This window comes from Platalea leucorodia, assembly GCF_965183815.1.
Source record: "Platalea leucorodia genome assembly, chromosome: 3".
Taxonomy (NCBI): Eukaryota; Metazoa; Chordata; class Aves; order Pelecaniformes; family Threskiornithidae; genus Platalea; species Platalea leucorodia.
The window spans coordinates 108,284,396-108,356,484 of record NC_138825.1 but is presented as its reverse complement, the minus strand read 5'-3'; the positions used below and the strand labels follow the sequence as shown (position 1 = coordinate 108,356,484).

The 72,089-nt window shown below is 39.6% G+C and overlaps 1 protein-coding gene across 1 annotated transcript; it reads right to left on the bottom strand.

Moving 5' to 3' along the window:
• Positions 1 to 43,067: 43,067 nt before the first annotated feature.
• On the bottom strand, positions 43,068 to 71,490 carry COLEC11 (collectin subfamily member 11). Its single transcript, XM_082305890.1, has 7 exons — positions 71,260 to 71,490; positions 66,474 to 66,629; positions 60,552 to 60,623; positions 47,961 to 48,032; positions 47,198 to 47,251; positions 45,729 to 45,824; positions 43,068 to 45,572 (listed from the first exon to the last, which is right to left on the bottom strand). The coding sequence occupies exons 2-7, from the start codon at positions 66,601 to 66,603 to the stop codon at positions 45,163 to 45,165; spliced, it is 834 nt and encodes a 277-aa protein (XP_082162016.1). The 5' UTR covers positions 66,604 to 66,629; positions 71,260 to 71,490; the 3' UTR covers positions 43,068 to 45,162.
• Between the last annotated feature and the right edge of the window lie 599 nt (positions 71,491 to 72,089).

The window sequence follows — 72,089 nt, the reverse complement described above, 5'->3', positions numbered from 1 at the left end:
AAAAAAAAAAAAAGAACCAAACCAAAGAACAAAGAGAAATATTGTTAAAACTAAAAGACAATATTGTCATCAGAACAATTGGATACAAGCACATCCATTAATAAATTTAGGTGGGAAATCATGTTTTTAACCACTAGATTACTGAAAATCTGGAATCAAAGGAGCAGAGCAAAAAGCAATACATTTTTCTTGAAATGAAGCTTGATCATTTCACAGAAAGGATTCCCATGACGTGGTTTTATATGACTGTAGAGAACTGGTAACACTTGTCAGCATCAGTCAGCAGCTGAATGTCTTTCCACTTGCTTTGGTTCAGCTGAGAAGCCCACTCTTGAAAGTTTCTTTTAACACAGAGAAAAAGCAGTATCTCCTGGTGGTTCTGCCCATGCACCCTATTCAGTCTTACCAATATAACAAATACTTAGAGAATTATGTACCTAAAGACTTAAATAAAATAATTCTTTCATTAATAAAACATTTTTAATAATAGATATGAAAAGTTGATACACTGCAATGTTCCTTCCAAAAGTATTTTCATAAGAGTTTCTGCTTCAGAAAAGACACTTCATGACTGAAGAATTTCATACACTTAGTTCAATTCAATGTAAGTTTTAGAAGTAGTGGTTTGAACCACTAAAATCATCGCATGTGCTTTTGAAGAAAGCCCAACTGGCCTGCATCCATGCATGACCTTACTAAAGAGTGTCAGATGGTCCATAAATTTTGGAGGAACAAAAAAATTTTGCTTAATAGATGTGTCTGCTCAATATACAGAAAATATATAAGAAAGCAACCACAAAAAACTCTGAAACACTATGGTGTATAATATTGGAATTTGCAGATCTGCAGGTGAGTTTCATCAGACTGGGACATAACTATTTCTCTCTGCTCATAGTATCATACTGGAAGAATTATGTGACTGAAACAAGTAAGAAAAATAGGCATTTTGTCAGAGGTAAGTTGCTTCACTATGGCTTCACTGTCTGCCAAATGCCTCTGCCCACAAATTTTCAGAATTATTTCCAAATTCAGGATTTTAAAAGACGTAATATTTGCATACTGGTGGAAAGAAATATTTTATTTTACCTTCAACTGGACAAAAGATTGAGTATTTTCATTAAAAATCTAGTATTTAAACAATTATCCATGTATCTGGCTAGATCAGTATAATATCTATATACAGTAGTTTTTCCACAATCATTCAGAAGCCTTGGCTAGAACAGAACATAGCAGCTTATCTTTTGCTAAAAGTATTATATTTGTGACTCCCTATTCTGCGATGCATGGCAATTCAATTTGAGACAATTCAAGATGATAATGACTTTCACGTAGGCTAAATTTAACATTACTACTACCCAATTATAGTATTTGTATAAAAATCAAGCAGCTTCAGGAATTTTTAATAGAATTTCAAAAACAGCAGAAAGCAGATTATTCATTTATCAGCTACATTTAAGTAAGTCCAACATTATACTCAGATCCATGAATTAATCAGCATAATTTTCAGATCAGTGTCTAAAAGCTAGTATTACAAGAAGCTGAAAGACCGTTTCATCTCCTAAGTTACTGAACATATGAATATGGGAACTTTCCTGTTCGGTGGTATTGAAATTACTCATCATTAAGAACTGAATAATTTATAAATATAATGCATTTTGATTGTATATTTCTTATTTTAATTAGCTGAAGTTATCACTTAACTGATTTCATTACAGCTAGAAACATGCTCACAGTATTGATTACATAATTTCCCTCTGAGGAAATAACCAAGACCTTCATCAACAAATAAAATACACGCTCATAAGCCCAATATCAAAACCCAATGACTTAATCCTTTTGTGGGTTCTAATACCGTAAAACAATTCAAAAATTTTAAAGAAAAACTTAACATTAAGCTAATAAGACCTAAAATACCCACGTCATATGGTGACATAATGATGTCTCAAATAATTGCCAAAATATAAACCATTACTAAGATAACAAAGGTAAGGTACAAAGAAAAAAGCTGCATGCTGACAACCAGAAATACCCTAAATATTTCCTAATGAAGTCAACTAATTATCATAATATGAGAGCATTACAACAGACAAAAGAATTAAATTTGGTGTTTAACATCCAATCTACCCAGTAATTCCCAAGGGTGGCTGCTTTAGCACGTACCTAAACATCCAAATAAATTCTGCAGCATGTAGACTCTTTTGCTGTCCCTGTCAACTAGTGAATTTCAATTACAGATTATAAAAAGAAATAACATTCATTGTTCTTTCATCTGTATTGGATCTGTGCTTATTTCTTCATATTACAAAATCACATACCCTAACATCTATTCTTCTGGGACTTAAATTAAAAACAAAACAAAAAAAAATTAAATTAGTCACTTATGCATTACTGAGAGGAAGTTTGATATGAACATACCAACTGAAAACAGCTTTTCCTGCATCAAACCTACATGAAGTCTTTCATACTCATTAGTTAATTTAAATGAGCAATCAGAAGTCATACTCTGTCAATTAGCCATTAAAATAATAATCGAGGAACTGTGTGAAGTATAAAAAATAAAATGAAGCTGCAAAATAAGAGAGGATAAAAGGAAAAGTGACATTTTGCCCCATGTAATTTAAACAGTTCTGCAATAAGGGTAAAAATTATTGAAACTTTTGCTTTTTTCATACCATGACCAAAACTGAACATGAAAATAGCAACAGTAAAGGCCTTTTGAAAATGCACAAATACTATCTATCCAATACTTCAGCTATATTTTCATGAAGTAACCAGTTCAGACTAGTCAACAACACACAGTAGCAAGACCTCAGCATAAGTGCTAATTACAGTAACTTTTAAGACACGGAAACAGTCATTCACCACAAATTAGAAATAATAATGCTAGTAGTACTGGTGATTATCACTTAAACATTATGATGAAGGGGAGAGGATTCCAGCACATCTTCCAAACCATTCACGTCTCAAAAACTTGGAAGTGTAAATGAGGCTTTACATTGATTGGGCAATACAGACCAGCACCACAGTTGACACTGCAGGGAGGTAGTAGTGCATATTACACAGAATCATAAAATCATAGAATCATTAAGGTTGGAAAAGACCCTTAAGATCATCAAGTCCAACCGTTAACCTATCACTGCCAAGTCCACCACTAAACCATGTCCTCAAGCACCACGTCTACCCATCTTTTAAATACCTCCAGGGATGGAGAATCAACCACTACCCTGGGCAGCCTGTTCCAATGCCTGACTACCCTTTCGGTGAAGAAGTTTTTTCTAATATCCAACTTAAACTTCCCCTGGCGCAGCTTGAGGATGTTCCCTCTCATCCTATCGCTTGTTACTTGGGAGAAGAGACCGACCCCCACCTCGCTACAACCTCCTTTCGGGCAGTTGTAGAGAGCAATAAGGTCTCCCTTCAGCTTCCTCTTCTCCAAACTAAACAACCCAGCTCCCTCAGCTGCTCCTCATAAGACTTGTGCTCTAGACCCTTCACCAACTTCGTTGCCCTTCTTTGGACATGCTCCAGCACCTTGATGTCCTTCTTGGAGTGAGGGGCCCAAAACTGAACACAGTACTCAAGGTGCGGCCTCACCAGTGCCACGTACAGGGGCACTATCACTTCCCTGGTCCTGCTGGCCACACTATTCCTGATACAAGCCGGGATGCCATTGGCCCTCTTAGCCACCTGAGCACACTGCTGGCTCATGTTCAGGCAGCTGTCAACCAGCACCCCCAGGTCCTTTTTTGCTGGGCAGCTCTCCAGCCACTCTTCCCCAGCCTGTAGCGTTGCCTGGGGTTGTTGTGACAGAAGTGCAGGACCTGGCACTGAGCCTTGTTGAATCTCATGCAGATGGCCCTGGCCCAATGATCCAGCCTGTCCAGGTCCCTCTGTAGGGCCTTCCTACCCTCCAGCAGATCAATACTCCCACCCAACTTGGTGTCATCTGCAAACTTACTGAGGGTGCACTCGCTCCCCTTGTCCAGATCATTGATAAAAATATTAAACAGAACTGGCCCTGACACTGAGCCCTGGGGAACACCACTCGTGACCAGTCACCAACTGGATTTGACTCCATTCACCACCACTCTCTGGGCTCGGCCATCCAGCCAGTTTTTAACCCAGTGCAGAGTGCACCCATCCAAGCCGTGTGCAGCCAGCTTCTCCAGGAGAATGCTGTGGGAGACCGTGTCAAAGGCCTTACTAAAGTCCAAGTAGACAACATCCACAGACAACATCCCCTCATCCACTAAGCGGGTCACCTTGTCATAGAAGGAGACCAGGTTAATGAAGCAGGACCTCCCTTTCATAAACGCATGCTGGCTGAGCCTGATCCCCCAGTTGTCCCACACTTGCCACATAATGACACTCAAGATGATTTGTTCCATGGCCTTTCCTGGCACCGAGGTCAGGCTGACAGGCCTGGAGTTCCCTGGATCCTCCTTTTGACCCTTCTTGTAGAGGGGCGTCACATTTGCTAACTTCCAGTCATTTGAGACCTCCCCGGTTGACCAGGACTGCTGATAAATAATGGAGAGTGGCTTGGCAAGCTCCTCTGCCAGCTCCCTCAGTATCCTTGAGTGGATCCTGTCTGGCCCCATGGACTTGTGATCATCCAGGTGGAGGAGCAGGTCAGTGACTGCCACCTCTTCGACAACTGGGGCTACATCCTATAGTCCTGGTGGAATATATGCCTCAGAGACCTTTTACAAATGCTAATCAGGCTCTATTACCACTGTAAGGAGGTTCAGATCATATCTAGAATGAAGATTCACATTAACATTGTGTTTGGTAGGTGTGAAGCTGTTTGATATATAATGTATGTGCAGTCATCTAGCATAAAGAGTAACCTGCATGCAAAGAAGCATGAGATTCCAGACAAGCACCTAAAATTGTCTGAGGAGAGACAGATCAACAGCATAAGGAGTTGAAATGATCATTAGAAATATAAACTTTCTATGCTTCCAGGCAAAAGCTATGTCCAGTTCACACCTGTGAATTCTGAGATGTGGCTTCTACAAATTAGACTGAAGACTCTCAAAGCTGTCCAAACTGCTTGAAACCTGATCACAAGAACCACTTTTACTGACCAGATCCCTAGCTATGGGAAAAGGATAACTTCTGTTCTCTGGAGGCATGCAAAAAAAGCTGTCATGACCTTTATGAACACTCTTAGTATTACTGATTGGCCTCAAAACAGCAGTTTCTTGGATTACCATGAACCACCATCAATCACTTGGATTACCAAGTGGTTTGGTTCACCACCATGTGCAGTGTCATGAATCAAGTCACCGTATCTGCTTCATATCTGCTGTTTGAAGCAGCATTCTTGATTTAAGTAATCCATTTTCTATATAGGTGTCCTGGTTTCATCTGGGATAGAGTTAATTTTCTTCCTAGTAGCTGGTATAGTGCTGTGTTTTGGATTTAGGATGAGAATAATGTTGATTGATAACACGCTGATGTTTTAATTCTTGCTGAGTAGTGCTTACACTAAGTCAAGGACTTTTCAGCTTCTCATGCCCTGACATCAAGAAGCTGCGAGGGCACACAGCCAGGACAGCTGATCCAAACTGGCCAAAGGGCTATCCCATACCATATGACATCATGCTCAGTATATAAACTGGGCGAAGCTGGACAGGAGACAGCGACCGCTGCCCAGGACCTGGCTGGGCATCAGTCGGCGGGTGGTGAGGAATTGTATTGTACATCACTTGTTTTGTATATTCTTTTATCACCATCATCACCTTCATCATCATTATTGTTATTGTTGTTGTTGTTGTTATTATTATTATTTTCCCTTCCTTTTCTGTCCTATTAAACTGTCTTTATCTCAACCCACGAATTTTACTTTTTTGTTCCTGATTCTCTCCCTCATCCCAGTGTGGTGGGCAGGTGAGTGAGTGAATGGCTGTGTGGTGTTCTGCTGCCTGCTGGGTTAAACCACAACAACAGGCTATTTCAAGTTCCGTAATTGATCAAACTGTAGGAGTACTACAATGCACCCTGAAAGCCTGTTTGACATCCTAAACTGACACAACAAAGAGAAGCATAGATCTTTCTGAATATGTCCCAATCTTTATATTTCCTGACAGCAGAGCTGGAACTGCTGAACTGTTTTTGAAGTTGCTGCCACTGTGTGAAACTTCAGGGACAGGTTGGAAACTATGAAAACAGACCCTGACTGAAGGATCTGGGAATGGCTACCCGCTGTTAGACCAAAGCTTTAGGAAGAAAAGTTCATTCTAAAATGGGTAGATAATTTGGTAAAGCTATCCAAAATGTTGAAGACAAGCAAATAACAGTACTGAGAGGGTCTAATGCTGTCTCAAATTGAGTGCTCTGTTCTGAAAAAGGGAACTACTCAAAGGACATCTGTACTGAGTCTGGCTGGGATAGAGTTAACTTACTTCATAGCAGCCTGTATGGTGCTATGTTTTAGATTGGTGAGCAAATCAGTGTTGATGATAACACAACAGTGTTTTAGCTATTGCTGAACAGTGTTTGCACAGCATCAAGGCCTCCTCTGTTTCTCACCCCAGTGAATAGGCTGGGGGTGGGAAAGAAACTGGGAGGGGGCACAGCCAGGACGGCTGACCCAAACTGACCAAAGGGATATTCCATACCATGTAATGTCATGCTCAGCAATAAAAGCCAGAAAGGAGTTTTTCCAAGGCAGCAGTTTCTTGGGGACTGGCTGGACATTGGACTGCTGGTGGCAAGTGACTGCTTTTGTGTCACTTGGGGGGGCGGGGTGTTGTTGTTGTTGAAGGGGTGTGCATATTAAACTCTCTTTATCTTGACCCGCAAGTTGGGGTTTTTTCTCACTTTTGCCCGTCTGGCTTTCCAAAACAGTCAGATTGGGAATGGCAGAGGAAAAAGACTCAATTGCTTGAGAGAGAACCTGATAGGAGCAAGCCCTTCTCTCCCTCCCTCTCTCTCTCATCTTAAAGGTAGGATGTGTTCCTCCTTCCATCAGTATTCTCACAGAGAGAGTAGGAGAATGGTTTGTAAATATATACATCCTCACTGAAATGGTGCCCCACAACACTGACCTGTGCAGGCAGGCAGTCATCTGATGTGCAGGATCCAAGGCCATAGTTTAATAAAGATGGACTCTCTCTGAAAGGCAGCACAAACATTCAGAAAGATCACATTTCTTACAGGAACCCTGTAGATGTCAGCTAATGGTATATCTCTGATTGTCTCAAGTTATGGTTGAATGAGCCCTAATTAAAAGAGAGTGGTCTTAGTTAGCTACCCCATGGTACATCTCACAGTCAATTACTCAGCAACAAACAATCCTTTAGGTCCTTTGGCAACAGATATGTAAAAATGATCTCTTTAAAAGAACTTCTGTCACTATAAAAGGATAAAGCAGATCTAACAAACAGAATGCACTAAGCAATTTTAACTGTGAATCTAGTCTGTGTGGCTTTGGAAAAAATACTGTCCAGTTAGTTTATCAATTTAAGTGAAACTGATACTCTCTGCGTGAAAACTTAGTATAAGTTCTAAGAGTAATCATTTTCTTTAAATAAAAAAAAAAAAAAAAAAACAGTTCAGATGTTAGAGTTTGAACCTTCCTTGGTCTCCTAGATAAAGTAATTGCTATCGAAAACAAACAACAGAAAGAACACATTGCCTGGGGTTTTTACATTAAGAAAATTAGCACTCCATTTCAATCCTGTTATGGTACCAGATCTTTTAACTAGGGGAGGAAGTCTTGCAATATTTGTCATGAGCCTACCAGCTGCAGAATATGAGACTGCACAAAAACATAAAATGAGGAAGCTGAGTAAAATAACCATTAGATTAATTCTGACTAAACTAATAAAAATCTTCAGATCCAATAAACAATGTAGCATGACAAACAGAAAAGTTAATAACTGTGTGTTGTAAGAAAAGCTATGAACCTTGACTATTTAGACTGAATGCTGTCATTTGTAAGTATTTATCTAACCATAGAATACCCATCTTCTTTTAACTCTCAGAGCCCTCCAACATCCAAGCCATGATATGAAAAGAACTGAGATTTCAATTCTGAAACTGGCTCACATGTATTGTCCAATGTCTACAAAATCACTGTCTTCAAAGGTAAGGCAAGTCACTTTTGATTCTAATGGCTTCTGTGTGGACCAATGTGGGATTAAAGAGCTCTTGCATCCTTCTGTTAGGATGCTCAGTGCTTACCTTAACTCCCAAGTCCTCTTTCAGTGTAGACAGTTAAATGGAAAGATCGGACAGAAACATCATGAGAATAAGCCTCTTGAAAGTCCACAGATGTAAACTGATTTCTCTTACGAAGCCACATTATTTTGAAAAGCATGCAGATTTCTAAAATATGGAACTGGACTCCAAGTTTGATCCTTCTATACCCAGAAAGTAACTGTTGTACAACCTGCTTCCTGTAAGATCAGTTCTAGAAACTTCCTCCAGAATAAGGTCTTTTTGATCTACTCCTCTGGAGGTGGACTTGCAGGAGCCTGGAGTTCATGTATGGGTTCCAAAAGTACCATAATAACAGCCAAGGAGAATTTTGAGGACGATGAAAGTAGACAATGTCTGTAACAGGTTGTGTAGGCTCAGAAGGTCTCAGAAGAAACTCCCCAATTTACCTACAATCACACATACAAGTCTCACTGCCTAATCACTGGCATCTGGTACCCTTTTAGATACCTATGGAATCTGAGACACACAACAGGGGGGAGCTACAGAACTTCTGGAGCCTCAAGTCATTCTGGAGCAGCAGCTGGAGGACAGGCAGGATACACTAGAGGACTTCAAACAGCAGTAGATGTCTATAAGAATCTCATGTCAGAAGTCTATACTGGTAGCAATAACAAACTGTTCTGATAATATATTCAAGACGTGGAAAGATGTCTCAGTAGCAAAGAAATAAAGATGAAAGTTTTACAGAACAGAAAACACAGAAAAGCAGCTTGATTCAGTCAACTGATTGAGGGGAACTGAAAAGGAAGTATATGCTATGCCTCTTCTGTAGTAGCATAAACCCAGGAACAGGAGAAATGCTTGGGGCACGTTCAAACTGCATTCTCCACTGCCTGTGTATAAGGAAATCATGGCAAGAAATGTAGATGTACTAAAACTGCCTGCATCTAAGAGGGAATGGTGGATGATTGAGGCAAGTCACTTTGAGGACATGTCTGGGTTTGACCACAAACTCAACATGAGCCACAGAAAAAAAATCACTGTGACCCAGCTGTGATGTTGACAGTAAAAGATGGGAGCTGAGGTTCATAATCTTCTTTTTTACACTGTATGTGTAACTTACGGAGGAGATGGAGAAGAAATGCATCCCCACAGCGGCTACTGAGGCTAAAAGCGCCAACAAATGCACTTACGTATATTCTCTCAAAAGAGAAATAAATTGTCTGAAACAAATAGAAGATAATGTGGCATAAGCTTTGGTGGTTTTCAATGTTTCACAAAACTGTGATTCAAAAAACCAAAAGGAATATGATAACATGGTTGCAAAAATCAGATTCCAAACTAAAGAATTAATTTAACAGGAAAGCCTACTCAGTCTGTAAGGCCTTAAACAGCAGGTTCTATGTAAAGCAAGAGAGAGAGAGTGGCATATTTAAAGAATAAAACATGCTGAATTTATAAAATAATTTCTACAAATAGGAAAGTAAAATTTTCTGTGGTAAATAATGTGCTGTTTTGCAGTCTGCATTTCTGAACTCTTGAAATATTGTTATCAATATGGAAGCAGAAAATGTATCAACTTCTAAATAAGCATAGGCCCTGAGAGATACATGGGAAAACAACATAACAAAGTTCAGTGTAATGTTGTTTTTTATTTGTAGCTTTCAGGAACATTGCTGCTGCCAGATAAACATATGGACAGATCTGAATGGAACAGTTGCTTAGAAAGACCGAGAAAGAACAACTGAGTCATTCTGAAGTTAGGATAAGTGAGAAGGACATTTTTTTGTAATCTCTGTAAGATTGTTGTATCGTAAAGTCTTTCCAAAAGAGGATTCTCTGACGTGTAAAGATTCTGATCCTTTAATAATTAGAGGAAGGATCCTAAACATAAAGGAAAAGATGTTTTATCATCTCTGATTTAGATGGAAGATTTCTAAGCATGAAAGAAATAAACTTCCATTAACATCCTGGGAAATGAAAAGCTTTATCTAAATAGGTAGAACTCTTTTCTTTCATTTTACTTTATTTTTCTGGTGGTACACTACAAGCTCACCATGTGACTTACCCTTTGTTTACAAACTGAACAGGATCAAAACCAAATAATAATTAGTAAAAACAGTTGATTCAAGAAGAAAGCTTGCTGAACTTATATCATCTATTCCAATATAATTTTAAACCCTGTTTCACATTTGAAACATCAGTTGATCTTGTCTTTACTAATTAACACTTGCCCACTTTATTTTGTTGACCTACCCTCTGCAACTGTGACGATCTCTTCATTGATTTCTATAGCCTTGTACAGTAATCGTTGCATTAAAACTGTAGTTTACGAGGACATCCATTTCTTAAACTAAAACATGGCCTACGACAATGTTCTGGAAAATCAGACCAACTACTATTAAATAATGTTAAATCTTGATACAAAAGGTCATGTCCTCTTGCTCAGTATGATACGATTGCATATTAGTTGAACTCATAGTTCCAGCTGGCTGGAAACATGAACTCAGTTAATGTATGATTGACTACACTGAGGCCACATCCATAGGAAAAAATTAAATACACATTTTAACGAGTGTTAACTCAGAAGCTTCAAAAAATCCTGCTTTTGATAATGGGTCATTCATATATAATCAAACAGTAGAACATCATTATCTGATGCATGCTATGTAAATGATCTATGAATAAAGACAGTTATAACCTGCCAGACTGAGCGATTTTACTGGCCATATTAAATTGCTGATAGTTTCTCTTACCTGTGAACAACTCCTAAATGAAGAAATATTCTTTCATTAATTAGGGCAAACTTTTCAGAGTAAACCTCAGTATGAGAAATTTTATAGGTGACTTGATGATCTCTACATTGGGGAAAACACTGCCAAGAGGCAAAGAAGGTATTTTTCTTTAGTAAAGAACGTAATAAAACCCCAAAAGACAAGACATATTAATTTGACAAAATGATGTAACCCGGATCATTATTAGTACTGCCACTTAGATTTCAATAGTTCATTTTAAATCTTAGTCTATTTCATTAAACTTTAAAACTCATTCATAAAAATACAGGATCTTGTCCTTAATATGCCTGTCTGACATGACAGATGAGTCAACAGTGAAATACATTGTCCTTCAGACTTCAGCTACATTCTCTTCATGTTGTCCAAAGATGTTCTCATGACTCCTAGCAGAAAGAAGGTACAGTTCATTAAAACAGTTAGCAAATCAACTGTTTTCTTCATTGCAGTCCACATTAGATGTTCCTTCTCAGTCTTGCAAAAGTGACTGTGACCATTTTTGGCCTGACCCTCACTTTTAGAAGACAGACCAGTTACTGTTGTTTTGTTTACCTTGACTTTACAAAAGCTTTCGACATTGTCTCCCATAACATCCTCATTGACAACTTGAAGAAGCACAGACTAGGTAAGTGGACAGGCAGCTTGACTGAACTGTCGGGCTTTAAGGGTTGTGACCAGTGGCACAAAGACCAGCTGGAGGACAGTCACTAGTGCTGGACCAACCCGGGGTCGATACCGAAATCAGTACTGCTTAACTTCTTCATTAATGACAGTGGGACAGAGCACACCCTTAGTAACTTTGCAGGCAGTGCAGAGTTGACCAGAGTGGTAGATAATGCCCAATCGGTCTGCTGCCATTCAGAGGGACCTTCACAGGCCGGAGAAATGGGGTGACAGGAACCTCAGGAAGTTCAACAAAACGAAATGCCAAGTCCTGCACCTGGGGAGGAACAGCCCCGTCCACCAGCACAGGCTGTAGGACAATCAGATTGGAAAGCACCTTTGCAGAAAAGGCCCTGGCACTTCTGGCCAACAAGGTGCCCTCATGGCAAAGAAGGGCAGCAGGCTCCTGGGCTGCAGTAAGCAAGGCATTGGCAGCAGGTCGAAGGAGCTGCTCCTTCCTCTCTAACTCAGCACTGCTGACGCCATATCTGAGTGTTGTGTCCAGTTCTGGGCTCCCCAGTGCAGCAGAGACATGGGCATACTGGAGCAACACCAGCAAAGGGCCACAAAGATGAGGAAAACATTCGAGCATATATGCGATTATGAAGAGAAGCCAAGAGAACTGTTCAGCATGGAGAAGTGAAGGCTCAGAGCGATCTCATCAATGTGTGTAAATTCCTGATGGAGAGAGTAAAGTAAACAGACTCTTTCCAGTGGTATCTAGTCACACGGCAATGGATACAAACTGAAAGACAGGAAATTCCACTTAAGCATAAGAAAAAACCTTTTTTACAGTGAGGGTGGTCAAATACTGGAACTGGTTGCCCAGACAGATTGTGGAGTCTCCATCCTTGGAGACATTCAGAACCTGACTGGATATGGCACCATGCAACCTGCTCTAGTTGACCCCACTGTGAGTAGGGATTTGGACTGGATGACCTCTCCTATAGTCTCAACAATTCTGTGATTCTATGTGATTTTATATCAATAGCAGATTCTCTAAGCTCATGTCTTATTTTCCAATTTTTCCTTTTACTTGTTCTCTTCTTTCTCCTATTCTTTCTTTCCTTCTCAATATAAACTCTTCTCCTGAATTCAGATTCCCACTAAATCAACAGAAAAATACTTAGATTGTTTTCATCTTCTGTGTTGAATACTACAATCTCCTTTCCAACAATTACATTTTCTCATTAAAAAAAAAACAAAACTGGTAAAGCCACCTTCCTCAGCCCATAGCATTACACATGCTTTCTCCTTGAAACTCCTCGCTTCTTCCCATTACTCTACAAGTTTAAGTTTCTTTTATACCTTCTGAAGATTATCCATAACTCAGAACCCATTCAAACATTAAATACTTCCCTTTCCTACATCACTATTGACACCAATCTTAATATTTAATTTTCATTCATTTTTCATTAATTTTCACTCATTAAATCTTTTCCCTTTTTTGATATTGCATCTCAACTGAAAATTCCTTGCAGTTTCACCTATTATATTCTTACCAATAAATAATCTCCTAATAAGCTTTCCTATTTTGAAACTACAAGTGACACAACAAACTTACATGTTTACATTACATGTAAACATTTCCAGCTACTTTGTACTATTTATAATTGTTATCAAGAGTTCAGTTTTATATCCAGTCTCTCACCCAAAACAACGGTGAAACTTAAAACCTGATCCAACCCATAAGAAAATACGTAAAAAATAACTGATCTTCTACTGTGAGTCCAGCATTTTACGAGCAGGTTGTCTTGTCTTGTAACATGAAAAAGGGATTGCACAGAAGGCAGCATTTACAAACTTACAGCTGAAAAAAAGAAGCTCTTTTAAAAGGGGTTTTGCAATCTAGGCTTAAATCAGACATTCCGCACTGACAGTGCTGCAAACCTGCTCTAGAATGCTTTAGAAAGTATCTTCTATATCTTCTTCACAACAGAATAACTTTCAATAAATCACTATGTGTATCAAACAGGAATCTGAAGCTGCTTCTGTGTAACATAAGGGATCTAACATAATTTAAACAGCATAAAAATTAATTATTAATTTAGCAATTCTTTATGCAGCTAGGATATAAATGCTCAATATTGAACAGCTTTCTTCCCTACTTTTCTTTTTTTTTATGTGTAATATAATAATATACTTTGTTGTTTCAAGACCAAGGCAACATATTTTGATCACCTGTTTAGCTTGTAAGTGGCATAATACAACTTCCTATATAAGTAAGAATACTGTGGCAAGCAAAATGCTTTCCAGGAATATATATTCTTTTTTTTAAGCTTTAAAAAAAAAAGAAAAAACAAAGCAAACAACAACAAAAAAACCACCTGGGGCAAGTCCTAGCGTAGTGTGTCAAATTTCAGCCAAGAGCAAATATTTATGTCTGCATGCCACTTTAAAACATCTTGAAGTAATAAAGGTTACATTCGGAAGACGTTTGGGGCCATCTAGTGGAACTTTCAGTAAAACCATGTAAAGCTTGGAGATATGTACATGAAACAAGCTTTCAGTTTGCCAGAAAAGGGGGACCCATTCTTCATTTTTAGCATTTTTTTCCTCAAATATACTATGTAACTTGTCACAACTTTTGTTGGTCAACTTTAAGAAAAAAATAGCTATCCAAAGAACTTATTGTTAATGCAAAATACAAAACTGCAGAATGATCCCCTGAGAGCTTATTTAACAACTTCATCCCTAGAAACATATAAATCCAAGGCAGACAAGGAAAATATATTGCACAGTGTAAGGCATGGCAACCACAAGGAATTAACTACATGACCTAAAGAATCTTCTTCATCTCTAAACTCTGTTATTTTAATTTGACTATGGAAGATACACGATGTTTAAGAATTATTCAATCAAATAAACACACTCTTCCTTTCCTTGAAGGAGTAATTCAGATCATATGTCAGAGATATTTTTCACTTTACATTTTAGCTCTTGATTTTGATATTGGAATCATGTGTGATGGCTTCATTACAGAAAAATTAAATACTTCAATGTTAACCTCATGACATTTCCTACATCGCATCTGCACTCTGAGAATTACATTAGCTTTGTATTTATTTCTGAGTGCAATTTAAAGGTTATTGGCTTTAATGTGCAAACCTTTCTTTAGCATTTAGCATGATTATTTCAAAGATGTCCACAATACAGTTCCAGATAAGATCAGACTTTGAGGTTAACAGTCTACGTATATACAGAGACAATACACACTGTCAGTGTTGTCTTGAAGCATAGAACTAATTCTACAGTTGTCAGAATCTAAGTCTACTGATTTTCAGTTAATGATGAGAACGCATTTGCTTTTCCTGAGCTTCTCCCCTGATAGACAAGTTTTTAGGTGGAGATAACAGAAAAGGTCATATAAAACCAGTTTAATTAAAGGATGACCTCGCAAAATCTGCAGAGCCTTTTGATCTCTCTGGTTTTGTAACTTGTTAGAATTACCCACATGCACACACTGTCACAACAATAGCTTGAATTATTAGCAGTTAAGTTGAAATCAAATTAAAACTTAGCTAATCAACTTTTATAAACTTCTACAAACTTCTACAAGTAGCCCTTTCTCTAGTTACACCATTTTGAATGTTCATCACTTTAAATAACAGCTTCTCCATTAAATAAGTCTTAGCATTAAGCATAGAGAAACAAGGTATTATTATCTTTTCTGCTTCATATCCCGCACTTTACACCCCCATTTTTGCACAGTTTAACTGTGGTGGTCTTGCTGTGCACGAAGCATCATAACTCCGAAGAAGGTGACTTTGCTTGAATTTTGTTATACACATTACTTGAGTAACGGAACTTGTTGGTGAGAACCCTAGCCATCGTTCACCCCTTTGTATACCCAGGCAGGGTGACCACAGGCACATGGACGATAAATGTGAATTATTATTCTGTTTTATTATTCAGGTTTATTATAGAAAGTTTATGGAATATAGGACAGAAATCTATAGGAAATCAGGCTTCATTAGCAGTTCAGAGAATTAATTGCTCAAATTCTCCATTCATAACACTCCACTGTTTTAGAAATCTTTGTGATTCTGAAATTTTTTTCTAAATAACCCTTGGATTACGTGTCATTTTACCATATTGTCTATGATGTAAATACATTGTGTCATATAACTTTTCCAAATATTATATAATTCTTTTTATATATTTCACTAGCATAAAACAATTATGCATTGCAACACATTGTCATTCTCAACTTATTTCCTTCCTTAAGAATACTCTGGAAAAATTAGACCTACTGTTATACCATACAAATTTAATTTAAATTCATAGTATCTAAATCAAGATAGAAATTGACCATTTCAAATCACACCTGTTTAACCAGAATTTCACTACAAACATTCAGCTTTTAACTGAACATAGACATTTGGGAGTTTGTATATACTCTTAGTGTAGAAAACATAAAATCAAATGTAAATGTCTAATTTATAACACACTTACTTGATATTACATGGCTTATTATAGATAAATTGCCATCTGGAAGGCACACGGATAGTACTATGAATTATTGGTTTAATCTGCAGAAAAAATAAAGCGTACATCATTAGCTGATGCAAGATGTTTAAAATATTTTCTTCTCAGAAGCATTCCTTAAATATAAACACTAGTCCCAGTTTCAAATACTATCTTTGTTCAGTACAATATGTTACTTGTCAGTATTTTGGAAAATCTGTCATACTTGAGGAATCCCAAGGTTTTCACTGTTTCATGTCTTCTGTCCTCAAAAACCTGTGTCATATTCATTCACCATTTGTCCAAAAGAGTCTTCTGTTCTGAAGCAGCTGACACAGTTTAATCAACCAGAGAAGTCACTGTCAAATGGCCTGATAAGCTCTCTCCCCTGAGAAAATAAGCTGCCACCACAGCATTTCCAATACTTGCTAAGCCAAGAAGTGAAAAATTGAGACTTGGAATCAAAGAGGATTTCCCACACAGGAGTCCAAACCAGAATAAAGAGCTAAATATTTATAGTAAGTAGGCCAGTAACTCTAAGACCTGCTTTCCCCACCTACTGAAAAAGACATTGCTGCAGCATTTTGCTTTAGTTTATGCTATATAAAGCCCTGTTATCATTAATGATACTGCAGTGACGGTAACCTTTTCTGTAACTTCAATCTATTAATCCAAATGAATTCATGTTTGGTGATGAGGACCCAGTAGGAACAAAGATTTGCTGCTAGTGTAACGGCAAAGGTAGGAAAGCATAAATCTTTTCTCCAGCATAAAACCTGCCCTTAGATGCAAAAGTTACATGAGAAAAAAAAAGTTACATGAGAAAAAAAAATGTGTGAAGAATCAGTGAGACAGAGATCTTCACCGATGGGATTCTGTCAGCAAATGTTTATGGCAAGGAATTGGTTAAACATAAAAATCTACAATCTTTCTTTCAATGTTGATGTTGTATTTAGCCTTCGGTCAGCCTTGCTAGCTATATCTATACCAATAAGCTAAAAAGGTCCAGGGACTGGACAGCACAATGGATCGTATCCCTACCTAAACACTCTTCACAGGATATTCTATCCTGCCCATAGGGGATGTTAATCTCAAAACAAGGCATTGTTTGAAAGAGTGCCAACTGACATTCACCAAAAATGTGTCAGGGACTATACTAACAAACTGGAAATTTTATTCTATCACTTGCCAGTCCTCAGGACCATGTCTTGGCCCTGTCCGTACTAGTATGGAGGTGTCCAGTGAGTGCTGTTACAGTCCTAGATGGAGTATGTGTTAACTACTGTTGACAATGATGCAATTTTGTTTTTCATTTTAGTCCTCTAATTTCCATTATAGCTACCATTTTTCTAGCTTTAAAGAATATTTGTGGAGTACAACAAAGCTCTTTTAAACTGAGCAAATATTGCAGGACAATTTATCACAAAATCCAGGTCCCACAAGCATCCACACAGGGGCTTGCCACATTTACACTAGTGAACGAAACAGTGACAATACCTATTCCCCAACCCCAAAACCACATAGTGTAAGCTTACTTAGTCTCCAAAACAGGGTTCGTGCCTATTGAGAATGGTGTCAGGTCCATCCTAACTTCCAGACTGTGACTGGGAATTGGGGTATGAGCTGACACAAGCCAAAAGCATGCCACAGTACAGCTGATTGAGTTCCAGTACCCAAACATATTCTAGGAGACAGTTTAATGTGTTAATAAAGATGTAGCCAGAGGAAAACATGTTCTGGCACTGTGTAGTATAGCTATTGCCTAGAGATCTCTTTCTGCCCATGTTCCTAGTATCGTTTCAATAGAAGAGAAGGTACAAGAAGGGGAGAATAATAAACACCTAGGTCTCATGACATACAGACAGGGCACAGCTGGAGTGACCACCCCAGCCCGAGAACTGGTGTTCCCAGATACTTGAGTCATCCACTCTATAATCACTTAGTTCTAGTCTCTGCTTTTCAGTCTATAAGCATGAACAAAGAGAATTTGGCTCTAAATATCATTTGATAGAGAGAAGATAATAAAATATAGCAGAAGTGTCACTTCCAGATTGATATTTTGTAAATCCTCTCTGTTGACAAAACACTGTTACAAGCTACATCACAAACAGCTGCACAAAGAGAAATGCTACTGTTCAAATTAGATCCAGATGCTTGTTTCATTAAAATAGCTTTGATAATGCAGACCTAAGAATATAAGTTTACTGGTAGTTTTTTTATTTGCAGTAGTTAAAATGTTAATTTAAATAGGTTTTACTATGGCATTTTACAAAATTGTAGTGTAGTAATTTATATCAAGTATGTATCAAGGCAATAACCAAAATCTCAAAAAATATATTTCTTATATAAAAGTTGCTTGGGATTAACTTTATTTATTTATTTATTTGTTTGTTTATTTATTCTCAGTAAAAATGGTACAGATTTGGCGAAGCCAGCAGCCTAGCCCAGTTCATTTTCACTATATTTCACTATGAAAGCAATGGCATAGGAAGAAAATAACTACTGTAAATCTCTATTTCAAATCAAAATCCAATTATAATTCAAAATGTAGAAATTTATCAAAGCCGTTTCCCATTTAACTGTTATGAATCCAATCCTGTTTGCCTCCAGTGCTATGCAAGAGAATGCAAAAATACTGTTCAGGATGATAATGACAGGTTCTGACTGGCTAAGCATGCCCAAAGGAACTCTGTATGGTATGCAATCTATATCACATTGAGTGAGACTACAGCATATGTGTAGCAAGACTGGACTCAAAATTAAATATTCAGTGAGACAGGACATATATCCAGTCATTTGGACTCTGCCTTCTCTGCAGAGGGAGAAGACTGGACAAAGTACAGATTGGACTAATTGCGTATATGAAACAGACTTACTCTGCATATGCACACAGTATTCAGGGCTTCCTGCAGTCTTAAAACAGCCTACCATTTGTTTTGCTTAAATTCCACCAATGCCATTTGAACCACTCATGACCTAGTTGGAGAATTCAAGTGGGGCTTCAGTAGGGCACAGCCTTCCATTCTGTCTGTTATGTTTCAGGCAATAATGGGCTATCATAATGATAAATACAGCAGAGATGTGGCAATGCAAATGTACAAGTTGCAGGTCAAACTGCCAAAAATGGCTAAGAAAGGATATACAGTTTAACATCTCTTTATCTGTATCAATACTGCCTCAAAAACTCCCCATGACAGATGGATTACATACAACTAAAACCCATTCTGTTTGCAAAATAAGCAGTTAGAAAAATGGGCTATACGTATTCTGTGTGACTAAACCTTACCAGATTTGGGTTTACGATCTATGCTATTTACATTCTAGTTTTGAATGTTTCTCATCCTCTGTAGCAGTTCAAATCCAAATAAGGTAACTTAACACCTGTGTGATCTAGGTCAGCCTCTTTGACTTCACAGTGGGGCATAAAAAGGGAAAGACCTTACTTACCTTACATCAGCTTCAGCTGAGAGATGAAAAGCATCAGAGATCAGATAAGAAAGAAAAAACTTTTTTTACAGTGAGGGTGGTCAAACACTGGAACTGGTTGCCCAGACAGATTGTGGAGTCTCCATCCTTGGAGACGTTCAGAACCTGCTCTAGCTGACCTCACTGTGAGTAGGGGATTGGACTGGATGACCTCTGGAGGTCCCCTCCAGTCTCAACAATTCTGTGACTGTGATTAGTCACTAAATGTCCTCTATAGGTTGCACTGTCTGAACTTCTACTTGTACAGTCTACAGCAAAGAATGCAGAAGAGTAATAATTACTCTTAATTCCAAAAAATACGGAAAATAATTTCTTTATTGCCAGTAAAGTGATGTTTAAATAGTTACACAGCATGGATAAGGGAAAGTTAAGACAAACTTCAAGAGTAACATTATCTTTGTATCCAAATTTTTACATAATGAATCTCAGGTAAATTGATATTATTATCACATCATATTCTTCCCTGAAATAGCATATTTTAACTGTTAAACATAAATTATACAAGCATAAAGTAATGAATGGGTATTTTTTCATAGTAATTTAAGCAGGCAGTATTCATAATTAAACACTTACCATCATTTCTTTCCTTTTCCCCTCAGGCTTTTTAATTCCTGTTTCAATGTAACTGTAGAGGAAAAAAGACACAGTAGATAAAACTTGTTCATTTGTATCCAAATGGAATATGCAATCTAAAAATACTTTGACTTCACTGTGAAATCCTTAACTATGGATTGAGAGACCCAGAAAAGGACATAGGTACCATCACTTCAACTTACCAGAACTGGAAACTAAATGTTATGCACTGCCACCACCGCAGAATCCAAAATCCCATCAGGTGCAGGGCTCCCCATGTTTGGAGGCATTAAGACTCTTTATAAGGGCTACTCAGAAATACCACTCTTTGGCAAGAATTGCCTGCAGATAGCCAGCAAGAGATACTAGCCACATGTAACTGTATGAAATACAGTAACACAAAATAATTTACTGAGACAAGGAGAGAGAATGCCCTCTATCAGCTCTCGGTCCTGAGTCCAAAACTCTCCCTGAAGACTGCTATACATCTCATGACTGTAGCTAGTGATGGCACCACCCATCTCCAACACAACAGCCTGATGACTAACATACTTGTACAGAATCACTATGGTTTAAGTTCTGGTCTACAAGTTATTTTTGTGATGCCTGCTCTGATATATTGTATCTGTATGTATATGTAAGTATATAGACAGGGAGTTTTGTGGCTGGATTTACTCCACAGTTATAGTACAGATTTCTGTAAGTGATCAATTAAAATCAGAATTTTGAAATAGTTTTGGCTGTCTAAACAGGCTGATCCATGGAGATACTATATATATCACAGTAGACAGGCAACATTATGTACATGCCAGTGACATTTTTAAATCCACGGTTCAGACATCAACAAGCTCTCTGCCAAAAAACAAAAAAAAGCATCATTCATACTGCAATTTTCATTTCTGCAATTTTCTTTTTCAATGAAATCTGACCAAAATTTCTGTGCAGTCTTCAGTGTCACAGCACAGCTAAGCAACTGCTTATGCTGGATATCTAAACTAGTTGAACTAATTTTGTTCAAGTTGAGATCTGCCAAGTATCTAATCTTGTTCATGCAAACAAGGAATTCCTTAATTTCACAGGGAAGTGATTGGTTCCTCAATACAGCTTAACTGCAGGTTAAAATTTTGCAACTTTCAGATCCACTGGAAATACGAAAAACTAGCACAGCACTGCCAGAAATTGTGCCAGGAAAATTAAGAGAAGCACACAAATGAGATGGAGCATGAGGAGACAGAGAAAAAAATCTGTCTTCATTGCTAACATGTGGGGTTATCAAAGCAGCACTCCAAGGGAGGGCCGTGGTTAAGGGTTCGTTACAGCCCAGAAGCCAGAGACACCAGTCTCTGATATTTAAGGCTAAGGCTTATTTGTCTAAGCCATCCCTTCTCTACATCTCTGCATCTCTGTTGCTGCTGGCAATACTGATGTATGAAGAGACGTTCAGAATTTTCAAGAAACTATGTTCATCAACTTCCATTAAGAACAAAACATGAATCTAAGTCTTATTCAAAATACAGAGGAGTAATAGTTTTCAACTATCTCCCCTCAATCATTTTGATACAATCACACAAAACTTCTCATTCCCAGCTATTTTTGTGAGTAATCATACAAAAATCATCTCTTTTCTAAATACTGTATAAACCGTGCAAGCAAAAAAAAAAAAAAAAAAAAAAAAATTAACCATAAACGTTGATAAAAAATACACAACAGAAAGCACACATGTGGTTTATCAGTCATTCAGTATTTGAATTCAAATGACTGAATCCTGTTTTGCAGCAGTCCTTTAGGTCTAGCACTGTCCAAAAAAAGGGGGGAAAAAAGCCACTGGGTGTTTTTATTGCTCCAGTTTCCCCAGAGGGCAGTAACAGCAATACACGCATGAAGCTGACAAGGCTCTTGTACTCCAAGGCTCTTCAGAGCAACAGTAAAACTGACTAAATCTTACTGTTTTTTAACTAGCTTCTCTCTTGACAAAACAGAAACATAGCAGAGAGTGTAGGTGTCTGTACATTTGGGAAGATTATTCATTATTTGCACAGAATTTCGGAATAGAACATGTAACATCCTAAAAGCTCAATGACCTCTCTTGCTAAAATGTACTATCCGCTGTGAGCACCATCAGTCTCACTGGTAAAAAAATCAAAATTTTATTTTGCAGCTGCTGACAGTCCCAGTGTTGCCTTCTCAGAGCAGGAACAGCTAAACTTCGTTAGAGCATTCTGTATGAGAGCAGACAATTTTCAAATCAGCACTGAAAAGCTTTGCAGGGTGACAAATTAATTACAGTATTAAAGAAAGAAAAAACCCTTTGATTGGCCCTGTTTTCCAGAGGAGCAACTTTGCTGAAAAAAGCTTAGGTGTCTTCTTCAGTAACCAATTTTTTTCACTGCAAATAGTATTTTCATACCTATTTTTCTCCACTCCCTTTTGCATTTTCAGGCACGTTTTGGCTGATACACAGTAATTCGCTGTGATAAAATCCTGGTAACGCTAAGGCAGTTTATAACCACACGGGCAGCAGGCAATGCAGGCCAGGGAAGCCCTTTCCCTCTATGGGCCACGCTTAAGCCCCATCGCCTGAGACAGTTTAAACTGCAGAGGAAGCTCTTTGGGATGGGGATGAAGGCTTGGAAAGCACAGTCACTGGCTGGTTTCATAAAGGTTTTCTCCCCTTCCTTGCCAAGCACGGCGGTGGCCCCTCACCTTCCTGCTGAGCCTCGGGTGGGGACTACACAGCCCCGCGGCCTCCCCTTGGGGTGCAGCTGAGGGCAGCCAGGAGCCAGAAAATGGCTTCCTGCCTCCTCCCGCCCAGCCTGAGGGAGTCCCCAGGCGCAATGCCCAGCCTGGCCCAGCCCAGCCCACCCCAAAGCAGTAAGGGTGGCAAAAGGAGGGGGAAAAGGAAAAATAATAAAAAATAAACATAAAAATCACAGCAGGCTTTGTAACTGAGTCATTTCCGTGTGAAATGTCATTTGCATAACTCAGTCATTTCATGTTGCGTGCTTTAGATTTGTTTCCAGGCTGGCGTGGGCTGTGCCACGGTGAGATTTACAAAGGTGGTGGGAGTGTTAAAACCTCCTGGGGATAAACGTTAAATGTCCCAAGTAACACCAGGAAGGGGAGACTGTGGTTCTGGGGTGGATGTTACAGACTGCTTCCCAGCTAACAGAAAATAAACAGCTTTTAAAATCAGTAAGAAATATGAGGGGTTTGTTTCTTTGCAGGAGTCATTCCTTTCTCCTAGTTCACGTTTTTGTTCTGTGTTTTTTCTCTAATAGATTCTGAGGTGTTTATCAAGCGCTGAGGAGGGCAGCTGGCTTTCCAGAGCTGCAGAGATGGTGAAGAATGGAGGACCTCAGCTAGGGCTCATACAAAGGAGCCTTTCCCCTCCCAGACAAGTTTAGAATGTCACGCTTGATGGGCTTCTTATTTTACCTAGATTTTCTTGGCAGTTTTACTCCTTTCCAGTAGGAAAGACATCACAGAAAAGAGTACTAAGGACTAGAAGTCCTTACGTGAAAGACAATCTCCAAAAAAGGCCATTTGGACTAGTAAAACAAACAGAGACTCACAAAGATTGCCCATACACAGACAAAAATAGTGATTCTTATTTTACAATCAGTGAAGAAGGGTCTGGTTAAATAGAAACAGAAGATGGAAACACAGGTAAACTAAACCCCACTTTTTTATAATAGCATTACACACCGCCTCATAGCCACAAATTGTAGTGTGAACCAGAAAGGAAGAGAAGACCAGTTATGAAGACCAGGTCATTTCTAGCATGAGATACTCGATATATTTGAATACTGGTAAGGAAGAAAAGTCCTGGTTAAAATGCTAATCTGGCTCTGGAGATGTGGATCAAACTAGGTAAGAGAACAGTATTATTCAGGATTAATTTTTAAATGTACGAAATGGCCAATTCTTCAGTGATAGTTATTTTTTTCAAAATCTCCATGTAATAGACAATTCACAATACACCTTTAGTGATGACAATCTTCATAGCATAGTGTTATTTAAAATGTAAGAAGTGACACTGCATCATATCTGAATGGTCAAAACAGAAAATTACATGGTAACATCTATATGAAAGTCTGTGTGAGGTATTCTCTCTTTTGGAAAAAAAAAAAAATCTTAGCTAATTCTTTTAGGGCAGCTTAGTTTTTTGTTTTTATCTTTGCTAACAAATTCAGCTCCCTTCTGCAGGCACAAAAGGCTCCTTGGCAGTGAAGTCAGAGTAGATCTGCTGGGCAAGAGGAAGATCTCAGAGGGAGACGTGGAAAAAACGTTGAAGGAAAACCACAGTGACACATGACACCTACATGGCAAGGATTTTGTTCAAGCTGTTAGCATGTCAGCTATCAGAAAAGAGGAGGGATGGAAGCAGATAGGCAGATTTGCCCTACACTTATTCCCCAGTCTTCTTCCAAGGGTGATGATATTTCATTTGTTCTTATTGAAGTAGCTCAGGAATCCTGTAAGAAGTCCCATCATACATCTCCCAGTTACTCTGAATAACTACTGGTTTCTGGTCTTGTATCTTGTATGAAGGATTTTTCTTTGTATAGGCAGAAGATATGATCCTCTTTAAAACACTTATTAATGTCAAACCCTGCATAAGATTCATGTGTGTGGTAAAAAGCAATGAAATCAACAGCTGTTTCTACACTCACTCATTCCCACTGCCATCATGTCCTTGATACCATGTAGTTATTGCAACAATAGTGTTTTCCAAATGTCATGTTTTAAGGAATTACTGATGCCGATTACAAACTCTGAAATGCACTTCCTCCTAAAAGAACATACCTGTAGCTTTAACTGCATAATGTAATGATTCAATAGCTTTCTCTGTGAAATCTAGGAACTTTTCAGGAATTAGTCTTTTACCTTGTTTCGAAATTAGTCTTTTATCTTGCTTCAAACATGCTGCTTGAATTGATATATGAGGAACTCACTCAGTTTCCAGGAAAGAAAGGTTTACCTCACATCAATAGATAACGCCAGAGCTACCCAGCTGGGTACTAGACCAATCATGCCTGTTGAACAAAAAAGACATATAGAGAATATAACTTTTCTTTTGTTTGTAACTAAGATTAAGAGATATGCACAATCTGTAAACCTCAAATGCAAATACTATTTTTAACACATGAAAGTGTGGCAACATTGAGAGCTATGTACAAATGCAGGGTATGAAATAAAAATCAATCTACAACTGCAAAGCAATCAAAACAACAGTAACACATCCCAATTAATTTTCAGAGAATTTGCATGCGATCAAAACTTTGTGAAAGTATTTATATTAGATTTATTTGTTCTTTAGGGGTAGCATTCACTTACTAATTTGGCTTCCAGAAAACCACTAGACTAGGGAAGGGGGAAGTGGAAGAATTTTCTCCACTTTTAGATATGAAAGGAAAAGTATAATTGAAAAAGTCTTGAGAAAAATTGTATAACTAACTTAAAACATAGATCTGTATGGCTTAAAACATAGATAAGTATTCATAATAACCATAAAAAATGAGAAATGTGTGCATTTGGATCCTGAGCTGTGAAAGAAAGACTTTAAAGTTTTGGTTGGTTTTGTCTGGACTTTTGCCCAATCCATTTTATAAAAAGGACCATTTTGAACATAGAATCATAGAATCGTAGAATCATTTAGGTTGGAAAAGACTTTTAAGATCATGTTTTCAGTTGCAGAATTTCAGTCTGGATGCATCTGTATTTTGAGATAACCAATGTCAAGTTCAGGAGCACTTTCAAAATTAATAAATTTCAGTGCAAAGTAGGAAAAAATTAATATTTCCTGGATATAAGTGCCATTGTTGCATAGGTTAATGGCACCACAAAAAGTATGCAGAGATCCATGAAGCTCTTCACAGCCCAGCACAGATTAATTTTACCTACTGGTTAAACAGGGGTGTTGTATGAAAGCTGAAGCTTTGCATTCTCAGTGGACGAAAACAAATCAGTAGTTTCAGGGGTGCTTCATGCTATGAAGTAATAACTTAAAGCATAAGGCAAATAAGTACAATCATGATCTAAGAACTGGGAAATATCATAATAAAATTACCTAATTTTATTGCTTCTTTCCCTCTCTTTTGAGTATCATTTAAAGACTACTGTTATTTATATTTGTTTTATATATATTTTTATATATATATATAATGATATTCAGTGTATTACCTGGAATCCTTTTCCTTGTCTCCTAACTATCTGTCCGTTTTCCACAATGAGTAAACTGATCTGGTTTAAATTCTGGACTGTGCTTCTATGTTCTTCTCTCAGTTAAATGCAGGCAGCTATTTATACTATAATAAACAGAACAATATTTTCTCCAACATTTAATGTCATAGCTAAATTGTAAGTTGCATCAGGATGCAAAATCCTTGCAAAAGGATTTATGTTGGTCTACATTAAAAGCAGTTGAGGATGTTCATTTCAATGTGTTAAATTTTGCTTTCAATTCCGAAGTATTACAGATTCACCATAACTCTGCGGACTCCAGTGAGAGTTTTATATATCTAAATGTTTTAGGAATAGTTTACGTAAATAATGAAGCCTATAAGAGGTAAGGTGAAATTTTCAATTGCTTCTTCAGGAGAGGCCATCAGAAGAAGGTGTCCAAAGAAGGTTTTGCACTATTATTTACCCTGTGATGAAAGAAAATGGTAATTGAGGGACAAAACTTCTCATTTGATTCACAGAAATAATTTTCAGCCATATTGTTATGCCTGAGTTCTGATTACAGATTAGTACCTTTCAGAAGTTGTTATCATGGCAGTAATGAGCCAGCAATTTAATTAAATCTGTAATCAAAAATCAGAAAGTTGTGTCATCATAATCAAGCTTGTACAAATTCTTTCTCCACTGGAAGAACAGCCACAAGCCAGAGGAAATATGTCTTAGAAGGCATCTGAGCATTTTCACTAGTGTGTTCACTGTAAAAAACTACTTTACAGTCACTTTTACAAGTGTAAATGAGAGAAAAGACATTGCAAAATAAGGCCCTTTGTTTTCAGACCTATATTACATGTTACTGTACTTGGTGTAATGTGAGGCCTACATATTTTGTCGCTCCATTATGTGAAAAACGAAAACACAAATGCAAAGATTTTTAGTTGTTTTTTAGATTTGGAGCTTATCAGAAATTTCCCAGCAGCAGTCAGAAAATAATGGATTTGACAGGATCAAAGCATTCTGCAGGGATATGCCAGTTATGTTGCAACATTTGAAGGAAATCTACTCATTTTTGGCCACTCTGCCCCCTGCCCATCTCCTGGGTGCTTGGCTGCTAAAGCACTTTATCTAGCCAACTCCTGTGTTGCTTAATCTCCTGAGTTCTTTGGGGTTTTTATAAGCAGTCTGGCTGGCAGAGTTCTCAGCCACCATCCAAGCTCGTAATGGAGCCGGTAAGGCTTATCAGTTCCCTGGGTAGCTGGAAATCAAGATAGTACGCTAACAAAGATGACCTCTCTAGAGCTACTGCCTCACTCTGCAGCCAGCTGGCTCCAGCGTGCCACAGACAACACCAAACATGCTACCTAAACAGTCTCCCAAGCTGTCTGAGCTACATGGGCAACCAGTTCCTTAATAACTGCTATCTGGACATTCCCAGTAGCTTCATTTATCAGCTCTTCATCTTCCTGGAGACATTGCTTCCCAGAAGCTATTTTACTAGGGAGCTGGCAAAGCCAGGGCTCATGAGATGGACAAAAATTCAAAAAATGAATTTTAATTTTACCTTTTTTTTTCTCCTAGAAATTCTGCCTCATACTAATTGTTGTGCTTCTGAAATTTTATCCCAGTGATGCATTTGGTTTCTCAAATGCAAAAAAGTTCATTGCAAGGGCTTTCCATTCCTCTGGCCAGCTGGAGGTTGGCTTTGATCTTGATAATTGTCAATTTTCATTGTTTCTCTCATTTTCACCTCACAATTCTCAAAGGATATGCCTACGCTCCAAAATATATTTAGCTATTTTCCTTGTCCAAAGAATAAGAATCCTGCTGAAACGTTGTCATTACCAAAAACAAAGGGGGATGTAGGAGCAAGAATACAAATATGGTTTAAATAATTAGCACATCCTCTATTGAAGCTTGCTCCCCACAGTCTGCTTAGTTTGACAGTTGAAGTGAGCAGTGAAGGAATAGAATTTAAATGCTCATAAACTTTCACACCATCTACCATTTCAAAGACTCGACTGTCACATTGGTCATCATTTCTGTATCTTATTGGTCCACCCTCTAGAGCCAGTCATTCTTCCCTTATATGCTTAGTGGTTTGATTTTCTTTGGGGAACTTTTTTTTCTTGCCATATTGGATGACAGCTAAAGGTTCCAAGTTTGCAGTGGAGCTCCAGGATGACATGTAATCTTCAGGAGAGGGAGACAACTTATCCTACCTCTGTTTATACAGAATATGCAGAGCTCAACCCATCTCACCTGGAGAGCTGAGATCCAACAATAACAAGCACAAGAGGTAAAGGAATATGAGTACAAAATCCTAAAATTTATTGTACAGTTGCCAACTTCTGTGTAATACCAACATGAACTACCTGTTTCTTTGTGCACATCATGATTACTTTTCCCCTCCCTCACTCCGCTGGATTTATTTGTTTTTATAACCTGCAAACTCTCCAGTCTTGGGCAAGCTGAGCATCAGCCTACTGTACCTTTAATAAATTTTCCAATGGAGCAAAAAGCCCACCTGCTGTAAACAATGTCTATTAAAAAGAAGAAACCAGAAATTTAATACTTTGTGAAAACTTGTATGTCAAACAACAAAAAAAAATGCATCTACATGTCAGCTTCCATTTACAACCAAGCACTTTTTGCTTTAAAAATAATCACCTTTTTGTGCCTGCTGTTCTTGATCTATAAAAGTGAACAACTCCTGAAGAGCACCTGAAAAAGAAAAGCTCCATGAAATCAGCTTACAGAGGAAATGTTGATGTCTGCCAGTGCACGTGCATAGCTGTGTGTGAAGTTAGCCTTGCTTTGAGCAGGGGCTTAGACCGGGTGACTTCCAAAGGTCAGTCCAACCTCCTCTGCAATTCCGCATCTTACTGCCAAGGCCGCTCAGCACATAGCATGTCTGCCCTCACAAAAACAGCCTGCCTGATTGCTTGTGTAATAGGGCCATTGCAGGAGCAGGGGGGTGAAATGGCCTCTGATCTCCAGGCTGAATGATGGGCTGGTAAGAACATTTACCAGTCAGGCTCTTCCCCTCGTTTCTCTGACAGAAACTGCTGTCATTATCCCAGCAGCAAGATGCGTGCCCACACTTCGGTCACCACATTTCAGTGTATTAACCCCATCCACTGTGATGAGAGAATTCTGTTAATATGCAAGGTGTGACTAGATGTGGGTGAAGTGCAGCAACCTGCCCCATTTTGCCTGTTCTGCTAAGTGGTGGCAGCCTCTGTCAGAAAAATAAGGCAGGCAGGAGAAGTAACATTGGAAATTGCTGCAGCTAAATCTGGCAGAGCCTTTTCACAGGTTTTTGAATATAGACAGGAAGGGTAATTTCTAGCCTGCAGTCCCAAAGCCACATGCATGTTTTATCATCGTCATCAGCTTCTCTTTGTGTAATTCCTACTTCTAATACTTTCAGTTATTTCACATGACATTTGCAAGCAGTTCAGTTCCAAGATATACTTCGGCCTACAACAGCAGCCACCTCTGCTTTCTCTGGCAGATATCAGCTAGTTTGAGTTCTCCCGCTTTTGATTTATAAATGATTCAGTAACGCATCATTAAAACAATCTTTTAATTGCAACTGATTTTGAAGAATACAGTCTCTCTTCTTTCATGCAAATGGATGTAAATGTGGGGTTTCATAACACAAAGTAATTCAGCAGGATATTTTTTCATCTTTTCATTAATAATCTCTCTCATTTATAGTACATAACTCCATTTACTCCAAAGGCACCCAAAAAACAGATTATGCTACTTACCTATAGCAATTTATGGTGAAGCATAGGGAGGAAAGGAGAGGGGTTTGCCAAACAAAAAGTAACTTCCTTCTTATGAGCTCTGCTGTAGACTGTCCATGCCCACCCTCAGAAGACAGGAACCTCATTTCCAGGTTTTCAGAAGATGCAATATATATTTCAATGATTTATATTAGCAGAATTTCAACCTGTACATCTGCTAAAACTCCTGAGAACTACCGCTCTTAAGAAAGAACTTTAATTAAAGGAAAAGACTATACTGAAGAGTTTCAGGTTTTATTCTGATCTTTATCACAGGCTTACAATGATACAGCTCATAAATCTGATGATTTCTTTGTGCCTTAGTTCCTCCCACATGTAAAATTAGATCCTTACCTAATGTGTGGGGATGTTGAGAGCCTTAATTTTTAGAGTCTGTAGAACACTTTTTGATCTTCACCTAGAAACAGAAGTTTACTTTTTTCCCTGCATCTTCACATGTTAAGAAGTCATTCAGATACAGAAAGTCAGACAAATACTGATTTTTTTCTGCTTTGAGATTAGCTGGTGGTTAAAGATCATTTGTTTAGCGTGTCCACAATTTTTTCTCTACCCTTTCAGCAGCCAAGAAAACTAATATGCCTGGAATTAGTTATTAGTTTTGAAAAAAGAATTTACACAAGTACTCTTTTACTACCTACATGCTTTACAATATGCACATATTGAAAAATATAAAAGGCATGTATTAGGTCACACAGAATTGTAGAATTTTTTTTTTTTAAAGTTATATTTCCCTCAAGGATGTAAGGCTGATACATACTTCTGTTTTTATTGCTGAGTCATATTATCAAAATATACTCTTACACAGTTTTCACTAGTAAGGGTGATGACCAGAGGTCTTGAGAGGATAGGAAGCACTAAGTTAGGACTGCAGGGCAAAGAGAGAGCCTTGATCCATGTCCTGCATGATTTAGACTCTAAGGTGGCCCAGGTTTACTCTAGAAAATGTTTTTTGTGCTGGTGTAGGGCATCATTGTCTGTGTCAGAGACACAAACAATAGATACAGTGAATTGCTGTGATCTTTCTTCAGTCAGGGATTTAGTAACTTACTTCCAGAGGTTTGAGCGTCAGTTGTCAGAACACAGATTTGGAGAACAACATAAAACTAAAGCCATGAGCATGGGGAGGTCCATGTGGAGGTTGTGGAGCCCACTGAAGCCTTCTGAGAAAAAAGTATCCTGTCTTACATCTGTCTGTTCTTTTGGTTGAGTCCAACAGTTGCTGCCATCCATCACTTTTACTTCCTAAGCAGGAGGACATATGGTAGTGCGGGAAAAGTAGGAGGGCAGCAGCAGAGGAAGAAGAAATGACAGGGTCATACTCACAGTCCTGAAACAGGGAAGCAACATCTGAATAGCCTAGGAAGAGGGATGAGTTACAGGAGATACTGTAGAGGTCTATGGATTTGTGAGGAGCACGTGCAATATGGAAGGGACTGACTATTCATGGTCTCTTCCCATAGAGGTACCAACAGCTATCAGATAAAGCTAGTTGGAGTCATGCTCAATACAAGCAAATGTTGTAAACACTACTTGAAACATTTACAAGATTTCTTTGAAATTACTTTAGAAAACAAATATTTAAGTTGGAACAATTAATTCTAGTGGAAATACCCTTATATTTCTGTGAAATGTAATTTAGCCTCTCAGAAATATTGCTTAGAAACATTAAAAAAAAAATTACCTTATGCTTGTTTCTACTCCAGTATCCACTAGAGACAGTCTGTTAAGAGATCAAAATTGGGAAAATATTATGGAGATCCCAAAGCAAAGTCATACATCTGAGCAGCAAGCAATCACTGGACTTAATATTGATTCTAAGAGGCCAAAAATTAACAGTTTATGTTTCCTTATTTTGGAGTGGTATTGTATGTGTGTGGGTGTAATTCTTTTTGCAGTGTAAACACATATGCCTATTTATATCTTATTATTGCAGCAGTTAGCCTAACATGCTCACAGCGAGATTTCATTTGGGGCACATATTCCTGGCTGTGTTTGGCCTGTGTTGCACCATGCCAGGAGCACAGCACAGCACTAGCGCTTGCATTGCCAGCCACAGGGGACTCACCCTGTTATTACTTGATTTGCCCTTGGTGCTGAGCCAGCCCAAAGGTGCCCGAGCTACAAACAAGAGCTGCAAGAGATTTGGATAGGAAAATCAACAAATTCCTCACAGCTAATGGAAGTCAGCATAATTGTGCATCCTTGGTGCTGGGCAGGCATAGGTAGGCAGCCAGATCAGCATGCAGCTGACTGAGAAGACGACTCAAAATCCTTTTTGCCCAATTCTGCTTCACACGCATTATCAAGCACTGTCTATATCATGCTACACTTGGCCAGGAAAAGAAGTCATAGCATCATGGCAGCACAGACATACAGGCCTGGAAGGGACCAGAAGAAACTATATATCCCAGTGACTTCCAAGGAGCGAGGTGTGTCAGTCACAATAATGTCTTTTGGGCCTTTTGTGTTTCCAGCCACCACTGCTGGAAGTGGCAATTAAGAGGCAAGCAGAAGACAGCAGCAGCGTAGGCTGGTGTGGAGAGGGCAGAACGGCAGCAAAAAGGAAAAAGCAGGGGCTGGGGGGTAGCAGGAGTCAGAAGCAGTAGGGCACGGGAAAGGCAAAGGCAGCAGCAGGGAGGTTTAGCTACAGCAGTATTAGGAACCACTAGTTTAGTCCATCCCTCTGCACAGAGGCTGAATCCAGTTTATCTTGCTTTTAAAACAAGCCCAAAAGAATTTTTTGCATTTAATGTGGGAATATTTCCAGTGAAGAACATGGAAATACTATAATAATAATAATAATAATAATAATAATAATAATAATAATAATAATAATAATAATAATAATGATACTGCTTCACTAGAAAACCCATTTTAGAGTTTAACTGTCCCTTTTGTTAGATTTTTGTGGTATCCAAACCAAATATTGTTGGCTTCACATTTAGCCTATTTTTTCATGCCATGTCATCAGCGGGCATTGGAAATGATCAGTTATCATCTCCTTTACAAAGAGCATCTACATCTTGCACCATAAACTTCCTTACTTAACTATTTTCTAGATTAAATAGAGCTCTTTTAGTCTTGCTTCACAGGTCACATTCTCCAACTGTTGATCAGTATTGTTGCTTCACCTTTGGATTCCCAACATTTTGTCTATATCCACTGCTCAGAAGTGAGCCCAGTATTCCAGCTGAGACCCCACCTACACAAGGGAAAAGAAAATAACTCCCTTCCATGTCGTTATGTATGAGCATATTCCAGAATGAAATTATTTGATAAACCATCAAATCTTCAAATCTTTTGCAGTTTAGGACTGACCTTAACCCTGAAACCTCCAAATCTTTTCTGCCTTTCACATTTTATGGGGCATTTGGTCACTTTTTCTTATGGACAATACTTTTCCCTTTCTGTTATTGTATTTCATTTGTTGATATTAGGCATTTTTCCACTGAGTAAAAATCAATTTTAAACATGAATCTTGTGTCCCACAGTGTTCAGGATAAACTTCACAGAACTCTAACTTGAAATGCCCTCTCATTTTTGATAATGTTTCTTTGACAGCAGTTTTTAAGCAGTGCACTCGCTTTCTGGAAATTAATCAAAGCTATTCGCCATTTGGCACGTGAGCATCAAGAAATACCACATCTTACTGGTTTTCTACATCTACCAGATCGGCAAGGAAGTTGAAAATATAAAGGTGGATTTGACATTATTTGTTCTTGACAAATCCACAATGACTGTCTCCATCCCTTTATTATCTACTTGCTGTCTTTACTTAATTGTTTAACTACTTTCTCTGGTATCCCAGTTAAGCTGCCCAATGTGTTACTTTCCTTTTTTTTTTTTTTTTTTTAATACAGGTACTATGTGAAAGCTTCTCTAGGGCTCTGAGACCTCTTGATCCTCCATAAACATCTGAAGACAATCACTAATAGTTCAACAATTGATTTGGTAACTTTGTTAAGTATTCTGCACCAAATTTCACCTGACCCTGCTGACTAGAACATTTCTAACTCTTCTAAATATTCTTTAACCTGCCCTTTCTCTCATCTGGCCTGTGATTCTCTTCCCCTGTTAAAATTAATTGCACTAACGATGATTGTAATTAACCTTGAGACAGAAAATCTTTCAGCTTTTCCTATTTCATCACAGCAGACAAAAGCTTTTTCCATCAGATTAAAAAGAAATACATTGTCTATATAGTACCAGCACCTCAATAAAGCATTGTCATGATGCACCACCAGGCATTTGTCCTCTGCGCAGTCCAAATGCAGTTGTGCTGTCCAATGATGCTGCTGGATTTGCAGGCCTGACCCTTTTCTCTGCTGATTAACACTGATTGTTGTGCCAGGACCACACAATGCCTCCACAACAGCATTTTTCCCCAGTGGGCGCTTAAAAGGGCAGAGATGTCACCCACAGAGTGTGCTGTAGGAGATTCTTTGCAGCATATGCCTCCCGCAGCAGCCTAAACCCTTTCAGAAAGGCCACCAAACACAGATTTTGTTTCACAAAAAAAAAAAAGACAGGACTTTTTGTCTCTTTTGCATTAAAAAGCTGTTGATGTTATAAACACTTTCATGCTCTGATCATACCTTTCACTAAGGAAAGGCCCCTTGGGGTCTTCCTGTTCAAAAGAGAAACAGCATTGCTCCTGCAAGACCTTCTGCTATGAGCATAACTCCTCCAGAGAGCTTTTGGACAGTGTTCTCCTTTTCTTTTCATCCCCATGAGCCATCTTGTCCTGAGAGCTTCAGGCTTGCTCTCAGATCTTCCAATCTCCCCATCTGAGTTCTTCTTCTTGCACTCTCCATGCAAAAGGAACCTTTTTCTTTTTCCTCTGTCTTCTAGCTCACAGATTTAGATGAAGAGTTGAGGACCAGCTTATAAAAACTCAGTACAGTCCTAGCTAGAACTGGATTACTGGAAGATGTTTGATTTTACATTTACAAGCAGGAAGTCTGCAATCTTTTTAACACATTCAGTATGGTATGTTTCCATCTGGGTTACGGAGCACATCCACAGTGCTTCTCTGTTGAGCTTTTGCTGCTGAAACTAGTCAAGCAAGACACTGTGCATGGAAGTCATTGAAATGGTCTCTGCCACAGCTGTGCTTGTGGTTTCTTCTTTCTGCTGCCCATTGCCTCTCCTGGAGGTGCTATTTATTGTTTTACAGCATGGACCAGGAAAGGCACACATCACAGGCAGCAGGGAAGGAAGAAACAATGCCAGGCAACTATTATTCTCTCTCTCTCCCATGCAAGAAAGAGAGGTAAGAAGAAATTCAGCTTGCCTCTAACACAGTGATCATAACTGCCAGTTTGGGAAGGGGAGAAAGGAGAGTTATTTTCTGCAGGCAGAGCACTGATTTTTTTCCTGACTGTGACTCATGAGTCGGTACCACACTGGGCTGCGTGATACAAGGGGCATTTGGATCTACCATGTGATAAAAAGTCACTCATGGCAGGTCATGCTCTTCTAGTGGCAGTCACACCTCCTTCACAACCTCATATAGCCTCTCTTCATAACCTTACATGACAAGCACAACTGGTCAGCGAGGGAAACATCTGAGTGGCATCTCTATATAACAGGGATTTTGGCGTGGAAGCTCCTGAGATTTGATGGGTGGGCTTCATCTGATCAGATAGAAATGTCTGCATTTTAGCTTGTTACCTTGGTCTCACCTTAGGGCAATGGAAAGAAATGAGGAGTCAGAACAAGGAATATTCCCATCCCAATTTAGACATTTAAAATAGGACAGATGAATCATACCCTGCATGCACTTATTTCTCCCCACAGACTATAAAGAGAGACAGTGTGACTAGCTCAGACGCAGGTATCTACAGTGCCAATGTTTAAAACTAGAGGAGACAACTCCCACCCAGCAAACCTGGCAAACCAGGAGCAGTCGGGGGAGCAAGGGGATCTGGACACGTCCATTTAGAAGTCTCCATTTAGGTGTTGGCCTATGTACATGGAGCGTAAGCTCTCACAGCCAGCAGAAATCTCCTGTCAAAGCTGTTGGTGGTAATTAGCAGGAGGCCAAACTGATCATAATCATGGGCTCAATTCAGCTGCCTCTCACAGAGGCACCTAGTGCCCTTTGAGGCACCCCAAGACATCTAAGACATTCAGCAAATTTATCCACTGTCCTCTGTTCATGCGATGCAAAAATTTTACCTTAGCTAGGCAAAACATCTACCAGGCTATGCTGTCTACTGTAGTGGTGCTCCCAGCACAGTAAAGCCTACACACTGTCACTTGCAGCAAGTTAACCATCCTCTATAGGGAGATTGCCAATGAAGTCAGGGGTTGAGAACGTGCAAAGCAACCTGTAAGAATAAGCTAAAAAACAGTACCTAATTTGAAGAAACCTTTTTAAAAAATCAGTTCAGGGTAATTAAGGGTAAAACAGGCTCACCAAAAGCCACAAAAATAAGCAACTGCCCAGTTAATTATGCCCCATGATTGTTTTCCCTCAGTCCTTTTTACATGAAATATTACTTTCTTCTTTTCTAGACTAATTTCATATATAATACCTTAGTTAATATTGATTTCCACTGTGCCTTTGATTTCTTTTCATTTTCATTACATACCTAGCAATAAACCTAGTCTGCATAATCATTACCATACTCCTTAAGATCTTTAAAAATTTCATAACAGGTTTAAACATTCCTTTCTGTAATCTTATGACAAATCATTTTTCCCTGTCTGCTCACTATTAAAAATGGATTTCTGTGAAGGCACTTATCGGTAGCCTCCAATCACGAATATACATTACTTGTTTAAACAGCAGAGAAGGCCATTTTATTTTCCTATATCTCATCTCATCTCAGCATAAACAAGGTAAAGAGTAAGGGAAGCAAAATACAGCCAGTGGAAAAAGGCATAGAACATTGTATAAACGCAAATGTAAAGCATGCATCCAGCAAAAAAGGTGGGATGCACAGGACTCTATATTGCCCACCTCCGTCAATGCCCGTGCTTGCTCCCAGGAGAGCCAGGACAATGCTGAGTGGTTTTGAAAATTCTGTCTTTATCCCTGGTTAGTGATCTCGACAAGGGGCGAAAAAGACATGGGATCAGTGTGGGATTAAGTAAAAAAATGATCAAATATCATTTACGCTCAAATCACAGCAAAGCTGATTCAAAGAGACATGTATGGAAAATGTTCTCTCCTAGGATAAGAGGTAATCTAATGGTCCCTTTTAACTGCAGCCAGCATACCATCAGCTGGACGTCATAGAAGAGATGAGTTGTTCTATGAGCAATGGGACTGAGAAAGGCTGGTTTCCTATAGTATCTGCCACTATTATCTCAAGTCGTCAGTGCCTAAAAAGGACAATTTCTAATCAAATTTTTTCCTGTGGTTAGGATTTTGTAGTCTGTCTCCAAGATGACTCTTTGGTGTTTAACAACAGATGAGTTCACATTGCAGCCATTTCCTGAGGAGGGACTGAGGGAAATCTTTGTTCGATACCCACTTACATCTTTACACAAAATGTTTAAAAACTTCAGATCCCTGAGACCTTCTGTCACACCTGGTTGAAAATGGCTAAAAGGTTCAAAAGTTATTAGGAGGAAATACGGCATGTAATAGCATTAGCCTTGCTCTTCGAAAACCAGGCTGACTCTGATGGCAGAAGGAGCAGCCAGTGCCTGAGGCAGGCACTGCTAGATAATGAACTGCAAGTGGCACCAGAAGCAGAGATTTGGGCCTGTGTAAAACTGGCCAAATGTAAGGCCCACAAAGCACGAGAGCAGGTATCCCTGGTGTCAGCTAATAGTGGACATGCCACAGTACAGCCTGGTGTCAGCAAACTCAGGCCCTGCTTTATCTGAACTGTAAGGCCAATGGACACTGACTTCTCATCTGTTAGCAACAGCCCATTTTGGTTTAATTTAAAATCATGAAGCAGATTTCTGTCATGGGTTAGATTTGTTGATCTTCTATTTACTCTAAAGCAAAAACTGTCTAGACTTAAAGGAGATTCGTCTTAGTTAATAGTATAAACCATACTTTCAAAAAATCCATTTTAAATTGCTTGTGATTCAAGACAACTGCACAGGCAAATCCAAGATAATACAGTATGGAATATATAACAAAAGTATATAATTAACTTCCCTTGTGGGTCTGATGAGATGCAAAAGGAAGAGAAGCTTTAAGAAGAAAACCGAGGACACTGTGGAGACCAGGACGGTAGTCTCAAAGAGTATTTTTTACAAAGAGATGTTAGCACTAAGTGTTAGGCATGATGTCAACACATCAGCTGTAATGCATTTATGCTTTTGCAGTGCAAGGTTAAGGGATCCAAGAATTTATCTTCCACTTTCAGAAGCTTCTGAATGGTAAGACATAGCCAAAAATCAGCATGAAAAAGGAATTGCCTACATCAAGGTCAACTATAAACTTTTCTGCTAATCCAGCTGGGGATATTTAGAAGAGATATTGAACTTTACCTAAATAAGTCACAAGTTACTCTAATAGATTTTTTTATCTAGAGAAGGGAAGTGATGCTGGGGAAGAAGCAGGGAATGGGATTCCGATATGTAAGCAAACTGATACGTATATGTGCAGGGCACTTTGTAATAAGGAAGTCAGTATTTTGCATTTTTATGCCTTCTTTTATTTCAGTGTGTGCCACAAACACAGTGAACTGAACACATTGCTCAATTTCACTCTTGCAGAATGTTTGTCTGTTCTTATCATGCTGATCACACTAAAGAATGAAGCAGGAACAAAGTTGGATTTGTGGCTCTTTAGATATGCAACAAATCTTTTCTTCACTAGATGGCACCCGTCTACTCCTATGAATCAATGTTGAGTATGGCAAAAAGCAAAGGTTTAATTTTCACAGAAGAATATAAAATGATAGAGGACTTATTCTTATATTGAATGTTTTTACTACTTCTTCATGTTCTGCATCATACCGCTTGTGTACTTTCAAGAGTAAAGTTTCACAACATGCATCTTATTCAACTATTTTCCGTTCAAGATTTGTGTCACAATTACAGCCCAGAAATTTGCATGAGAGATGTATCTGTTACGCCAGCTCAGACTTTGAATAACAGTGGTCAGAATAAATTATAAACATCAAAATACCTCTCTCTCTTTTCCTTTCTGAAATAAGCATAAATCTAGAATTTATGAAGATACTCTGCCAAATCCTCAGCAGGTATAAATGAATTTCGCTTCACTGAAGTTGATTGATGCCAGGTGAAGATTTGCACCTGCAATTTAGATGCTGGCCTGCAGAGCACAGCTTGACTTGTTTTCTTTTTCTTAACTCCAAGGCATGATAATTGAACTCATTTGGGCACAATTGTCACTTCTTAGTCAAAACTCCCACATGGGCATTGGACTTAAAATCAGTGCACATCTCTTTGTTATAAATCAAAATAATCTTTTCACAAAGAAGAGAAGAAAGCTGACTAAAGACTTCGGAGCTGGGCAATCAGTTGTTCAATACCACATCAGTAGTTGCACTCAATAACACGGTAACTCTGATGCAAGCAGAAGCAGCTACTGCTCAGCACCTTCATTTTGCCTCTTACTGCCACTAGATGATAGTATGGTAACACACGTATCGTTCAGCTGCACACCAGACCTTCTGTTGCTGAATTCTTGGCAGTATTCACACTTTTACATGTAAAGAATATACAGAAACTCATCAATACTACATAGCCAGTCTTTGAATAGCAGTGCTTAATTATATCCCCAGTGATTTCATACATTAATATACCCACAGAGTAGTGGATGCTATTATTTGGCCATAGACCCAAAGTGGGCTTTATTTAGACACAGATATTATGCTAAATTGGTTACCTCCCTCTATTTTTGTAGCTACCCATCCACAGCTATAGGAAGATGTTTTGACGGAAAGGGCAAGATAATTATATTTCCCCAGCAGGAAGCAGGAGAATGGCTGGAGGTAACATTTACATTTCGCCTCATGGGCGTCCCACTCACTGCCGGTTCTGCACATCCACTCGCCGCTTCTCCCACCTTTTCCATTTCATGCTCTCCCTCTTGAGAGGACTCCCCTCCTCATCCAGTTGAAAAGCTCCCGGCTACAAGGAGACACATATCCAGAAAAACACCTTGAGCACACAGCTATCATCTCTCCACAAACCCTTTCTCTCCCAATTCACATAATTTGTACTCTCCTAACACAGCAAAATTAAAACCAAACGGTTCTTTCTCTCAGCTACTCTGTAAAGTAAATAGTCAAAACCCTTCACTGCACATTTTTTTCCCCTAAGTAAATCTTAAGACTCTGGTTTCTTTTTACCCACAATAAGAAGGTCAGTTCTCCTCTCAGTAGGCTGGACTACCTCTCCCCAACCAGGCGTATGCACCCCAGGGAATGGGTGACTGGCCAGCTCCAGTCCTGCACAATACCTCTCATATCACAAGCGGTTTCACGGACACACTTTCATTTCATGGAGCATTCTCAGCTCCCCCAGGTGGACAAAAAAACCATCTCTTGGTCCATAATCTGTGGCAGACAGGTTGAATGACGTGGACTTGTTGGCACCACAGGGCAAGCCAAAAACTGAAAACCAGAATCTCCAATGAAGAGATTGACCCTTGGGACAAATTCATGCATGCATTTATATACAGAGCTAAGTGAGCAGAATGCTTGAAAATAAAGGGGAAGCAGTCCAGAAAGTGCAGGGGATAGAGTTGTATATAATCAGTGTTGCATTGTAGGCTAATTTTCTAGGATTTGGTTCAGCCACCAGCATCACAAGTCACTGAGTTTCCCATAAAAACTAGATCTGGATATAGACCTAGGGGAAACCTTGAATTTCCGCTTTACTGGAAATTTAGTTACTTTGACATCTTTTTGTTTTAATTCAGGACAAAAGTACATTTGTAAGATTTTCATATTTAAAAATGCTTGTATTTGTTTTATCTTATTTAACGATTGGACACTTGTAATAGTGCATAAACTGCTAGTTATATGGCATAATACTTAAATGAATCATTTTCATAATCAGTAAGAATATCTTCTACTTAATGTTGGTTGAACTATCTGTTGTTTTGTATTCAGAGTGTTTAGAGTGTCATAGCAGTCCCAGAAGGAGAAACTGATTCAAGTGTCAAACTCTTTCAGTATGGCAAACAACAGAACTCTCAAAAAGAGCACTTGTTCCCATTGGAAATTAAGACGTAAAGTAAAATATTTCAAGCATTATACTGAACGCTGTTAGTGACATGGTGTAAAACATATTAGCAATAATATAAAAATCAAATCCCTTTAGGGGTCAAAATGAAGCTTCAGAACTCAGAAATGAAATTCTGAAAAATTCCAAAAGGAAACATCTTGAAAAATGTCTACTTCAAAACTTCTTTGTCCATTCTGAACCTTCATCATATTTTACAATAAAAATTGTTTTAATTTCATCTTATTTCACTTTTTTATCAAAAACTGTAACAAAAAAAGTGCAACCAGCTGCTATTTTGTAATGCATATTTGAACTGGCATTTCCTGAGCTTATGAAAAACTCCATTTTTCTTATATGAATAAGGATGCTCTATATCCCATGTATAAATATTAATTTTTTACAGTTCTTCTCTGTGACATAAGACAGTTTAAAACTCACAGCCAGGGAGAAGTTCTGCTGCTAACCTGCAACCTGTCACAAAACCGTATTTTCAGGGATAATCATGTCAGCTGTCAGGGCACAGTGAGGACCAGCTTGTCCACGAGGGATGGTGAACCAGGAGCCGAGCAGGATAACAAGGCAAGTGGAAGCAGCACCTTCCACCAAGGAGCCAGGATGTGGAGTGGCAAATCCAGGTGGTGATCAAGGTCAGACATCATCCAGTGCTCTCCCGGGACGTCCACAGGGCTCTCACCGGCCACGGAGCTCCCCTTGGACTCAGCCAGCTAAATGCTTTACCTTTGCCAAGTCATCTCCTAGAAGGGGGATGCACATCTGGCCCTAACATCAGTAATACAACACAGCCTTAGCAGCTAAGGGTTCGGAATATAGTTGAATGAAATATGCATTTTATGTGAAGAAGTCATTCCAGAGTATGAATGGGTGACTATATGAAAAAAACCCAACTGTTATTGTTGCTTTCTTAAAATGTACCAACATGCCCCTTAATTAAGAATAAAATAAATAAGGGCTATGGGGAAATACTTATGAGGAAAAATCATCCATCAAAAGTAAAGCATGTAAGAACAGTCTGGGAAACCTCAGTGCATGCTTGCCAGACAGACATGTTCCAAAGGCTTCTGTAGAGCCACACAAAATGACTAATGATATTACAATGCAGGTTTTAATGCATATGGAAAATACCCCAAATAAAACTAACTTATCATTTGATTTTTTCCTAAAACAATAGCTCCAAATTCCACTGACAGTAATGGAAATCTTAACCATGCACGTCAGCAGGCTTCATGCAGGCTGAGCGCTACATGTGACATTGATTTCTGCCTCCAGCAAGGGTCCACCTATGGGGGTCAGCAACTGGAGGGTGAAAGAAATTATGAAGGGCTCATTCATTTCCAATCCCTCCATCATTTCTTGCCCAGTTCCTCACAGGGGTAAATATCAGATGTGCAGTCTTCGCTCCTCGCAGGACAGCTAGAGACCTTACACACTAGCCCCGCTCCCCTTGCCCAAACGGTGAAATAAGGACTGTAGCAGCCAACGTACAGGACTCTGACAATACAACTAATTTCCTTTCTATCTTGTATATCAAGAGCTGCAAAAATATATCCTGAAGAACACACAAACTGGGGGGAAAATTTTGTTTCATTGCCTTTATTTTTCATCTTAAATTTTAATAGAAATTGAGACTGCTTAAATGCTCTACACATCAAGGCAATCTTTATAAATGTGGTGTGACTTCCAGCTAAAATAGGAGCATTTGGCACCTGAAAAAGCTTCCCACCTCCTCAAAAGGCCTCTTTTCATGTTTCTGAGGAAATCGAACATTACAACAGAGACTTTCAAAACCTGGGTGAAAAATAAACAGTTAGCAACTTCAGCACGTTCATAATGAGGGAGCTCCAGATATCTGTAACTCAGGTTTGGACTGTTTTAATATAGCTACAATGATTTGACAAAAGTATGTTGGAGAGTTAAATGGTTTCTGAGGATTTCTATAGCAGGCAGGAAACAATCACGATATTCAAAAGGTGCTAAACAAACAAATTGCTCTACTGGATTTGCTAGCTCCCTGCAAATTCTGTAAAGAGTCTTTGAATATTAGTGTAGAACCATATTCACATTATTTAATAGATTTCAATATACAGTTGGAAGAACACCTAACTTATAGGAATCATACCTACCTTTATTACAAAGAAAGTAAAGCAATGAAAGGATCATTCATTTCTTAGAGTGATTGCTCTGGAGCTGGGCTGATATTCAAATACTATAGGAATTTGCTACTGATCTTCAAAATTAATAGCAAACATATATATATAAATATAATGGATTCAAATTCACAGAGTAAATATAACAAGCAAAATGGTTTGTTTTCTTAGGTATATAATAATAGCATCGCATGAAATATTGTCAGACTCTGTGGATATGAACAGAATTGTATGGCCACTGATTGTTTATATACCATGGCACTGTAGAGTTTATTTAGGTGGTCTTGCCTTGCAGTAGGGAAATCTCTGGGACCACATGCCACATCTGCTGTGGATATCCTATAGACCAATCTCCCATAATGATCAGATATGTATTTTGATTACTATGTCATAGAAAGGATCATTTCTCCTTAAAAATCATCTTAAAACACTGTGCAAGGTATTCCTGAAAAAACACAGTCAGAGATTTTGCACTCGTCTTTCTATGCCTAACAGCAAGATAAGATGTTGTGCAACTGGCTCCTAGGAAGATCCAAAGTGATTCATCATTTCCTTTGTGAAATTATATTGTTGTTTTTTTAAATATACATCACATTTTCCATCACATGCAATTGTAAATTGGGTGCGTAAATTGGGTGCATAAGTTATCTGTGCAAAGTTACTTATTACTGCTATATACATAAATAGGAAAATTTTGGAAACTTTTGCTGCTTTTCAGGGGGTCATCCTTACAATCTGAGTAAACACGTAGGCTGTTTTCCTGCCAAAAGAGATTCATTGCCTATTTATGAAGTCTGCCTTAAATTGTGGAGGGCTGGTATTTTGTTTGTTTTGTAACAAGATACACCAAGATCATCTTATACAAATGTGAAATATTTGCTTTCTTTGCTTTAAGAAATTATTTGGGGCCTGAAATAGTTCGTGCACTGAATCATTCTCAACTAAAGAATACAGAAAACCAAAATCTTACTTGTACCTTTAGCCAACCCCAAAACACCCATCTGGCTGGGATCCCCTCTTTCAGTACTAAATTATAAGAACTTTGTCCTCATTCAGCACTATAACTCAGTTTGCTTAAGTGCCTCCTTGTTATACATCTGTGGACAAATTAATAAAGAAACATTACAAAATTGGTAGGACTCCTGATCTGTTGTTTTGCTTCATCTGTTTTTCAAAAAAAAGTTGTAACACCTTGACATCCAAAAAACTTACAGTAATATTTGTACTTATTAACTGGAGTATACAAAATATTTGCCTTGTTGCTGAAATATCCCTGTAGCACTACAAGCAATTAACATTTATAACTACAAATTTTGCTAAGATAAAAGAATATCAGGAATCTACTTCTTCAGAAATCATCATTCTGACAACTAGAGACCAAATTCTGCCTTCCCTTACAGTCATGCAATCGCATTTGTTAACTGTTGTGAGGGCAGAATTTAGCCCAAAGCACATTTTTATCTAAATACATATATTTTCCTACAGAAAAAAGCTATGTCTTATCACTGCTCTTCCCTTCTGAAGGGTAAATACTGATATTTGAAATACCTAAATTGTATTTACAGCTGTACAACACTGATGCCACATACTTGCAAAATATCCCTTGTACTCTATAAACATGGGGTAACTTGTACAATCGGCTTAAAAACTTTTCTTAAAATAAAGAAAGAGCAGACAAGATTAGACATTTTCTTTGTCAAATTCACACACAAAATACATGGTAATATGACACGCAACATCATTCCACCCTCCAGACGCCACCATCTCCACACAGTCCTCCTCGTCATAAGCATTGTTGGGCTCCCCACTGCGCCATTTGTTGAAGGTCTGCATGGGCGATCGGTCAGAATAGACAAAATTTCCCTCTTTCTCTAGGTCGTTAATCCCAATGAAAACTCTGGTGAGCCCGGCTTGGTTGATGTACGAGGCGATCAGATTGTTGGCAGTCTCATCCTTGGGCATGCTCAGCGTCCCTCCTCTTCCGTGGCAGTAGAGCTGGGCTTCCTTGTATCTTTTCTCTTCCTTCACCAGCAGATATATCTTATTATCTGTCTCACGCACACCAGCAACAGCTGCGGGGGAGGGCAGTGCTGAAAAGTGAGCACTCGCATTTCTATAAACCAACTTACTGTACACCCCAAAATAGCTTCACAAATCAGATGCGGGATGGTGATGCTCTCTACGAGCAATTGCACCGGTAAATTGAGACAACAAGAAAGGAAAATATTTATGTAAAATTAACCTACCATTTTTTATGAATTTTAGTTCCGTTGTCAGCTGGGCCACTTGGATATCCATTTCACCAATAGCCTTCCTTAGCTGGCTGCACTCACAGGGGATGCCTGTGAAATGATACAGATACACCAAAATCAAACAGCTATCCAATTTCAATAATTATCTAAACAATTTTATGAAAAGGCCCAGCCTGGCAGCCCTGGAGAGGGCTGTCTGGCAAATAACAGATAGAAACCTAGAGCCTTCGCTACCCTGCACCATCATACGGTTCTCACGGGTGTCTGGGCCTATCCAGAACAGCTCAGTTCACCTCCCATGAAGCTTCAGCCCTGCATGATTAGTACTAACCTGAACATAGACAGATATTCCCTGCAAAAAAAATACAGTTGGTTTTTTTTTTAAACTAAAAACACTTGTCAAATTTTCCCATTTTGAGTGAAATTATTCTCTTTCAGTCTTCTCCAAAGAGCACTTTTTCCACAGCAAAAATCGCACAGCGCATTGTCCGCCTGTTCCTCACGAGGAACATAACACAGCTGATCCAAAAGGCTAATGTTCCAACCATGCAATGCACATAATTACCTGCAAATTGTAGTTCTGTACTTTCGAAAGTACAGAACTTACAGTTCTTTTTTCAATAAAATAAGACAATAGAAAACCAACTATTAACCCAACTTGATATTGGTTTGACAAAGATAATCTGAATGAGAATACTAAAAGGATAATTGTTACATCTGTGAGCTCAAATCTCAAAACGAGGATCAATTACAGTTTCCAGTTCTGTCTGTAATTATTCAAATCTGCATTTGACTACCCAATTACTCAGCTTAGGTGTCTAAGTCAGTCTAAGCACAGGGTACTTACACTGCAAAACTGTGCTTGATGACTAGGTATATGGTACTCTGGCTCAAGAATTAGAGTGACAAATTATGTTCTCATGAGACAACTAATTGGTGCACCTCTAGTGCACTCTGCCAGGAAGGGACGAATTGGGTAAAATCTGAATCTGCCACTTTGGTAAGGCTAACACTTCTTATGCCAGGCTTTCACCTTTTTCTCTGGAAGATCTGTATTCCTGGTAATCTCCTGCTCCTATAACAATAATCCATGAAGGGGCAGGAGCTCCCAACCTGCTCATTTGTGTTGGCTGGAAGCCAGAGTGGGATATGCAGAGACATCCCTTTGCGCTGGTGGTGAATGATACGGACAATCGCACTTCCGTTCCTGCTAGTCTTCTGGAGTGATCACACCTTTGAGGAGCTCTGAGACATTGTTTTGACAAATAGACTACAAGTCCAGCAACTACTTCAGCTTCAATAATTTTAAGTAATTTGAAAATATTACAATGAAATACTACAGTGCTTATACAAATATTTATTTTTTCATTATTTTCCCCAGTATGTAAACAGACATGTATTTTTGGTGATGATGCATGCATCTTGTAAAATCCTTCACATACATAAGGTGTGACATGGATTACCTGGGTCACCATTAGGACCTGGTGGTCCTATGTCACCATTATCTCCTTTTTCACCTAGAGATATGAAAAAGAATATAAATTTAAGGCAGGTTTTTTGGTGAACAGTTCATTTAGCACTTGTTTATGTTTTTCTCTAGTAACATTCAAATGTGGAAAGTAGAAATACGCCCAAGCAAAATTAAAGATTTTTCTGTCCTAGGTGTTCCACGATGAAGGCCCGCCAAAGCTATGAAACTTGAACACAAAGAATATGTACCAATATCCATTGTTTTGACATTCATTAACTTCACAGAACCAATAAGTTCAGATGCTGTAGAGGGAAAAGGGCTGGATATGCTATGCTGGTGCCTAAATCTAGATTCATAGTCCAAATGCTTTAACCAAAGTCACATAGGAAGCCTATGGGGTAGGCAAGATTAGAATTCAAGTCTTCTGGCTCTTAAAAGTCTGCCAAAATACAGTGCATCTTCCCATCTGCTTCTCTTAACTGTCCACGCTTGTGTGATTGTGCGCAAATTTCTTTATTTAGCCGTAAACCAAGATTCTCACTCTGCTTTAAGGCTAAATACACTGCTGTCAGAGCGAAAGGTAACTGGCTGAGAGATCTCAGTCGTCTGGCTGACTACAGTGTGAGGAACTCCCTATTATGGTAAACTCTGGGACTTGTTAACCATTTTTCAAGCACCTAAACTTTTCTCAAACATAAATGAACACAGATTTTTCGTCTGAAAAACAAAGGGAGAAACAATTGAACTAAGCATACCTTTTGAACCAATAGGACCAATTTTTCCATGCCGTCCTATGCTGCCTTTCTGTCCTTTGTCCCCCATTTCTCCTATACATAACAAAGACAAAAGACACACGGTAGCAATGTACTCTGATTCATTCAGTTTCTAGCATGCTCGCAATATCAGTTTTTACAATGAGTAAAACCACGCTATATCCCCAATATTCATTGAACTCCAGAGGTCCAGCTCACTCCTTGTGAAGAACTTATGTTCTTACAACCTAGAACTTACAACCTAGACAGTGATTTCATCTTTACAAAGCAATTGACTTTAACGAGGCATGCAGATGTAAATGAAAACAGATCTTGGCTGAAAGTCACTGGAAAAGCTTTTGCAAACTTCTTTCAGATGATCATGCCAGAATTATGTTGAAAGTAAGGGGGGATTGCATTCAAACATGGATCAGTGGATTAAAACTATCATGGAGTTGAGAAGACCTAAAGGATCCAAGCAGAACTGACAGTTTCATCTAATATAGTAGCTCCACTGTAACTGAGGGCTGAATTTGGGCTCAATGGCTTATTTATACAATATAAACACTGTGGAAGCAGTCACATTCTCATTCTTTACTTTTGTATTTGAAGATTACTTTAAGAAAAAATGAAAATTAAAGGAAATCTTACATAGACATATATACATATACACAGACACATGCACATGTTCATACAAAGTCCGACTCAACCCAGCAATGTTGAATGTTACTAACTTTAAAGGCAGGTCTACAGAATACTTCAAAGTGCAGTTGTAGCAAAGGAGCTGCTAAAAAATCATTTTTCTCAGCTGTGTTTTTACAAATAAAAGGCAACTATCCACTTCTTAAGGTCAATAGAAATTGTCAACAAATCTGCATGAACCAGCCACTGTCACCTATCTATATCCATGAGGCATACCCAGAAATCCAATGTAAGACAGCTTGATTCACTTACTTTGTCTGACTTTGACCTCTTTTCTATTAGTTGTACTTTCCTGTGTGATGTAAAGTGAATATTAGAATGGCTTCAGGGGAAACAGAATTTGCACTGGAATCGGCAGTTTCTTTGCCATCGCTATCTTCACAAACCAAGCTGAAGCACTGCTACTAATAAAATGTGTGCCACAGTCCAAGTATTGATGTCACTGATCTGAGCTCCTCCAGAGCTCAAATAATAAAACAGACAAAACAAGCCTGTTATATCATATGGTTTTTCCGGATGGCATTTCTCAAACATTACGAAAAATAATTATCTTAATGGTGTGAATCTGAGAGAACTTTAGCCTGCAATAGCAAAGCTTTATTCAACCCCATGTCTACAGAGCTCATCTACAAGTTTAGGGGATCAGCAGTTGAAATTAATAAGCACTAGTCACCTAGCAGAGTAAATACAGCAGGTTTACACATGACTGAAGGTTTTGGCTTAAACCAAGCCATTTATAGTCAATAAACTCTACATAGTCTAAGCTTGTCAGATTATTATTTCTAAATGATACTTTGGTTTTGGCATTGGTTTAGAGAGGATTCCCTGATTTGTTTTAGGTAGACTTTCTGAGACCTATGAAATGAGACCTGTCATTTTGGTACATTCACTATGTAGTGAATGTGGCAGAGTTTGCCTGATGCTGCAGTTCCTATGGCCCAAGGAGCCTCAAGAAATAATATCGCATCTTGGTGTACATTGGTGATACCCTTTCCTGGGTGCAAGACCTGAGCAAATCAATGCTCTGCCAGGAGATTTAGGCCTCTTTGTATCATGATTTCAACGAGAAACATGGTCTGGAGGCAGCACAGCTGTACACCTATGTCATATGACATAGGTTTCCCACTGTACCACACAGTATTAATGGAGAGCGGGTATGGAGGAACTACAGGGATGGGAAGTCAAATGCCTTCTGAGGCTCCCATCCTGCAGAAACCCAAGACCAAGACTGCTTTAGGAAATAGATGCAGTTTTTTCAATGATTGTTGAAAAGATTGTTTCTTTGCACAAAGCAACATCTGTTATGCACTGTTCTGCTACACAGGAGCAAGGAATCAATGAGACAAGTTAGTAGGAAAATCTACCATAGGGATCCAGCAACAGAACTTGTGTAAATTGTCATAGCTCAGCTTCAGTGCTGATCTACAACTGAAGGCCTGTTGCTCTCTGTTGTTACTGCAACTGGACAGACAGTCACATATTTCATCTATATATTTTTAAAAGCTGGAGAATTTTATGACCCATTTCATCATTACCTTTAACTTAAAAGTGTAATCAGTAACAAGTTTCAGAATATAAACTGATCACCACTGGGCTAAGAGATGTCCTCTGTATTACTCCGTGAAGTCTCAAGCAACTGTCACTTGATGGCATGAGTCAGGAAGAAATAATTTCCTCTGAACTGAGAGAAGCCAAATGTATATGCCTTGTTGGTCTAATTAATTACTGGCAAGTCCTACAATCAATTATTTTCCTTTGTTTCCAACAAGGATCAAATTCAGTCACTACTGGACATGGACTCAATTAGGAAATTCTAACAGAAACCAAAAATATTTTTCTCTTATGCTGTATATTCCTACCGCAGAATGGAAGTAATCCACTCAGCCAGCTGAAGATCTATGTTCCAGAACACAACTTCACTTTCAGAACAGATTCATGGCTTGCCTTAAAGATGCAATCCGTCGGGCTGTGCAGGGTATAAATGTACTGATGCTACCATTGGATATTTATCCAATATAGATAGTATATTGAGAGGGTATTTCCTTGAAAATCTCTTAAGTATCAGCTTGTAATGAGTTTATCAAATTGCTCTGAAAATGACCTTTCTTGCTTTGGATATTTATGAATTGGGATTACCATAACAGATTGTCAGATGTTTGAATGCTTTTTCTTTTCAGGCTGCTACACCTGAAATTAAATAAACACATAGATCTAATGAATAAATAAAATATAATATATAAAATGACTTCACTTTCTTTCTCATAAATACTGCCCAGAAAACTAACTACTTCTCAGTAATAGCCAGTAAAAGCTATGTGATCTGCTCAGAAGTAAAAGTGTGTTATCTCAAACAATGAAGACATACATTAAGTCTCCTGTGCTCATTAAAAGAACTGTTTGGATTTGGTTTTCTCTTATAGTGACTAACCCCTGCTTCTACTCCAGGGGCTTGCTTATTCTGCTTCTTCTGCAGAATAAATCACAAGGTTTCAAGAGAGACCCATCTGCCTTGAGGGTTTCAAAAGTTTTAATACCTTTTGTAAAGTCCTTTTTAGTGGCCCTATGATAGCCAAAAATGCAGTCAAAAGAGTCTTAATGAAATCAGGAAGTGAGAGCTGGAAAGAAATGAGGGCAATGAAAGAAATTAAATCTCCACAGGCCAAAAGTAGGAAATCTAACAGAAAGTTTGAATGAAGAATATGAAGCAAGTCACCTATCATCTCTCAGATGAAGGTGGGATACACTGGAACCAATTATAGAAGACTTAAAGGATTTTGGAAGGAACTGAAGAGAAGGAAACTCTAAATTATCTTCTTGGTGGCCTTTTCAGGCCTGCAAACAAGAGAAATAAAATACCAGAGATGAATGGTGGGCTGCACAACCAGTGAAAAAATGAGGGCTTTGGCTCTGTGCAACACTATAAATGGGGGTCGTCATCCAGTATGGCCAATCTCTTCAGAGAGCATTAATTGGAACAGACAAGAAGGTATAAAACTGCTTCTTAAAAAAAGAAAAAGGTGACAAAAAGACAAATCCAGCAGAAACACAAATTTACCATGTCACAGATGAATTGAATCGTGTCAAAGGGAAGAGAGTAGTAGTTTACTTCCCAAACTTAAGGATTTAAAGACAAATCAGATAGATAGAAATCCTTCATGATTTGACGTAGTGGACATCACGGACACCTACCTAAAAACAAAAGCAGAAGTGTACCAAACCAGACCAAAGGCTGCTTGACACTAGTGCCATCTTTGACAGCAATCTGCAGACGATACTCAGAAAAAGAATGTAAGATATAGACCAAGCTTACAATGTCTTTCCCCCAGTGTACCTCCTTAGTCTTGCAGCAGTCAGTATTCCCTGTGCAAATATTTAGCCTAACTGGAATGAGAACAGTATTTTTAAAGAATATAATGATGTTATGGTATGGTAGTAATCTACATTCAGCACACTTAACTTTTTAAAACTATTGGCAACTCGAAATCAAAAAATTCTGAATACACCAATAAACTACCGTACTGCTTTACACTAAATAATCTGAATTATTCACACCACTGAACGTTGGTGACTGGCTAGGGAACAGTGGTTACAACACAGTTACATTTTATATGAACAGACAGTGGATAATCCCAGGTGGCATTTTATGTAGTTGGGGCAAATGAATTTCACCCAGCATTAGCCACCTGAAAGTCAGGGTTTTAGTCTAAGCTATTTATCTAAGCTCCCTTGGTAAGCAATTGAGAAATAAACACCTCTCAGCAGTGATCCATCCCACTCATGTTAGACAGGTATCTTAATGACAAAGTGAAACTTGAAAAGCTTTGCATAACAAACAGGAAAAAAAAAAAAAGAGGAAACATTCATACTGACTAGAAATCAGAAAGGCTAGAAAATTTGCAAAGGAAACTAAAGATAGTAAGAAAAAATCCAACCTAGGAAGGCAGCAGAAAAGTTTAAAGGATTTTAAAGTACATTCAAAACAAAATAAATGGAAATAGTATGGTCCATTCCTGAATGGAGAAGTTTATATTCAGATGCACACAAACACAAATAACTGCCCTTATGAAACACATATCTTGCCAGAATTACAGTAACAACATAATACCAAGCTTGCTCAGACCGGTGGTCCCTCTAGCCCAACAGTCTGCTTCCCACAGTGGCAGCAAGAGGTGCAATACAGGGAGGTTACACAACCCCAGCCGCTATCTGCAGTCCATTGCAGATGGAGTTGCTGAATCAGTCCCCCAGCAGTTTCGGTGCGTGCCTCCTAGTTCAGGTATGATGGGATCTGGTGAACAGCAGGTCACCTCACTCACTGCTTTTGCGATTCTGTAACCTCAATCACATCCTCCTCAGACTCCTCCATACAGATGGAAGAGTCTCAACCTTTCCAGCTTCTTATGAGGCAGCTCCTCCATCTTCTTCACATTTCTGGTGCCCTTCTCTAATCTCCCATGTCCTTCTTGAGAGACAGAGGCCAGAACCACACTCACGTCAGGTGCATGTCAGGCTTTTATACAGAGCAAAATCGGCTGCAAAAACGAGCTTCCTGTTTTGTCCTTGGTATCTTTCCTCATGATGGGCAGCGTTTTGTTGGCTTTGGGGCTGCTGCTAATGATTTCAGAGCAGTTCTCAAGTTTTAAGTGACAGTTCTGCTTTTTGGCATCATGTAAGTATGGATTACATTATGTATCCCTAATGTCCCTAGGCAATACATTTATTTACACTGAAGCCCATCTGCCATCTTTTTGTCCACTCAGTTTAACACAGATTTTCTCAAAATCCTATTGAGTTCAGGTGGAACTGAAAGACAGTTTTGAACCAGATACCCACTTTTTGAATCCACAACTGTCAATGTCAGGACTTTTATATGGAATCCTGCCTGCAGCACTCCTTAGTGAGCATTAAGTTCATGTAAGAGTTGGCTCAGAAATTTAAAGGACTGATTGATTACATATTAATGAGCAATCAGTAATACTAAAATATAAATTAAGATATTATTACCTCTCTTTAGAATTTGATTATACAAATGACTGAGCACTCTGGCTCCAATCCAGTTAAATTAATGAGTCTTCTCTCATACTTAAGAGGCTATGCCTGTACTAGTAAACTCAATGCCTGGGACTGTTCCCTGGCAGTGGGAACCAGGTGGCCGAGAATGGTACACTCCACGATATTAAATTGTCTTACTCTTCAAACCAGGATAATCACTTGCAAGCTGTTCAGTGTGTTAACTCCCAAAATGTGCCCAAGAATTGTCTGGGAAAGTGTTCACTGGCACAAGCTGAAACCGTGCCAGGGACTGTGCTAACGCTGCAACTGTAGAGAGACAGTTGAGTTCCATGCCCAAGAATACTATGTGACTCTGCTTCACATACCAGTATAAATGAAGTCAGACGCATAAAGGCTGAAATTAAAATACTAAAATAATATATTTTCAAATGCTTATGGCTCTAAGAAAAAATCGAAAAATCATAGAATCGTAAAATAACTTGGAAGGGACCTTTAAAGGTCATCCAGTCCAACCCCCCTGCAATGAGCAGGGACATCTTCAACTAGATCAAGTTGCTCAGAGTCCCCTTTGCAACATAAGATGCCTTGAAGAACACATTTTTAATATGCTGTGCCTTTCATTATGCATTCCAACAGTAAATTCACCCGCTGCTCCTTATTTTGATTGCCATAAGCAGAATACATGCTACTGTGGGAATATTCACAGTACTGTACTGTTATTGAAAGATCTCTGTGGAATTTGTATACATGGAAGTTTCTGCTTCACAGATAGGATCATGACTCAGTGAAATCATTGAGTTCACTCCCAACGTGGGAGTGTGCAATACAGCAATCAGGGCAAGGGGGGAAAGTTACATCTCTTAACTTCACACCCCAAACCTTGCACTGCAGTACACTCTACTTTTGCCTGAATCATCCATTTCACTTGATCCAGCACTCTATGCTTTACATAAGGACAACACAGTTTTATATTCTGCTGACATGCTATGCATCATAATTGACCTATACAATTAATTAAAAGCAATGAGGAAACTAAGTGGAATTTAACCTTAATCAGTGCCCAAAGACATCAGGATGTCTGATGTCACCCTGAAACATCAGGACACTCAGAACCAGATTTATTTCCGGTAAGCACCAGAAAGTTTTAATATTTACCAGTTTCCGAACTACCAAAATCCAAAAATGTCATGAGGAAAGGACATGATAAAAACATTTGCGGCACTTTTGAATCTTGAGATGTTCATTTCAGGCCAAATATACCATAAGAAAACCATTTCTTTTCTATGTTATTTATTCACTGATTATTATATACTTAAGGAGTTCAGAGAAACTAAGCACATTTTCTGAGGATGAACTTGCCTGAGAAATGAAACAAAGAAAGGGGAAATTAGAAAAAAAAAATTACTGTGATTCTGATAATGTAAATTAACACCAACAGTAGAAAACTCTACAAATGTTGCAGAAGAATTACAGTTCTCCCTCATGTAAACCATCACTTACTCAAATAGCAGAAAAATACACTGAAATTTAGCAGTTTCCATCAACAGAAGGAGCCAAATATTAGCCCAACAAGACAATTACCAGGCTTCAACAGAAATACAGGGGGTCAAACACATGTTAACACACTGACTGCAGTTTTAACAGGCTACTGCACAGAAACAGAGCTGCTATGATCATCCATGCGTGCTCTTAGAAAGGGGCAAATGCAAAGTGATGAAACAATTTTATCCATCTTTCATTATCCACTAAGCTATGTGTTATGTACCTGGATCACAGGTCTAAGCTTTACACCAACTGAGGACTTTAAAGGACATCAGTGGTGTATGCCCATCAAGAGATCAAAATCAGAGCAAAAAAAAGCAAAGCCAATAGCAGGTCATGAATGGATATTAGATAATCTGTCCAGGAAAAAGATGATGAACAGATTATTTCTGAGAACAACATAGTGAACAAATTATCAACCTCTGAATGATGCTCAGTTTTTAACCCCCCATAAATAAGATGAACAACCAAATAGGAAAAAAGACATCAGTGTGTTGGATATTTCAGTGTTAGCAGCTCACATGATTTTTCCCAAGAATACTGTTATATTTTATTTTTGCCTCAAAGTTCCAGCTTCTGGATAACAAATGGGAAAACCCTTGCACTGCTGGAAGAGAATATACAGTTGAGTCATTCTCATTCAGTTTGAGAGTCTAGAAAAGTATTTATGCATGAGCTTAACTTCAGGTTTGGGCACTACTGTCTGACTCCACTATCTGTGGAGGTTAATCAGAGACTGAAAGGTCAGGAGACTGAAAGTTTTTTCTAGGTCAAGGCTGGATGTCCTTCTGTGTCCTTTCCATGTGGTAGAAATTACATCTGTGAAATCTGTTTGCTTATCCAGTTGACACTGTGACACTCAGAAAATACATAGGCTATAGTACCATGATGAAATCCGGCACCATGTAGTCCAAATTATTTTTAAGGTAACAACTTATTTTTCTTTGAAGAAGCATTTGTGGAAAGCAGTTGATGAAGACAAATATCTACAAAATGTACAGCATTAAGGAAAAGATGAGTTAATTAGAATTCGTTTTAAACAGGAGCTTGTTTGTAGAAATTTCTATGCTAAAATAAAGCTGTTTACCAAATATTCAAAGAACATGCATACGTCAAGTCAAATCTGGATGCACAAAGGAAAGTGTAAAAAACATGTTGCTACAGAAGCAGTATGAAATTTTGCCTGTGCTTAACCTGAAAGCACTGCCTGGAAAAATACTGATATAGTATGCATTAATATTCAATTTTCTTTCATCTCTTTTCTGTTTCAAGTATGTTTTCTTGCAGTGAATTTTCACTTCAGTGTTTCTTCTTTCAGTCTCATCAGAATTTTGGACTTTTGGAGGTAGGGAAAACTGGAAAATTATCATTATTATTAATCAAGCATTCCTTATGAGAGTGATTTTCCAAATAAATACAATTTTACAGTATAAAATATATTAATGAAATGTTACATCATGGATTGGCCTGACTGAAAAAGAGTACATTCATTTCTCAGACAGTCCAAAACATTTTAAATTGATTTGACAAAATGCCAAGCTAGAGAAACATGCACAATGGCAGAGGCTCTCAAGCTCCCCATGAGAAAGCAGTATGACCAGGTGCCCACCTCAAACACTTGTACAAAAATGATCAAAGCCTGAAAAACAAACAGGAGGACCTGGGAGTCCATTTAATGACATCCATCACCTAGGTATGATGGGAAAGCCAGAACAACAGGAGTGCTGCAGTGGATGGATATTGGCTCTTTAGGAAGGAGAGGCAGGGAGGACAAGGTAAGGGTTATGCTTTGCACAGTAGGCACCTTGAATGCATGGAGCTTTGCTCCATAACAGGCAACTGGTCTGTTGAAAGCATGTACATCAGATTTAGAGAAGTCAGCAAGGGAAATGTCATGGTGGGCATTCATTACAGACTGTCTTGTCAAGAAGTGGCACTGGATGGGAAGGGTTCTTTTAACAACTATAAGAAGCTCCATAATTGGAGACTAGCTACTTCAGCATCTTCTGGGAGAGCAGCACCATGAGGAGCAATCAATCCAGAAAGTGCATCAGGGACAATTATGTAATGCAGGTACTGGGTTTCCAGCTAGAGATGGTAGTCTCCTAGACCTGTTACTCACATACCTTCTGCTTGCGGATATGATCAGCAGCAGCAGCCTTGGCTGCAGTGACCATGACTGCCTTCATGAGATGACAGCGTTCAAGATCCTGAGGGAAGTGAGGAAGGCAAGCAGCAGGATAAAAGCCCTGGACTTCTAGACTTTGGCTTGTTCTGGGACCTGGTAGGATCCTAGGCAGGATCCTACTGGAGGCTGCTATGAAGTGCAAAGGGGCCCAGAAAGAGCTTCTCAGTCTTAAGGAACAATTTCCTTAAAGCGTAAGAATTATCCATTGCAATGTGCAGGAAAATGAGCAGATATGGCAGCAGGCCAGTTTGGCTGAACAGAGAACTATTGACTGGGACCAAATACAGAAAGGAAGCATGCAGGAGGTGGATACCAGGACAGGCTACCAAAGGGTAATATAGAAGTATTCCCAAGGCATGCAGGGATGAAGTAAGGAAGGCCAAAGTTCAGCTGGAGTTGAACTCAGCTAGGTATATGAAGGACAACATGAAAGACAGTACAGGTAAGGCAGCAGTAAAAAAGAGACCAAGGATAACATAGGCACTCTGCTCAGGAGGAAGGCAACCTAGTGACAAAGGACACAGGAAAGGCTAAGGTACTTAGCGCTTTCTTTGTCTTGATCTCTACTGGCAAGGTCTGCTCTCTGGTCTCCCAGTTCTTCATGTCTGGTAGCAAAGATTTGGGGAGGACATGCTACACATGGCAGAGGACGACTGAGTTAGGGACTACTTCACCTGGATGTACACAGGTCTGTGGCACCAGCCAGAAGGCATTCAAGGGTCCTGAGAGGGCTAGCTGATGGTGTTGCAAGGCTGCCAAAGTCTAATCAGCAGCTGATAATGAGTACCATTCCTCAGGAACTAGTCCTACATCAGTGACAGGGAGGAAGAAGTGGAAGGATCCTCCATGAGTCTGCAAGAAACCCCATGCTGGCAGGAGTGGTTGGCGCGCTGGAGGGCAGCACTGCCAGTCAGGAGGAGCTTGACAAGCTGCAGGAATGTGTTGACAGGAATATTATGAGTTCAGCCAGATGCTAAGCTCCTCACCTGCAATGCACTGACGAAGGCTTGCCAACGGCTGGCTAAAAAACTCCTTTGCACAAAAGGACCCAGAGATTTCAGGGCCCTCATACAAGAGAAACAAACTGGAGTCCAGCTGAGGAAGACTGTTTTATTTAGCCTGGAGTAGAGAAAGGTAAGGGGTGACCTAATTGCAGTCTTCAACTACCTACAAGTTGTTTGTAGAGAAGATGCAGTCTTCTCAGAGACACACAGCAAAAGGACAAGAGGCAATGATCACAAGTTACAACAAAAAAAAATTCAGTTGGCCCTAAGGAAAAGGTCTTTCACAATGACAGTGGTGAACAGACCTATCAAAAAGGATGGGGAATCCTTATCCTTGGAGATTTCAAAAGTCTACCGGACAAGACCCTGAGCAACCTGATCTAAATTTGAAGTCTGTCCTGTTTTAAGCAGGAGATTGGACTAGATGAGGTCTTTATGACCTTTTAACCTAAATTATTCTGTGGTACTTTAACTTCTCTTCATGCCGCATTACCTTGCAAGAGTTGAAATTTTAGTTTCCAATATTTTTTATAAGAGTCGTCCTTGAAGGGTACATCTCCATAAGGGAAATGCACTGACTGAAAACGCACACCCCTCGTGAGACTTATAAATTTTTCAGTGCATTGTAGGGAGAAGCACTCTAGCTATGGATTTTGGTCCCAGGGAAAGTTGTGGGTATCAGACTCCCATAATTGCCCAAAAGAACTACGTAAAGGATCATGCATCATCATAAGGAACTGTAAATTACCACTGCAATTGCTTTGAAAGAAAGCTTATAAATTCAGTTTTGTAAAAACTAACTCCATCGTTCTGATGACAGGAATGTCAAATGTTTAATTTCAGTATTGAAATAGAAGGTTTTGACTACTCCTAATGTGAATTTTTTAGAATGTGCATCTCCTGGAAAACTTACGAAGGTCAAATTTCCTCCTTGCTCTAAGAGAAAAACAAATGTGAAAAGACAGAATTTCCTGCAATACAGAAATGCCACATTTCTCTCAGCTGTGTAACTGAATACTGTTGAGCACCATTCCTCTCAAGAGCTCCAAATATTTAGAACTACAATGCAAATGTTGGTGTTACCACCATCGTTCCATAAATATTACTGAACCGTGATCTGAGAAACGTGGAATCACTCATGGCCATCCATCTCTGCCTCTTATGGTTTACTGCCTTCCCTCAATGTTTTTAATTAAGGTATTGTGAGTCTTCACACTTAAAAAGAAAAGGAAACAAAGAAATTGAGCCTCACTATTTTTTTGCTCTGATCTAATATGAGGTTTGCATTTGCAGAAGGCATATTATGAAGAAGACATTATGATGTCTCTCTTCACAGAGACCTTTGTAAAAAAATTAAGATTTTTTTTTTTTCCCAAAATGAATCTTTTTGACAAGGAAGCAATAGTTAGTCTACAAATGAGTGCATACGGTTGTACAGATTTTGGCTATGATAGTTAATTTTCTTCGTAGTAACTGGTAGGGTACTATGTTTTGGATTTGTGCTGAAAACAGTGTTGATAATATAGGGATGTTTTTGTTATTGCTGAGCAGTGCTTACACAGAGTCAAGGCCTTTTCTGCTTCTCACCCCACCCCACCAGCGAGCAGGCTGGGGGTGCACAAGAAGCTGGGAGGGGACACAGCTGGGACAGCTGACACCAACTGACCAAAGGGATATGACATCATGCTCAGCAATATAAAGCTGGGGGAAGAAGAAGGAAGGGGAGACATTCAGAGTGATGGCGTTTGTCTTCCCAAGTAACTGTTACGTGTGATGGAGCCCTGCTTTCCTGGAGATGGCTAAACAGCTGCCTGCTGATGGGAAGTAGTGAATGAACTCCTTGTTTTGCTTTGCTTGCATGCACAGCTTTTGCTTTACCTATTAAACTGTCTTTGTCTCAACCCATGAGTTTTCTCACTTGTACCTTTCCAATTCTCTCCCCCATCCCACTGGGGCAGGGGGTGAGCGAGCAGCTGGGTGGGGCTGAGCTGCCTACTAGGGTTAAAACACAACAGTACACAAAATGCCCAAGGATGATTTAGTCACCCAGCAAAGGGAGAAAGGATCCCCACCATCATCATCTTACAAGAAAGGGCAGCATTTGGTCAGGAATGACTTTCAAAATGCCTTCTTTAATGAAGTTACCTTTATCTCCTGGAGGCCCAACTCTGCCTGGACGACCTGGGGCACCTTTCTCCCCCTTTTCTCCAGCCTCCCCTGTTGATAGAAAAGGAAACAAAAAGAAGAATCATATTAAACCAGGACTATTTTCTGTTGGTGACAGTGACAAGAGTGCCATTCTCCCCACTGAAAATAAAAAACTACGATAACAAGCAGGGAAAAAGGTAAAAGCAGGTGCGATCTGTCTTAACAGCTTTACTTGATGCATAGAGAACAGTTTCCTGCAATTGGCATAGACAATGACAAAAGGAAAGTCAATAGATTACTGAAGTCTCATACAATGGGTCTAGTTTTGTGGATGTTACTCATATCATCAACCTCCAAAAAGCCCAACAGCACAATTCACTTAAGTAGAAGCTTCAGAATTAGGCCCCAATTTAGCACATAAACTTCTGGGTCTCTGTTCACCAAACACTTCCTGAGTATCTGCTAAGGACATGCTTAAATCTCAAGGGAAAATGGCTTAACTCTAACCTCAAATTAAAAAAAAAAAGAAAAAAGTTTATGCCATTTACAGAGCAAGGATGGATCAGGCCTATAGGAAGGCATTACTACATCCCTCATTTAGAGGACCATTTTTAAGCATGAAAGAGTATCTCCTAATCCACATTCTCAGTTATATACTGTGCCTTTTAATCTCTGTGGTATGAACCACTGTGCCTTGTACTTAGATGCACATGGCGCATGGCGCATTATTATATTCAGCATATTTAAACATCAGTTTCTGTAAATGTTTGCCTCCCTGGTGCCTTTCATTGGAAATTTGGGAATGCTTACCTTGTTTTGCCCCCTACTATTGTAGTTTGCCATTGACATAAAATTAAAATCTCTTAAACAAATAGAAGTTTAGAGAATGATTTACATAGCCATCTTTACAAAAAAGATTTATATGAAGGAGAAGAAAGCTCTACAGCTTCCACAGAAAAGAAAATGCCAGGATCTAAAAGCTAGAGCTAGTGCAACACACCTGATGCCCCAACACTGTATTTCTACAGAGGAGAGTGAGCCTTAGCTGCTCTCCAAGAAGCTGCAGGGAGCACCATAGCAGGAAAGTCAACAGTTATCATGTACCCTTCAAGCTCTGCTCTCTGGCTTAGCTGGCAACTGTGGTTCACAGAGGGACCATAGAGATGACATTAAAAACAAGCCGGAACATGGTACATTTCAAATATGCAGCCTCCAGCTCTCTCACTCCTTATTGCAGACATAGGTGGCTGTGAGCTGAACTCGGCCCTCCATCTGTTATGCTTCCCTTCTCCAGGCTGCCAGAAGGCTCCATACCATCTTCCCTGCCTTCAGACATGCAAAAATAGGCCATTCTCTGACCTTAATGAGGACAAACTTCACATAATCCCCAGTGAATAATATTGTTAGTATGAAACAGGCTATTATTTGGCACATTTGGGAACGTCACTTTTTTTATTACCAGGTAACCAATAGGCTTTGTATGATTGCCTTTCCCCCCTCAGGGCTGGTTATGAGTTCTTTGCTTCCCAAAGATAAATCCTGACAATGACTTTTTCCTGCTCTCTGGAGGCTGAGAGCAGGCTATTACAGCCTATTGCTTTACACGTTCTTCAGAGTGAAAGCTGTGCATTAGGGATCAATAAAATAGATCACTCGTGCTTCAGGCCATTACACTTGCCTGCATTTATTCCTATAATAAGATGACACTGCATTCCTTAGTGTGGGTGTTTAAGAAACTTTCTCTGGGAGGAGATTACCCCATTACAGGCCCAGCTACAGACCACTCTGCATTTTTTGTTATCAGCTGTTTTAAGCGGCAAGACCTTGGCCAAGAGGGACGGATCAGTGGTCCAGTTCAGCTTTGCCATGTTTAAGTCCCTGTTTCTGCTGTATGTACCCTGAGCACTGTGCAAGCTGAGGAAGCAAAGCCTGTGCAGGTGTCATGGGCAACAAAACAGTTTTCTGCCAAGGAATTTCAATCAATTTAATTTATCACCAATTAACACTAACTTTTAACTTCCGATCCCTGAATTAGGAAGAAAAAAACAAACAAATGAACTTAAAGAAAGACACCTCTGCTCCCCTCTTCTGGTCTCCAGCCCCTGTACCACACATTACACCCAGTCCCTTTGGAGCAGAAGGTTGTGGTCAGTGTATTGTAGTCCCTACCCAGTTGCTCCGGCATGGCCTCCTCCACCAGCCACAGTCCCTTTGCAGTCGTCCCTCCTGCTCAGTCTCCTCTCCATCCCTTCCCGGGGGGCTCTTTGCTCCAGCCCTACTGCATGAAGGAGTACCTTCTTCCTCAGCGCCATGCAGCTCTTGCCCACGCAGCTGAGACGGGGAGAGGTGTGCCCAGCAGTGCTCTGCAATGTTGTGATGCCCCACACCTCTGTAAGAAATTCAGCCCGGGTACCGAACTGAGCTGCAGCAGGACCACAGGTATCAGGCACACCCTGACACTACCACAAGCTTCTTGTCCTGTCATCTCCGAGAGAGATCTTTCATAATTCAAACAATATACCGTACCATCGCTGTCGATTTACCTCCTTTTGTAAATTCTTTGGGAGAGGATTTGTCTCTGATTATGTTTGCATCCTGCCTACCTTGAGCTGTACCATCTACTGTAATGAACATAGCACGCCAAATATTAACTACGTGAGCTATTAAGCATTCCTTGGCTGGTGATAACTTTCTTCCATTACTCATACTCCCTGTGTCAGTAGACACATCAAGTGTGGGCATAAAAAAATTGGTTTTATTTGCGTAGCATCAACTTTTTTAGGTATTGTATGCCATTGAGATTATTAAGACAATTCCTGCTTTAGATTCTAAAAGGGAGACAAAACAAGGTGGTAAACTGAGAACTTAAGCTTTGAAGGATTGTTCCATGTTATTTTTTTCTCCATAATAGTAGTAACTTCAATCTCATGGGTCTGTCAAAAGGAACAGGACTTTAGGAAGAATATGAGTGAGCAATGTAGTGAGGCTTCATCATCCATCCCCTCTTCACACACAACACACTTTTCCTGTTATTAATATTGTCAGCTTTCTAAAACACAGATCAGTCTGCTGTCTGGATTCTCAGAGCCACGGTATTCTTCCCTTCCGCATTTCATCTTACTCCTTTATACTGTTGAGGGTATTAAAAAAAAAAAAAAAAAAAAAAATCAGTCCCTAAGACCTAAGCTGCTGACCTTAAACTCATTTGTGCCTTTTTCTATTCTTGGTCTCTTTAGTGGCTTTCTTCATCTTCCATTTCCACCTCCATTCTCATCTCATCCCTCTTCTGATTCCCCCTTTTATTCTGTGGGGTCCTAATTGGCTTTGTGTCATTTTCTTTTTTTTTTTATTTTTTTTTTTTAGTTTCTAGTCTCTCCACTCAGTCTCATTCTTTGTGCTGCTCTTTCCTCTTTCCCCTTCATTTCTTCCTTTTCTTCTAAAATTTGTCCATTACACTCTCCCACTTTTGGGTACTTTTCCCTGGTGTCTTTCTCCTTCACCACCCCATTTGGGCTCCACTTTCTGCGCCACTTCTTAGGCTTAACCCTCTCCTCCTATTTTTTCCCTTTCACACACCCCATGGTCTCCCTCATTTCTTCCACTTCTTCCCTGTACCCATTTTTCCCAAATCCTGACAGGCTCGTGCCCAGCAGCGGCATGGTGCTCTGCTCCTCCGGCACTGGAGAAGTTGCCGGTAGCCCAGCAGAGGAGAAGATGGGGCAGATCGAAAAGCCGCAGCAAGCAAATCCCGCTGCGTGGCAGCTGAACTTTGGGCACGCGGCCACTTGTACACTCAGTTTAAAGGAAGCCTTGGCCACCAAAATGGGTTGGAGTTGTGCCAGCAGTATCTCATTACCAATTCTCTGAGCCAGTCCCCCTGACAGCGTAGCTGGAGCATTGTTAGCTTTTTAGGGATTTCACATTTGCTAGGGCTGTATCAGGCCATTTTGTGCTTCGCTGAATTTGTACATCAATCTCTCTCACTTTTGCAAGGCTTACATTTCATGAATCGGAGCAAAATCATTAACACATTATGGTTTTCAGGCCTCTTTGTTGTTTCCTGGCTCAGGATTGCCTTCTGACAAAGGGCCAGGGTCCTACGCTCTTTATACATTTAAAAAAATTGTGCTGTATATAATAATAATAATAATAATAATAATAATAATAATAATAATAATAATAATAATGATAATAATAATAATGATAATAATAATAATAACAACAGTCCTTTCATAAAAATGGTAATCACAGATGTTAATTTTGACTGATTACACAAATAAGGAAACTGAGGCAAAGAAGTTACAAAACTTGTCAAAGCCCGTCAACTTCTTTGAAATAAAAAATCATTTCAAAGCTTCAGTCCCCAGTGCTGTGGGGTCTGACCCTTTCACTGATCTTCTGTGTAACTTTAGACAACGTATATTTAACTTGATTGTGTTCCCCTGTGTAAGTCACATCAACAGCACTATCTTATGCCTATTTCACAGCAAATATCTCAAACAAATGAAACAACTTTACTCAAGGCTTAGTCAAACCTGAGAAGACCTGGCTATAGTGTTGTCCTTTCTAACCAGAACATCTGCAGAAGGTGTAAATATTATTAAGACTTCGAAGGCCACTTATTGAAGTAAAATTAAAAAAAATATATTTTGGTTCAGTTCAGGCATCCAAAGCTGCATCTATAATAATAATTAACAAAACAGGAGAACTTTTTTGGTCCTGAAGCCAATTGGCCAAGCACAACCCACATCCCTACAGCCTAATTCTCTTGCTTCCAGCACAGGGCAGCCACATCCAAACTGGGCAATGTCTGGAGAGGGCAGTTCACACCATAGCCAAACCTGCGGCCAGGCTGCGCTTGCAATTTAACTGCATGAACAATTGCAGGACAGAACTGAGCCCTGTCCTCACCAATCAATTAACCAGCACCGACAGCCTGCAGTCCATACTATGGTCCTCAAGCAACTGGGTAAAGCTCAGGTTTGCACTAGTAACGTTAGTGGCATCAATATTGTTAGCTGAGTTTTGTGAGACTACAAGGTATAACTACCAGAAAAACTGGAAGGGTAGTTGTGCAGTTCTTAAACAATGCATTTTTTTATCATTAATGATAAACCAGTGGTTTTAATGGGTTTTTTTGTCCTTAGTTAACAGGTATTTCCCCATGCTCACAGGTTTTCCACTCCAGTAGAAATACCATAGCCTCCATAATGGGAATTAGTGTTAGTGACTAAACAGGGCCAGGATTTCACACCGTAATGGATGCTCTTGCTTTAAAATGCTAATTCTTCCCAGCTGTTAATTTCCTATTTAAGTTACTTTAATACATTTTTTGCTACAAAAAGATCAATAATATATTATGCCATCTTTTTTTGGCAATAGTTTGAAGGCATATTTTGTAAAAATGTTACTTTTGTTGACAGAAACTATAGAAATGCCAAAATTGTAACTAATTTTTTATTTCTTCTAAAAGGCACTTGAGCATTTAAAAATCAAGGGAAGACAAGCAGAAGACTAGAAAACACAAAATACGTCCCATTAGTAAATTACAAAATGGCAATGACAACCTCTCCAGATATAAAGTAGGGCCTGATTTTACAGTCTTTGGGTATGTGCACCATTCATGAGTATAAACACAGACAAAGCAACCAGGCAGCATATCAGAGTAACAAGCACTACTGATCAGGAGCAAGTCTGGGAAACTTTGACATGTATTCTCTGAACCGTGTTCATTTTAGCAGACTTAAGTTCATCTTACGAACCTTAAAACTCCATTTTTTAGGAGGCTACAAAGTGGACAAATAAAAGAACAACTGAAAGGCACGTTCTTTGTCTCTGTTAGAAAGAGTCAGTGGTGCAAATGAGCCTGTTAGAAAGAAAGGATTAGTATTTGAATGATGGAGTAGACTTCCACATTACCTTTGAGGCCTGGAACAAGAATTTGAACAGAGCAGGACTCCTCTGCAATATGTTGAGGATATCCAGACCTTAGCAGTGACAGGAAGGCGAGGCTAATTAGAGTCACCAAGAAAACCAGATCTCTCTTCATAATGAGCACTTACAGGTCACTGACTCCTAAACAAAAGAATGAATAAACAGTTATAAGAATTCCAAAGACTTTCAACAGTTTCTGAACATATACAGCATCCTACTACGAATACAATACATTTTTGTGTGCCATAACCCACACAGCATGAGAATGACATGTGCAGGTCCTCTGAGCAGGTTGTGTGTTCCGCACACATACATGAAACATGCAGCAGCGCATTCGGCAGTTTGTTTTGGTGTTAGATGGGGTAAGATAAAGCTCAGAAGAAATTTAGTTAAGAAGATGGAGATTAAGCAATGCTAGTAATAGGCAACTCTGTGTTCACGATTTCTCATTGGAGGCAGGGATCTGGAAAGGTCAAAGGAGAAAATCTAGTACATGGGCTTGCATTGAAAGATGTTAGTACTCAGTTGCCACTTAGAAGGAGTGCCTGCTGCTCTAAAGAGCCAATTCAGTAGATGATGAGACCAACCTCGAGGCCTGAAATTTCACTTCCCATCTACCTGAGCACTGAAATTGTGCCCAGCAAATTGTCTGATACAACAGCCCTCGTGTAACTCATTGAGGATGGAAGGAAGATAATGTTTCACTATATCATGCAATGAAGTTACATCAGAGCCTTCAATAAATCCTGAAAAGATTCACTTCTGAAACTACCCTTGTCTAAGCCTACAAGTGAAATGGCTTGCCTTATATTAGGCTCTGAAGAGATCTCTCAGATAACAACAGTACAGAAATGGAGTTTGTGTGAAAGGACCATCAAAAGCTGGTATTTAGGGGGTCTGTAGAAATGCTCTTTGACAAAAGTGTTATTTATGTACTTCTGATATGTTTTTCCAGTCCTCCTTTCACCAAGACTCTGTACTACACAAACAAGTTGAAAGTCATATCAGGGTTTCAAGAGACAGTAGCTGTATATCGTCTCTTATAGCCACAATACAGATGTGCACATTTTACATCCAGAGCAAGAAGCCTGGGCTATATTACTCTTGTCTCCCTGATTTCCTTCAAAAATAAGCCAAGTAGGATTAGGCACAGGTGTGGAGCCAGTACGTGAGTCTGTGTCTCTCAACATGCTGGGGGTGTAGGAGGGTGGATCTATTATTTTGGTGATGGCCTGAAGGAATAAGTGTGCTTCAGCAGGGACAGAAGAATAAGGAGCTTCAGGGTGAGAATGAGCTGGTGAAACAGATACCGAAACATAAGGGATGAAGCAAGATGCGCAGACTGCCCTCTGTGTGCAAAAAAATTCAGTTTTGCCTGTACTATTAACAAGCCTTGCTCTAATTTTAAATTCCACCATCAACTCCGGTATGTTTAATAAATGTCTTAGCAGTAAGACTAAGTAGGTGACTTTGGAGTTGAGGGGATAAATTATCCCTCTGAATTGCTGTCCAGTATGTGCTTCCATTATCCTCTAGGAGATAAAATCAGTAGACTGCAGCAGGGGGGTCAGATGGGAGCAGATTTTGTCTCCCTCCTCATGTGGGGAGGGCATGGCATGAGTTATGGGGGAGATTGCTCTGCCTCACAACACCCTTGCTACACCATCTATACTGCAGGGCAGGGGTGCTCCACAACACACTCCCCAGTTCTCACTGATCATCCAGATTTGGGGCACAGACTACAGTATGCTGTGAGCCCCTTTTGACTCAAATCTCTTCCCCAGCTTTCCTTCTGAAAGAGAGCAAGGTGAAGCAGGACCATGCCTGAAAAAAGTGGGGTGTATGCTTGGACCTGGAAAGAGCTCCTGGGTCAAGGGATCACTTGATACAGTCACAGTCTAACAGGCTACAGTGAGGCAGAAAACCCTAGGGAAAATCCCTGGTGCTGGGTAGTCCTCCCATGGAGCAAGGGAGGAACAGGGACTATCTGGGCATTTTCACAGCCACAACATGCCACACTCCTGGAACAGGACAGCCCTGAACTACCTCATACACAAGCTTTACCAACCAGAAAGAAGACCCAGGACAGTATGGATCAAAAAAAGGAAGTTTCCACTAACCTGTAATGTAACAATTTTATTTTCAGGGCCTCTGTTTCAATTTCCTATTAACTTTTAGCCGAGCAGATCACAATATAGACAATCTTACTAGAGATGCATTTTGTACCCTCACAACATTCCTGTCAGACTGCTAAGCACTAATGTCACTTACAAAAGTCTCCCCTTGTAGCTGAGGGTACAGATTCTGGAGAGACAACACTCACTCATATACAGATGCTTACGACATTTTTTTTTCCCTTCAAAAGTGCTCAGCTCGAAAAATTTTGCTTATGCTGCCACAACTAAGGTGACTGCAGCTCATATATACATGTTAGCTTTAAAATACCTAGCTCAGGTATTGCTAGGAGCACACAAATCCACAGAAGTACAAACCTCAGCATGGGCCGCTCAAATATTTTGGCCACATTAAGTTTTGTCACAATTGCAGCAACACCACTCAAGACTTAACAAGAGCGCAGGCAAAGCTGAATTTTGCCACCCCAAGTATGAGGAACCAGAGCTAGAGGAGAAGGCACATCACAAAGGTGGATCTAGAGAACAGCAATAGTTAGGGGGGAAAGGGAAGAGTAATGGAAATTTGGATGTAAAGCTTCTACTGCCATGGAGAAGCAGCAACCAGCCCACCTCCCCAGGGCTCTGACAGATGAAACCAACAGGAAAACATCTGCTGTGTTACTGTCTTCTGCTTTCTCGGGCTGCTGCCTCCTTTGCCTATGCACAGAGCCAGCCCTGACTGCCGGAAACAAATTAATTCACATACATTAAGCTTGAATCTGGCCACACCTCCCCAAAAGGAGATTCCCAACCCCAGGGTACAAGGCACTGCATCTTGATGTATTTGGTGGCCTAGAGGAGCTCATGGTGTCCACAGTGCATGGTCCTGGCTCTTTTTGCCAAATCCATGATCCACAACAGTCAGCAAGCAAAAGAGGGAGCAAGGCTTGTAGGGCCAGACTTGGCATTTGAATAGTCAGGCTTCACAATGCCAAGTTAGGGACAGCGCTCCCTATGTAGGAAAGCATTGCCTCAGCCAGCCAGGAGGACATGGCAGAGACTCATGCCTGGAAGTCTTGTCCAGACACCTGAGTGTATGTGTTTAACCCTCAGCAGCAGCCACTTTTGAGGGACAGGGAGTGGGACCATCCTGGATGATAGCCATGCTGATGCTCTGCAGGCTGAGCAAACAGAGGGTCCTGCCTGCCTTAGCCTGCAGCTCCCACCCCACAGCCCAGGACAGCACCTGGCCACCAGCCTGCAGGACATCCTAGGCAGGGTGTCCCACCTCTTCTCTGTAGGTGGGCCACTTTGGGATCCAGAAGATCAAAGAGGCTTTCAAAACAAGTGGTTCAGATACTCAGCCGAAAGCCTGGAATTTAGGCAGTTTCAGTATGAGCACTCAGTAGCCTGATGATAAGGATTCTTGACAAATGAGTCAGAGAGAGGAATGAAATGGCCCGAGACGGGAGAAGGTATTGAAATTAGGAAGGTGCTCCGGTCTCTGCATTAATGGATAAAAAGGCAGCATCACCTCCTCTGGTTGCATTTTATGAGGTGTTAGATGTATCTAGACTTCAACTGAAAGATCAAAGTCTCCTGGTATGTTCAATATTCATCTGCCTTTGTAAACTCCTCCACAGCTCAGGGATGAGACAGGCATCGAGCAGCAGAGAAGTGTCAGGGCTGCTTGGTGGCTCTGCTCAGCAGCCAGATATGAAGGATTTTCTGGGGAAAACAAAAACCAAAACCTCCAACAAAGCTTCATCACATTTCCCACTGTGATGCGGGGCTTACTAGCCTCAGAGACACAGGGGATACACCTCACCCTACCTCTTGATAGCTCGACTCGCCAAGAAAATGGACTCCTCCTAGAAAACAGAGCTTCTTAGCGTCAGTTAGGTCACGATACCTGGACCCACATGAATACTCAGGAAACCACCTTGGTCTGAGAAGAGCCACTAACTAAGAGGAAATTTCTGAAGAGGTTGCAGATTAAATACTTTATAGAGTCTGCAGCAGCAGTAAAGGGACACGTCAGTAGTAGAAATCAAACCAAAAGCACCTTGGACATCACTTTTTCCACCTTTTCCTGCTTTAAAAAGAAACCTTCTCTTCTGCAGCTAAAATTGCTTTATATGATTGAAATGAGTTTGATCTCCAGGTATGTGCTACAGCAGTACCTTTCATTTTAAAATCCTGGAAAATTCCTTGCCTTTCTGACCTACCTTCAAGTCCTTTCAGACCCAGATTCATAAGGGCATTTCGAAAACTAAATCCCACTGGAACTGGTCCTCAGAAAAAGCTGCCAGCCTGTTTTTTCAAATACTATCTCAGCCCTGGTATTTGGAGTATCTTCAGTGTTGGTAAAACCAATGCCAGAGAGAAACCTAGAGATTTTCAGCACTTGTAAAATTATGAATATTTTCTCACTGTCCACACAGGGGTCAGAAGTCAAATTTGCAGCACTTATAATGGTGGTCATTAAATCAGCATAAGCTGAAAGCTTTGAAAAAAAAATAAGAGAAGGACGAACAGGCAGCATTTACACGGCCTTTCCTTTAAAAAAAAAAATTAGCTAAAACGCCTCTATTCCCATTAGGAATGGAAACATACCAATGCAACCAGCACAATAATTTCAAAACAACTTTTGAGACCTGTCAGCTTTAGGGAATCTTCCTCAGTTGCCAAGAGAGAAGAGGTTTATTAAGCCAGGCTTGAAGTGACAAGTCCTTGAGAGGTCATCGGAGAATCCTCGAGGCACCACAGGCTCGCTCAAAACCGCTGCGGGCCCAGCCAGGCCAGCTGGCACCCAGCGCTCCTTGAGCTCCCCCGCTCTCCCCCAGCTGCGGATGGAAAGCTTGGAGATCACTTCAGCCAGCAAACGCCTCGTGCATGAAGACTCTGTATCTGCCAGCAGCTGCTCCACGAGGGCCGGTGGCTTATTGCACGCTGTTATTTTGGACCTAGAAGCAACAACACAGATGATCTGCCTAGTTGAATCCAAATGGCTGAGAAACACAGAAGGAAAATGATGCTCGCTGGCAGTAGTGCTCAGCCAGCCAACAGCTACGGAGTGGCTGTAATCCTCTGTATAATCCTATGGGACTCCTCTTTGATCTGTTTTTATTTCGCTATTACTGAGTTGTTTTCACTCTTATTATGATTTTTTATTATTATTATTTTTAAAACTATACTTCATTCCCAGGGATCCGAGCTGAATTATTTATATTCTGAATCAAGCATGTTCCTAGTACAGACAGGCACACAAATCTGCAGAGCCACTGCCACATTTGGTGGGCGATTTTCCCAAGCAGGTTTGAGTCAGCACTACAAACACATCCACAGCTTTCAACAGTTTTCACTCCCCTGACTTTTCAAGTCCTCATCATCCACATCCCGACACCTCCCAGAACTATCTGGCAGCCTGTGTAACCTCAAATGCCCTGGCAGGCCCTAAGCCGCATCCTAATGGATGCAACATATG

Excerpts from the sequence above, each read along its gene's own strand:
- COLEC11 (XM_082305890.1), bottom strand. The coding sequence starts at position 66,603 with ATGAAGAGAGATCTGGTTTTCTTGGTGACTCTAATTAGCCTCGCCTTC. Across the intron at positions 60,624-66,473 it reads TCTTGTTCCAGGCCTCAAAG|GGGAGGCTGGAGAAAAGGGG; the intron begins GTAATGTGGAAG and ends TTCTATCAACAG. Across the intron at positions 45,573-45,728 it reads ACTAAAATTCATAAAAAATG|CACTGCCCTCCCCCGCAGCT; the intron begins GTAGGTTAATTT and ends CTCACTTTTCAG.